The sequence below is a fragment of the Patella vulgata genome, chromosome 9, assembly GCF_932274485.2.
Source record: "Patella vulgata chromosome 9, xgPatVulg1.2, whole genome shotgun sequence".
NCBI classification, from domain to species: Eukaryota; Metazoa; Mollusca; class Gastropoda; family Patellidae; genus Patella; species Patella vulgata.
Window position 1 is genome coordinate 15,607,912 of NC_065887.2, and position 72,089 is coordinate 15,680,000.

Sequence of the window (72,089 nt, forward strand, 5' to 3'; positions counted from 1 at the left end):
GGCAGCCATTTTCCAACGTTGGAATTTGAAGTTAAAAATGATATTTTTGCCAATTTCTCAGCTGGCAATAGTGAATTATAGGATTAACAGGATTATTCTTTAACAAGGTAAGACTGTTTATGGATACCATCTATTTTAAGCCTTTATTTATATACATTTAAAAATGTAACTTGAAAATTTGCAATTGCAACTTTAAATTGCGATTCTCTATCTTGGCGTTCTTCTTTAAAAAATAGATAAAAACAAAATTACTTATACGGTATTTCATTTTTCTTTCATATCCTTTCCTTCCCTTTCTTAGATCTATGCTTTGTTTGCACATGACATTTTTTATGTTCAAGTCTGTGTGACAAATAAAAAGCCTTCGCTTTGAATGAAGGAACAGCCCACTGTCAAAAGGAAGAAGATCGGTGGTGAACGTGAATTTTCGGAAAACATCGGCTACTTCCGGTATTTGCGTATTGGAGCGGAAAAAAAGATCATGGATAATTCGTCGATAGCCTTGCAATAATGACAGATAACGGTTCATAAGACCAGTCCATCGATTTAAGGAAGGGTGGGTATAATTGATAAATATTACGATATTGCATGATTAAAATTCTAGGAACATTGGTGTTGAATTTACTCTATTATATGAACGAGGAGTTTTGACGTTCTGCTTTGTCTACACGAAATGTTGTGGTGAAAATATCAACAAAGCAGTTTGCGAATGTCTGGTTCAAGATATGACGTCTGCAATAATAATAGTGTCTATGTCTATCGTTTAAGCTTATGTCTAGCCAGTTATGATACGGCCATTTATATATTCATTGGTAAATATTGAACTGATGTAAATAGCCTATTTATTTGTTATCATTTGGTTAGAATTAGGCCTCAGTAGACTGTATATTATTGACTATTGACTTTGTATATTGTAGGCCCTATTGTGTGATACTGATAGGCTATAATTAGGCTATCACTATTCATTTATTGCTGGGAAATATACTGTCTGATGTCAACTGCCATTTCTTTGTTTGCCTTTTTCTGAAATTATTTTAACATGAATCAAATACATGTTTTTTTGTTTTTGTTTATTAATTTTTATTTTAATGCTTTCTTGTTTCTTTTTGTGTACCGTAATCTTTAAAAATGGACACAACCTCTTTGGGATATATGGAATTGTTTTAAGAAATGGGTATATTTCTACATTTAATTTTAAGAATTAACATAGACAGATACATGTTGACCCAGTCTTTGGATAGATTTTGTGTTCAATTAAATGGAATTGAACATTGTTTTGGGTCATTTTGATACCTGTACCGTACTATTCTGCAAGATAGGCTATAGTTATTTTTTTTTATTAAAGCGGCATTATTCAAGAGCTCAATTTGCCTATTGCACGTCTTTCTTTTGGCCTTAAATGGTATATAAATTATTTAACATGACAAGACCATAATCAACTCTTGTTGTCATTGTATTACCCAGATTTTAAGTAGATTAGAACGGTTTGGCCATTTAATGACTTAATTTAAACATGGAGAAGCGAGGCTAAGACTCAAATAACCAGCACCATGGTTATGATAATAAACAATCCGTGCATACATCTTGACAAAACAACAAACAGTGATTAATTTGAATGAAATTTTCAATATATTCATTTTGCATTATCTATTTTTGAACTATTATAGCAAGAACAGCCGGCTCTTTATCTAAATCTTACATAATATATCTTTAAAATACTACACTGAGTCTTTGACATGAATTTTTGAGGTAAAAGGTTTATTCATGCATATCCAGGCTTACACGCAGACTACATACGCTACTTATATATATTCCTTTTATTGTTGTTAGACTTTGTCGTAAACGTTCATGTAAGGTCTAACTTCCAACGAGTTGCAAAAGTATACATGTAGCATCTAAAACCTCTTAACGTTATTGTTTGTATACAAATTGTACTCATTTGGTCATAGTTGGCATATTTGATTATTGCGAAAATATATTATTATTTGATATGAAACAGATGATGCTTCAACCTGTATCCGTCGTAGCCTTTATGATTGTCAATCAAGGATGTTTAGGATACCCAACCTTTTCAGCCATGAGGGCCCAATGGCCACAACCTTAAAGGACAGAAAAAATCAGTTAAAATCACAAATGTAGCACAATCTCATTAAAACACATCCTATTTCGTTTCATTTTTTATAGTTTAAAATTTCATTTTACTTGTCTTTACTACACAAGGATCTAGAAGAGTTGTTATATAATGTAGGTGTTCTAGATAATGTGAGGATTTAGTCTATGAAACGGTCTGTTGCTGCGACTTCTTGGCGTGCCATGCATGGAACTGTGGGTAAACCACTAGAAATGCCAAAGCTGATTGATTAATCAATGTCTGACGTCATAGGGTCAAAAGCCTCTCATACGACCCCTGACACGAACTTCGAGTACAACTTTTTATATCTTCATGTAGTGTAGGCCATCGAAAGTATAAAAAAACGATACGAAATATACAATGTAGATCTGTATTTTAATCAGATTGAAAGTACCAGTAACAATCATAAATGATTACTGGTAGTGATAATGAATTTTATTATTAAAAATTGAACTGAAGTTTTGATCAGAAATAGCCGTTATTTGCCTAGTTCCTTTAGGAACGGTGTCTAATCGGACTATGTCTACTCACTCTTCCTATTCATCCTTATTAAGCTGCAATATGAAAATACCGCTTTATCCCCCCCCCCACCTGTGTTCTAAGGCTATTTTAGAATCCTTACAGCTATTTTTCACTGTGATTCTTCTTGGTTTGAAAAAAGGAATCATTTCTAGCCACATCTGAGTCTTACACAAATTTATAATAATTTGACACTATTTTCAAGTAGAATTTTGCGATTCAGCCACAAACCTGTGACCACTAGGGTTTCATAATGGCAGACCAATTTAAACATATTTTGTTTATACTAAATCTGCCTATTATACGGGTTTTTATTTTGGCTTCAAAAAAGGTTACCGGGTACCATATAGAAATTATTATTTAGACATTTGTTTATATGTATTCATATGACAAGCCTGTAATCAACTCTATATCTAGACTGTCGGATGGTGCAGGTGTAAATGGATTAAAATAGGATAGCCATTTAATGATTCAGTTAAAAAATGGGGAAGCGAGGCTGAGCCTTTATTAACAAATAAGGTTGCTACGATAATAAACAATCTATGTCAAAACTTCAAACAATGATAACATCGTTCTGAATGAAGTAATTTGAATCCAATGGTTAAAGGGTTAAGCGAGACACTGGGCGATTGAGTGGTCTAAGATATATGTGCACATCAGATCAGTAAGGTCTTGCACGGTTTTGATCCCACAACTATGCGCAAAAAGGAGAGTACAGTGGTCTTCCCAGCCTCATGGTTTTTCTCTGGGTCCTCCTGTTTCCTCCCACAGGTAAGACCCTTAGGCTCAAGTGAATTGTTAAAATCAAATTATGTCATCCGTTAGTCCCGAAATGGCCTCGTTTGTGTCGAGTGGAGGTAAATACATGTACTCTCTCTCGCCTCTTCACGTATCAGGTTTTCCAGTTTTTCTGATCAATCTATAACTTTAAGTTGAGTTAGAGCCGTGAGGATACATGTATACTATAAGCTTACTGGTTATTTGATTACAATATTTGCTTTGTATTTATTGAAACAAAGAATTCTGTCTGGATTTAAAAATGGATAGCGGATGATACACTGTATGTACATGTATAGGTCACTGTGCAAGCAACCTAGAATAATGCTTGACATACATGTAGAAGAATATGCCAATATTCCTGTAAACGTCAGAAATTGTAATTAAAGTTCTCCAAATCAAAGGGATTGAAAACTCGGCATCTAAGCAACATATAGCCCGGTTGAGATTTAAAAAATACAATGTAATCGGAAGAAATCAAAATTACCAGTCCTTTATACATGTTTTTAGTTCATTTTCTGTATTTTGGTGGGAAGAGTTTGGAAACTCAGCATGTAGCCAGGTCCAGATTTCCAAAAATACCACATAAATTGTGTTGAGCATTAATTGCTTGTATTGGAATAAAAGAGTGATCTGTTCTATTTCTAGGCTAAATCATAGTTAATGATTTATACAAGTATGGCTCTAATATAAATTCTCTTTAAAGTGGCGAGCAGTATAATTGTTGTGGAATTTGGTCAATGTCAATAATTTGTTTTTTTTTTAAATGTGGGGTAGCGTGGCTGAATAATCATGTGCACTTTAGATCATATGGCCTGTCATTGAGTCAAGTGGTGTGGTTTCGATCCTGTCCTCGAACCTGCTTGACCTTGTGGGTGTTTTCCAGGTCCTTTAGTCTCCTACACCACTGTTAATAAATGTTAAAAAAGCCCTATATGCAAGCAAATTATTGAAATGATATTATACCGTATGTTTTAATCACAAAATGACAATCAGAATCCAGCCTCGAGAAATGAAATGGGATTTACTGTCCAGTCTGTCCTACTGACTACTGTTCTTCTCCGACTGGGCTATTGAAGATGGGCATATGCCATACAGTGTGCTATGGGGGAGATTTTGCCCAGATAGTGGCAATATGGCTTACTCTTATATAAAATTCCAACTGCCAAGGGATCTTTTTTGTGCACGCCAATGAAGACACGTCGTGTAGATGTAGTGAGCCAGTACCATACTTGGCTCTGGAAATAATTTATACAATTTTTGAACCAGGATCTGGGCTGGCTGCATACAATCATGTTCTTGGGGCAATGCTCTTCAAAGAAAATAGCCTAAGGCTCTGCCTATTCGAATACGATCAGCAGTAAACTCAATCTGATTAAAACACAGATCCTTCGTTTCGTTTTTTATAGTTCAAAATTTCATTTGACTTATCTTTACTACACTAAGATATAGAAGAGTTGTTACATATACATGTATTTATAACCTGCATTCTGGATGATGCTAGTTTTTGGTGTGAAGAACTGTGGGTAACCCACTAGAAACACTGTATATTAGATCTGTATTTTAATCAGATTACAGGAAACTTGCCTTGCTTGTTCTTTGGACAATTGTGCATAAGGTCATCAACAAACTGACTGAATCGTGCAATCCACAACATGTCTTAACTTAAATTTTAAATTTATTTGAAAATTCTAAATTCATATACATTCATGATTTACAATTAGTGACATTCATAATCAAAAGTTAAAGTTATTAATGTGGAGAAATTTGTCTGGTTTGCATGGACTCGTTGGCTCTTTAATTTATCATTACAGATAATATGTACATGTATTTGATAATAGCCTAAGGCTTTACTGGTCCAGACTACATGCGATATAGTTTATAAATACATAATAGGATTATATTCGTCGACTAATAATCTTTACCAAAGAACAAAATTGATCAGAGTTTGTTATACAGCCAGTCAGTGATGATGTAAAAACCATTGTTATTTTTTATAGAATAATAAAGAGAGAAAATTAAGTTTTGGTAGACTTTGTTTGATTAGGTAAGTAGCTTACATGTAACTAATTTTAATCTCATTTCGATTTTTATGGATAAATTGATTGGAAGTACCGGTATGTGTTGGCTTTTGTTTGATAAAAAACAAATTGCTACTGTTTTAAAGGGGCTGCTGCAAGCTCCTAGTGCTGGCACGATATAATGTTGAATCGATATATCGTGATTCGCATTCTCACAATTCGCGTATTGAATCGTGAGACACTGAATGGATGTATCGTGATTCTTTTATATGGGTACACTACAAACAGTCTTGTTCCTTATTTTGATCCACATCAATATTGTGATATAAACTTATTTCTTCAACATCAGCAGGACTAGAAATATCAATTATTCATTTACCGGTATCCTGTTGTTGTCTTGGTAAATATTGACCTAGGCCCGTATTCAAAGGATATCTTTAGATTAAGATAGTCACTTAACTACCGGTACTAGATTTCACTTAAATATACTATTCAAAAAAAGTAGGGGATATTTGATTTTGGGTGCATAATACTAAAATATGCAAATGACTACGAAAAAAGTCACTATAGAACCTAACAGAAGAAACATTTCCAGTTACATGTGACGCCCAAACGCACCAATAGCTACCGCATGGAATGCAGGTGATGCTTGGGATCATCATGGGGGTCCAACCCAAGATTTGCACGACTCTGACTTTGAATGTTACAGTCATTGTGGCATTGAATTCCAGGGTGGAAACATCAGTTTAATTGTTTTAGTGACCAGAAAACAAATTTTGATATGCGTCGGCTTACCCAAAATGAAAGGTTACGTGCCCTTGGCATGCTACAGATCGGCACAACACAGGCGGTTGTGGCGCGGACGATGAATGTTTCTCAGTCTGTCATAAGCAGGCTATGGTCCAGATACCGTGATACACAATCTGTACAGGACAGACCACGCTCAGGTCGACCAAGGGCGACAACTCAAGCCCAGGATCGATTTATCCGTACCTTGGCCTTGAGAAATCGTGTCATCACAGCAAATCAGATCAGCGCTCGTCTTCAAACAGACACTGGTGTGAGAGTGAGTGGCCAGACGATTCGGAATCGACTGCATAGGGGTCACCTTCGCGCCCGACGTCCTCGCGTGATCCCTTGTTTGAGAGATCATCACATTCAGGCAAGACGTCGTTGGTGTAGGGATCGTCAACACTGGGATAATCGACGCTGGAGCAATGTGATGTTTTCAGATGAGTCAAGGTTCACTGTTGATTTTTTGGACAGACGTAGGAGGGTGTGGCGTCGTCGAAACGAGCGCTTCCAAGACGTTAATGTCATCAGACATGATCGATTTGGGGGTGGTTCTGTTATGGTGTGGGGAGGCATCACTGTTGCTGGAAGAACGGCTTTACATGTTGTTGCAGGGCGTGTTACAGGCCAGTACTACCGGGACAACATCTTGGCAGTCCATGTTGTGCTGTTCGCACGACGTCATGGCCGCCGTTTCATCTTCCATTTGTTTCTTCGTCAGTTTCATTAGGTGACTTTAATAACACTTAAAAATCAAATATCCCCTACTTTTTTTGAATAGTATATATGTAACTTCCTGTAAGTTAAGGGTAAGTGGTATTCAAAGGCAATGTTAAGTATAAAATTTTCCCTTAAGTTAAGCTGCCTTAACTTTTAAGTGTTTAGTCTTTTAGCGGTATTCAAAGGCCAGTTTAAGTGAGAAAAATCCACTTAACTTTAAGTGACCTATGGGAGGTACCTTAAAGTTAAGCGAACTTATAATGACTTCTTTAACCGGAGTACACAGTGTAGTAGCAGGCCCGTAATGGCGATTTTAAAGGTTAGGGGATTGAGATTGAACAAAGACAATGTCGCCGAGCGTAGCTGGCCTCAAACTTTTTTTTTCATCGACAGCTTTGATGTTGTAGTGACATACATGTAATAGTGTATAAGGTTACTATCACCGAGATGGTCATGGATATATTTCTTTCCGATCATTTTATCCTTTTCGTATTGCTCATTCATGTTTTCCGGTACGGTCTTATAAAGTTTAATGCGCTAAAATTTGACACTGTGTTGACTGTTGATATTCCATTGTAGATTCCGACAAATATTTATACTACCATGAGAAATAAGGCCTGATTTATTTTTTACAAATTTTCCCATATCCATATATGAAGTTAGCTGTGAATTGAATTATTGTCACCAATGTATTACAATTAATTTCTTGTACATATTACTTATTGCGTTTTAATCGGTATTCTGCAGGTAGAAACTAACGTCAATTGCATCTTTCGTATACACAATGTACCATCAACGCCGCAAGGCGATTGGGATTCTAAAGAGTAGCTCTGACCGAATTTCTATAAATTTCTCAAATGATAAATTGATAAAAAGCATTGAATGATGTTTTCAGCCTAACTTTAAAGCCAAAAGTCCCTGTGTATAATTGCTAAGATGTTGTTTTATATTCGTTGTATACATTTTTAAAATAATAAAATTTACAATATCCGCCATTATACTACCACTATTCGATAACTTCAATAGAAATCTATTGAAATTGAATTTTCTATAAAAATCTACCAGTCTAGTATGACTATAGTGGTGCTTTTAACTGGACATAAACTAGCGTGAGAAGTGAGAATTTCATGATTTTTGACAATTGTAGGTATTCCATCGGTTAGAAATTCATGCTTTTTGACGATTGCGGGTATTCCATAATTTAAGTGTAGAGTTAAGTTTTTCACATAGCCAAGGAAATGTAACATACAGCCTTTGAATACTGATTTAAGGTAACACAGTTAAGTGGAAAAATTAAGTATATTTACTCAACTTTAAGAAAACCTTTGAATACAGGCCCTGGTTATGAAATGTGATACGAATTGTATCGTAGCACCTGAATCGCAATGCTTCTCGTATCGTGACTGCAGTGGCAATACGCAGCACTAAGAGCTACATATACATGCATTACAATCAGCCATAGTGGAGCCACAGTGGCTCAATGAGTACTGAGCTAGCGCTAGCTCACTAATCGGTTCGATCTCGGTATTACATATTACAATTACAATTAGCCATAGTGGAGCCGCAGTGGCTCAATGACTACTGAGCTAGCTCACTAATCAGTTCGATCCCGGTGTGGGCCATTATAGTTTACTGTGATTCTCCATTTTGATTTTCTCATGTCAGTGGTGCAGGACAAAGGGCCTGGCAAGGACAGTGTCTAGTCATTCGGATAGGATAAAAATCCAAGGTTCTGTGTGCAGGCTGCCGTGCATGTAACAGAACACTTGACAGTTGTCTGGGCAAAAATTTCCTTTATAGCATAGCACACTGTCCGGCATGCATGGCCATCTATGTCGGTTTTCATTAACCGAGTTGCCAGTTGGTGCAGTAGGACCTTTAACCCAATTTCATTTCACCAGACATAGTCCTGCAGCAGGTTTTACAAGTCTCAGTTATTCCGTCTTTAATCTCATTAGACAAGAGTCGTCCACTGAAATCATACAATGTATGATGACTGGTTACTGACATGGTTTCAAGGGCCTGTTTCACATACATATGTACATATGGTTCAATTCATTTAGTCTCAGACCAGACCTTTTACAAAATTACCTAATTTACTTTTACTTATTTATACAGTATGTATCTAATGTCTATTAGCTTTTAATCACAAGATAATTTAGTTGACATCACCGATAAAATTATAGACATTATTCTAAACAGTCTCTATCATTCAGACGAATATTATGAATCGTCAACATTTGAGCATATACATGTATATTAAGTCATTGGGAGAACTCAAAGAGCGTGATGAGGGAGGTAAATAGCCCCAATACAAAATGGCGACACTCACGGAATCATTTTCAAGCATTGACGTTTCAGACAAATGTATTTGCATTGCCTGTTCAGCATCCATGATTTTTGTCTTTTTAAGGGTGTGACATCTATGGATTTTATTTATTTTAATTCATTGTCACTTAAAGGAGCTAAATCGATTATATTAGGGACCTAGAAATTGACACAAATGGTCCGCCACGCATATAATAATGTAATATGTAAACTGATTAACATTCAATCGTTTCCGTTTTTACTCAATCGAATGGCAATCTCTAGCATCTGGTTATTCTAGTCTACACATATAGTATTTATTGCACATGCTCTACAGTACATGATTCGTGTAGGTACATGTACCAATGATTATATGTTTATTTTGTCTTAAATATCGGATATCAGAAGCCCATCTTTTCCCCCGTAAGATCACAACATCAATGTTGACTTAAATTGACAAATAATTTGTGTTTTCATTGTGGAAGACTTTGGATGATATTGAGTTAGAGACTTAGCTTCTTTATAGGAATGTAATTGTAAACTAAAAAGTTCCATTGCCCATGCATAACTGGGAGTTTATGTGGTTGATTATCCAGTCACGTTTCTTCAAATGTGGACAGTTAACCCAGACCCTGAAGGTACATGTAATGAAGTGTTGGAAATATTTAATTACTGGGTAAGCGAGAAGAGTTTGGTTGTTAATTACATGTAGGCTGTGTGCATCCCTCACTCACTGCAATACTTATGATGAAACTGGAGTTGAGTTATTTACGTTGGCTTATTAGAGTATGTCACTATACTTACTAGTGTAGTTCATTATTATGTAAACTCACACACACACACCAGTACTTTATATTAAATAACTTCTAAAAATAGCTTTACGACTTAAGTGTTTTGAAATAGAAAAATTTGAACTTTATCAGTATATTGATGAACTCTCTATAAATAAGTGGCTGCAAGTTTAACATCGAACTTATGTGCAAATTCCAAAGGGCTAAAATGTATTCAGAATTATCGTTTAATACATTGTACAGGTATTCAATAAATTTATTGGAGTCTAGCCAGCCTTCTTACGTCAGTGTTTGGTTTTAAAAAGGGCGATGGTCGGTTTACACAATGTAACTTTATAAAGTCACTGATGTGGATGGTCGGTTTATTATACAATGTAACTTTAAAGTCATTGATTGTTGTTTGCATTTTCTGGACAATATCTACTATTTCACAGCTTAATCTATGCTAAAATGGGTACACCCAGATTGATTATACATGTATAACATTTAAAGATACATTATGTAAGATTTAAATAAAGAGCTAATTCTTGCTATAATAGTTCGAAAATAGATAATGTAAAATGAATAATTTGAAAATTTCATTAAAATTACTCTATTGCAAGACGTGTGCAATAATTTCAACCACCTTACTGGTTCTTCGAAGCTAAGTCTCGCTCCTCCATTTTTAGATTAAATCAAAATATGGCTGAACTGTTCTAATCTATTTATTATCGGAGAAATCTGATGCCATCGAGAGTTGATTATGGCCTGGATCAGTTAATTAATCTCTAATTAATAATTTAGAAAGCATTTCAGGCCTAAAGAAAGACCTGCAATAGAAAGATACATTCACACGAAAATATTTATGGGCATGTCATTTCCTATAAAAGTACAGCATATTTAGTAAAAACCTGTACATGTATTGGAAAGTACATATAGATGCACTCAATCTTCCTAGAAAAATACTGGATTCCTTGTAGAACATCCATAGCGCCTGCAGGACAAAAATACAAGAGTGACAGTCTGATTATATAACAATTAAAAATACATTTACCCGATAATATTTATAAAAGTACAGCATATTTAGTAAAAACCTGTAAATGGAAAGAACATATACATGTAGATATCCTCAATCTTCTTAGAAAAATACCGGATTCCCCCCAAAAAACGAAAAATTGTTTTGTGAAACCAGGGCCAGAACTACATGTATGTTTATATGCATGTGTAATGCATGGTAGAATATAAAAAAGAAACTTAAATTACAATTATTTTATATTATGATTAAAGTGCAGCAATTGTATGAATAAAGATTATTTCCAAATTAAAAGAAAAATGCAGCTAATTTTCTCTGCCGTATTCGTAAATACATCTCCTGCAAAAAAAGCAACCTGTATTTTATGAAGCAACGCAAGATCTGTGTGTGTCATGTCTTCCAGTCTGAGATGAGTTGTGGATAAAAACATGTTACCGTAAATAGACCTTAATTGATTGAATTGTACAAAAGATTGAATTGCTATTACTCTATCCCTTGTTAAAATTTGGATCAATTTAATGGGAAATAAAGAACAGCAGAGCCGAAACTGAGAAACCTGGAGTCTTTCTGGATTTGAAATGAATTGGATCGATTAGGTCTCTCGTGGAACATTATTTGAGGAAAAATGGAAAATTAATTCTCTTGCATTGTGGATGTGAATTTTATTCATGAGTGCAGTGATGATACAAAATGTATTTATATAATTAATGACTTTCAGTATTGATAAATTTATCATGCATAAAATTTTTTCAGAAATTAATCGGTGGTCTGCATCAGGTTTGCGCAATAAATGTGTCATTCAATGACTAGGCTGCCATAGAACTCCAACGATCTGCACCATTCGTGTGATTAAGGCATGAGAAGTTATTGATTGAATTGAATTTTTATTGGCTTGTGTATAATTTTGGTATCTAGTTCCTGTGAATGGGCGTAATGTGTAGCCCGTACCATTGAGTTTTCTAATTAATTATCTTTTATTGAATTTAAACTTGAAGTGACAATTACAGGAGCTAAATTTAATATTACCGGTATCCATAATATTTTAAATTAAAAACACAAATTATAAATCCATTTTGGGCCATTTCAATGAATCAATATTGATGTTAACTTAACCATATCCAATTTTTAAGAGTAAGACACAGTGAACATTTGAAAATCAGTACTCTATGGACATAATGACTTTGGAAGCCATTTGTAATGAACAAAGAAAAACATATCCCAGAAAACAATGTGGAAGTAATTAGAAATGACTGATTCACAAACAACTAAATGATAATAAAAATCTTTCTACAAGGTACTAAACAGACGTAAACGACCGACGTTCAGTTTGAACTGTTCGCATATTTCACCTAATATAATCGATTAGAAATTACAATAAAATTTCAGTAAGTTTTAGTCCGTTTTTTCTGAACATTAATGTTATATACACTACATGTACTTACTTACTTACTTACACAGTGCTTAAACTTATTAACTTCAAATCTTAAAATTGCAATTATTAAAGATAAATGCATGGCATATGGTCTTTGAATAGAGAATTTTGATTGACCATACATGTACATGTACCTGATGCACATACTACATTATACAAGTAATTGTGTTTTTATGTTTTGTCCTATATTATTCAAAAGACTGTCATATGTTGATTTATATCCGGTACAGGGATATCAATTTATAGTTCAGAAAATCTAAATATTTAACTTTGAATAATTAAAAACTTGCTGACAATAGGAAAGTACAATGCAATCCAATCTACAGTCAATTTACATTACATGTAACTTGCTACAGGATTTAATTGGAGAAATAAATGAAATTGAAAGCAAATACCTACCTGTAAATGTAATTTGAGACGAATCGTCTAATGGTAGCAATGCATGCACTTTAAATCGTTTGTCGTCATTGAGTCAACCAGTCTGGTCTGAAGCGTGTGTTTAACAAAGAGTAGGGTTGCCTGTGTAGGCTAATCTCATGGGTTTTCCCCAGGGTGATCTTGTTTCCTTTCACTGCAAAAGAAATGTACGTGCAAGCAAATTATTGAAGTAAAATTGAACCATATGTTAGTCCCAAAATGACCTAGTTTGTTTTGAGTGGACATTAAAACCCATTGCCCCCTTGCTATGTGTAAACAGTTTTTTTTTATTGACAAATTATGCATCTTTAAAAGGATATTGCCAAACATTTCAGCTGTGTATAATGCATGTAATTTGTTGAGAAGCTACATGTAGCACTGTGTATAATGCATGTAATTTGTTGAGGAGCTAGCACTGTGTATAATGCATGTAATTTGTTGAGGAGCTAGCACTGTGTATAATGCATGTAATTTGTTGAGGAGCTAGCTCTGTGTACAATATATATGTAATTTGTTGAGAAGCTAGCACTGTGTACAGTGTATGTAATTTGTTGAGAAGCTACCTGTAGCACTGTGTATAATGCTTGTAATTTGTTGAGAAGCTACACATTTGACCAAAAAACAATCTGATTAATAATATAGAATCTATATTTCTTTCAATTGATTTTTTATACTTTAAACAGACTTCACTACATTAAGATCTGACTGATTGTAGAGGTTCATGTAGGTCGGGTAAGGGGTCGTGTGAATGACCTTTGATCTTGTTACTATGAAGTCAGTTCTTTGATTAACAAATCAGTGTCAGTGTTCCAAGTGGTTATTTGGAATTCCAACTTTTGCTTTGTTTTGTTTTTTTATCGCTGTCCATGTCTACCTACAGTTCCGAAGACACCACATGATAAGAACTCTACTCAATATACCATTTTATTGGCTAAATCAACTGGATCGCTGGTTATGGCAACGCTTCCAGATTCTAGCCAAGTAAAACGAAATATTGAGCTGCAAGCAATGAAACGACATTGGATCTGTGTTTTGATTATATTACAGAGAAAAATTTTGGAGACGCATTCACTTAGTCATACATGCTCTAAAATAAATTTAGGAAAAGTAACTTTTTCTGGTTTTATGAACATGTTTTTTTCCCCAGAAAGCCAGTAACTACATATAGATTCTTTTTTAACCAACTCTCTCGTGTTCTGAAACAACGTGCCGTTAAATTTGAGTTTTTGTGTGTTTGTTTTTGTTTTTTTTAAAAAATCTCTCCTGTTTTTCTCTTGTAGATATTTAGCCATTCAGTAAAGAGATAAGATACAAATCAGAAGAATGATGGCCAGCTGTCCATAATGAATACCTTCATATAACTTGGAACAAAAACTCTAAAATCACAAGTTGACTGTAGCTGCTACAGTTTAAGCTAAATATGGGAAGTGCTTCGTCAAAGTTCCGCAAGTATCTACAGAGTGATAATGAAGTGGCGGCACTGCAGCTGTATCAGAATAACAGCGATCTCCGTAAGGCATTAGATCCAAATTGTTCCTACGGTGATTCACATCAACATGAGACTCCTCTACATATATGTGCGCGGCACGGGATGCGGTCATTGCTCAGGTATAGTTTTACTTATTTATACGTTCTTTATCTGAAATAAAATGAAATGGGGTTTAATTAATGTCCTACTGTTCTGCACCAAATTGGCTAATGTGTCTTCTTTGATCATTGCCATTTAGTAATTGAACATATTATTAACACAAGGTACGTTTTAATGGATACACAATTACTGAGTATAATACTCTCGTCTTTATCAAACAAATGCTACAGGTATGTGAATAATAGGCAAATATATATGAAAAATATGCAACAAAATTACAATCAAATACAATTAAAACTTAACACCTTTGATTAGGGGGCCATTTAAACCTACACTGTGGAGGTTCATTCTCACCCAGCTCAAAACTTAAATAATCATATTAGCGTGACTAAGGTGTTAATTGGAATTTCTAAAGAAGGATTAGCTGTAGTCTGTTTCACATTGGGCACTGTTTATTTCATTAGGTTAAGCCTAATAGTAAAACACAATCACTTGATAATGTTTTATTCAACACTTATTATAGTAAAACATGTTTATTTTAACACTTTTAATGTAAATGGAAAAACTTAATATAAAAAATAAATAACTAAATAGTACTATGAAATGAGCATCAACATTAAAAATATATATTTCATATGGGCAAGTAAACATTTCATACTTTTTACTCTAAATGGACAAGATGAGATACCGCATCTACATAAAGCATGATGTCTCTTTGACACTTATTAAACACAGTTCACATGACACTTATTAAACGGTTAATCCATATCTAATTAGGTGAACACATTTCAGCTACAGACCATAATCCCCCAGCCCTAAACCCTTAATCCCCTTAATCAATATTTTGAGCTGGATGAGAACACCCCACTGTGGAAACTCTTGTAGCGATTAAAAAAGGGAGGGGGGAGGGGGAGAGTGTTATTATTATAACAATCAATGTATTTACACCATTAATGGGAATGCAATTAACCTGAGCTATAAATAAACAATACTTAAAAGAGAAGTGTGCATGTATGAGTGAACAAGAGTGATAGCTAATACAAGGGAAAATAAAAATTATTAATTCAATAAACAGAAAATCATGAAAGATTAACGTATTATTAGATTATGAAACTGGAGGGGGGAAACCGTAAATATATTAATTCATTAAACTATAAAACATGAAGGATAAAACCTATTATTAGGGTTCGTTACGTACACAGGACCTTGTTTCCTTATACAATCTAAACATCATTATTAGTTATTCCTACTGTAAAACTCTAACAAACGAAACAATCATTTTACTTAGCAATACATTATATATGGAATTCTCCACCCTTAAACATGCAACATAAGATCAAAGGATTCAAAGGATCTAATGATAACGATGACTGTGGATTTGACTTCTTTGTTTTAGCACTGCAGGAACATACATTAATAATTATTATATCTATAATTCTAACAACCAATACATCACACAGGACCATAACATATCATAACAGATTGTAGTCATTATGACCATCGTCTTAATTCACGTCTGCTTCGATTTTCTCGATAAGCTGGTCTCTTGGTAAGCCTATCTCTCTTTGTCTTACCGTCTGAGTTCGGTTTCTACCTGAGATCATTTATAACGGACAGGTGTTATCAACAACCTTATTAGTATATGTATTTGACAGCCATTCACAAGTTATAATACATATTAGGAGCCTTCATTTAACGGGCCATCATATAATATTATGTAATAATATGAGATGTCTTACTAACTTATTTATTAGATGTGTGATACACCTGCCTATACCATTGTCTTACAGACATCAAAGAATCTGAAAGTTTAGACATCTTCAAGTTTGAAGATACATCTATTTGATGAGAATAAACAATAAAAAAAATCCAAATAAATTTTAAAATGCATACAGAGCTTATCCTTTTGTTCACACTATACAAATTCTGTGTTGATTAATATATTGACCAAGAGGGTTTTAGATATTGATTGCTTCATGCTGTGAGTCTGTGACAGATAAGTCAGCTGTGGTCCCTTTCATCTTTCATTGAATATTTAAATTAATTTGTTAGTGTCAAATAATAGTATTGAGACATCTTATTAAATGCCATTTATTCGATTTCATTTCAGGATATTTCTATATGAAAAGGGAGGTAATCCAAACAAAACTAATGTTCATAAAGAAACTGCTCTACATTGTGTCTGCATGGAGAAAAATTCACAGTTCTACAATGTACAGCGGCGACGTTTAGACTGTTTGGCGATGGTATTAAAATGGAAGGGAGCTACGCTACAAGATGAGGAAGTAGAAAAGATCGATATAAATGCTGTTGATGAGGTAATGTTCACATGTTATGTTTTATGATCGTGGGGGTCTTTTAGTGTTGGGAGGTTCCAGAGAAAACACTTGAGGTTGTGCAGGCAACCCTACATGCATGTTTGGGATCAAAACCACACCACTTGACTCAGTGACAGATCTTATGATCTAAAGCACATGCATTAGACCACTTAACAACCAATCCCTCTCCCCCAAATGTAGATAAAGACAACACCAATTTTAACTTTCGTTTTGTGGGTACATCTATTCAAAGTTAGCTTTTTATTCTTGGGGTAAATATAATTTCAAAGTAAAAAGTACCTGTTTGTTCTTTTCAGAAGGATTGAGTAGTTTGACCACCTCACACTAAATTTTGAAACAAGCTGTCAAGGATGTCTGTATTAGAAATAACTATTTTGTAATATTCTGGTTTAATAAATCTTAACTGAATCGCAAACTGAATAGATTCTTATTTTCAGAATTCATTTTATTTTATAGAAACAGAACACAGCACTACATTATGCCGCAGCATCAGGACTTAAAGCATGTGTTGAGGTAAGCATTTAAAGTGGATATTTATCAGGCAATATGTCTTAAGGATTAAAGTTCTGGAAGAAAACTGTCCAAACATACATGTAGCCGTAGCTAGAAAAAAATGACCCATATTAAGTTTTACCATGCATTGATTTTATGTGTGAGAGAAATGAGGTTTAACGTCCACTCGACACAAACTAGGTCATTTCGGGACTAACATATGGTTTAAATTTTATTTCAATAATTCGCTTGCGCATAGGGGTCTTTAACAGTGGGAGGAAACCGGAGGACCCGGAGAAAACCCATGAGGTTGGACAGGTGACCCTACTCCTTTTCACGTACAACCGTGGATTCGAAACCACGCCAGTTGATTCAATGACAGGCCTTATGATACAGCGCGCACATGCTAACCATTAGGCCATCCAACCCCCCTTGATTTTATATACCTGTAGTAGGCAGTTATGACACTTCATTTGAAAACTATCTGAATACTCTGGGTCAGAGTGGGTAGCATTAACTTTGTGTTATTGATACAGGTATCTTGTCTTTAACAAAGAACATTATGTAGGACAGTTTCCTTAAAACACCAGCTTGATTATTGATTTACAATTTTTTTTATTTATTTATTTTTTTCCTCCTTTTAAGATGCTAGTTCAGTATGGTGGACCATTATTTTTAGAAAATGCTGAGAATCAAACACCATGTGATTGTGCTGAACAAAATGGTCATTCTGAAATTGCTCTATATCTCGAATCAAAGATGGTATTTTCTGTAAGTACATTTGGCTCAACATGTTGTGTGTTTAAGTATTTATGTTAAGTATTCTTTAGAGGACATTAATAATGCAACTGTTTACCAGTGCATTTTAAGTATTGTTTAATGGTCGAGAGCGAGACATTAAGTAATATATTGTAACAATATATTACGCAATGTCTTAAGCTCGAGACCATTAAACAACTTAAAATACAGACACTTGCACGTGCTTTGCAATGAAATACGTCACTCGAGTTCATTATTTTACCAAGTTACGCTTGGCACATTGCCCGTACGATTATTTGAAATAAGGGTACTCCAACATCAAAGTAAGGATGACGTCACATCTGTATTTTAAATCCATTTAAATATCAAAATGTCATTCACTGGTTTCTTTAGCAAAACAAGAGTTATTTCCCTTCTGCTGGAGACCTACCCTTCAGCACTTGGTAAGTATTGACTCCCCTTGTCCAGTGAAAATAATAGGTGATAATGATATGATTCACATCAGTATATCACTGCATAGTCTGAAACAACTGCTCACTGGACATACTAAACTTAGACTGTCTGTCTACAGTTAGCTCTACTTGAGAACAGACACTAAGCTAGTTGACTGACATTTTAAGTCCTAATTCGACGATATTAGTCGAAGTATAGATTGAGAATTTTGTTCTACTTCCATTTAATAAATCTGAAAAAGTTTATTTAGTCTTTGCATGTATGACGGATGTGAAACAGAGTAGAAATGCATTACAAAACAGTATCCTATTTTTTGGATATGGATGCCGTTTAGGGCAAAGATCTATTCTCAAGGAATGAAGTAGATGGATCTCTGTGTGCAGAAAGCTCCCTATACTGCCTCAAAAAGCTCTCCATATTGCATGACCGGATACTAGCTCATGGGGATGCGTCATCTATTCCCATGACTCTGGCGGTTTGTGACAGTGCTAAAATCATGTGTATTACATGTATATTGTATTTGAAATAGATATATTTTTTTTAGAATGATGGAGAAGCAGCCGAGGAAGATGAAGAATTATTTAATATTCCTGTTGAGGTAATGTTGATGCTTCTGCTATTGAAATTTTATGAGTATGAAAATTTGTCAGGGAAGAAGACTTTTCGTTTTATGCACCCGTCTATCCACAATTGCTTGCCTACATTTTCTAAACACTGGCTTGTGGAGGCACTAGAGGATAAAGTTAATATCGGATTGACTTTAAATTTATGTAGCCTTCGGTGTTTATGCTCATGAGACAAAGAAGCTTTTCATTTCTGATAAAAGTATTGTCTTAAATGTTTTAAGTTATACTAGTGCATAACCTGGCGCTGTGAGTGTTGTGCCCGTAACTCCAAAAGCGGAAGTGGTAGGCCAACACCACCTAGTCTATGTTACTTCTCAATTCGAGCTACCCCTATACACCAAATTTCAGCCTCGAGACAGCTCTAGTCTAGACAAACGACAGTCACAAATATTAGTATAGATGTGTATAATTGATGTGTATATGTATGAGTATTTATATGTTGTGTATAATTGACAAGTATATGTACGATATAGATGTTGTGTATAATTGACAAGTATATGTACGAGTATTTATATGTTGTGTATAATTGACAATTATATGTACGAGTATTTATATGTTGTTTTGTAGGAATATAGTGGTTTACGTGCTCAAGATCTACAAGAGGCTAAAGATCAACTTCTAGTAGAAACTGCAGACATGCTCAGTGTACCATTATTTACAGCCGAAGCTTTGTTACGCAATCATGGTATGTATGGTTAACACCCCAGGATCCAAGGATCCGAATATTATAACAAAAGTATACCAGTTCGTACACCCAAAATTATTCACAACATATGTGATCATGATCAATTCAGATATTCAGCCCTAGACTACATGTACCTACATGTGTGACAAGAAGTTCTGATCTTTTTATTTGCTTGAATGACGAGATCAATATTGTAGCCAAGAAGTAGCACCTAGTTGTTTAGATGAGAAGAAAAACAAAACAAGGTCCTGTGTACATGTTCGCATGGAAAATTTCTGTCATATATTACTGCGTGGTGTATGCCTGTCTTCATTAGCCCAGATGGAGCAGAAAAATAGGACGTTAAACCCCATTTCATTCTGTCGCAATTTTATTTTGAATAGTAACAGTGCATTCAGTTGTAATCTTTTTCTCGACTTACAGAGTGGTCCAGAGAGGCATTGCTGGAAGCATGGATGACTAACCCTGTTGATGTATGCGAAAAGTCTGGGGTCATGACCCCCACCAATTTGTATAGTGATATGCCTGAAGTACAAGATCAATTGAATAGTCCACTACCAAGTCCTAGTAAATCTAGCCCTACTAATCCTGATCCTATTGTAAGTTTCATTTTAACATAATTATCATCCCATGCAAAGCACATAGTTATTAGGAGGAATACTAAACGGTTCTCAGAACATTTATGTCTTTTATCTGGTCATCGACCAAACTGTTCTTGGACCTCTTTGCTCTGGCTAAGGTCACGCTGATACATTTTGCATACATTCATAAGTACTGCATTAACTCGTGGGTCATATTCTTTTAAAGCCATACAGGGGTTGGATGGCCGAATGGTTAGCATGAGCGTGCTGTATCATAAGGCCTGTCATTGAGTCAACTGGCGGGGTTTCGATTCCCCGGTTCTACGTGACAAGGAGTAGGGTCGTCTGTCCAATCTCGTGGGTTTTCTCCGGGTCCTCCGTTTTCCTCTCACTGCTTAAGATCACTATGCGCAAGCGAATTATTGAAATAAAATTGAACCATTTGTTAGTCCCGAAATGACCTCGTTTGTGTCGAGTGGTTGTTAAACCCCATTTCTTGCTTTCTCTCTCTTTAAAGCCATACTTTAGAACCATATTTGATCCCATATGGAAACCATCCCTTTTCGTGGGCAGGTCTGAATGATTTAACCCATTTACACTATTGAGAACCAGCAGTGAGGGTCCAGGTCCGAACTGAGCGATATCCTATTTTTGTAGTGTAAATAAGGTTAAATTTAAAGGGGTGTTTTTGTGCAATAAAACATGTCTTGATATCAAGGACACAATGAATTGCACGAATTTAGTGCGGGATTACATGTATTGTCTAATAGTTAACGGAATTCAGAATCAATGGAATCCCTGATTTGTGATAATGGTAGAACTAGCACTGCTGACTTTGCTTAACACTTCTTTCATAACAAAATGACTAATTGTTTCATTTTCGAATTATTTCAATTATCTTTTTTTAAATCAAATTTTTGTCAGTCAGTGTTTAGGAATACAGCTTTATTGGTATTTTTTCAGTGTGATATTTGTACGTGCTCATATACATCAACAGATGAAACTGTACATACATGTGTTGTTTGTGATCATCATTTCTGTAAGGAATGTTGGGAAAGGTAAACATGTATTTCTACATGTAGATAGTTTTATAAACAGATAGTCAAATTTCTCTCTTGTATGGGGGGTTGGATGGCCGAATGGTTAGCATGTGCATGCTGCGCTGTATCATACAGTCTGTCATTGAGTCAACAGGCGGGGTTTCGAATCCCCGGTTGTACGAGACAAGGAGTAGGGTTGCCTGTCCAACCTTGTGGGTTTTCTCCGGGTCGTCCAGCTTCCTCCCAAAGCTAAAGACCCCTGCGCGCAAGCGAATTATTGAAATAAAATTGAACCATGTGTTAGTCCCGAAATGACCTAGTTTGTGTTGAGTGGACGTTAAACCCCATTTCTCTCTCTCTCTCACTCTTGTATATGGTTGCAGCATTTTGCACTCAAAGAACTATTTACTTCGAGAATAGATCTCTGCCCTGAATGGCCGCCATATCCAAAAATTAGTATAATATTTTGTAATGCATTTCTACTCCGTTTCACATGTCACATGCAAAGACTAAATAAACCTCTTCTGTTTTTGTAAATACAAGAGGGATAAATATTTTTCAATATTCTCGAAGTATGCTTAGTGTTTTCGAATGTTGGTCAACTAGCTTAGTGTCTGTTCTCAAGTAATTATAGGCAGGCAGCATAAGTTTAGTATGTGGTTGCCAGTGTGTTGCTATTAATGTGCCGATCATTGGTTACAACATAAGTATCAACTAGAAGTTATCCCTTGCCAGGCCATGCAATTCTGCACCACTGACAAGCAGAAGCCAGACTGGATAACCCCTGGAAATGTTCTCGGCCAACCCCAGGATCAAACCCAAGACATCATCTTCAGTGAACAAGGTCATTACTCTCTGTGCCACCGTGGCTCCCCTCACTACAAATATTTGCATGGCTAAGAAAGCTGCTGGTTTCCTGGGATTTTATATTTACATTAATTAGATCTTATTTATTTAATTTATTGAAATACAAATATTTGCATGGAAAAAAAAAAGAAAGGTGCTGGTTTCCTTGGATTTTATATTTACATTAATTAGATCTTATTTTATTAATTTATTGAAATAATATTTTGTAGATATCTAAATCTGAAAATACAAGAAGGAGATGCTCATCATATAACATGTCCAGCTTATGATTGTAGTAAATTAGTACCATTAGAAACTATAGAGAAAGTTGTCTCCCGTCCTATGGCTATCAAATATTTACAGTTTGATATACAGGTAATATATACAGTAATTCTTACTGGTTGTAATTACAGTAAACCATGGCAGGAAATCCATCGCAGTTAAATTTATAAGCTTACAGTTTTTATCAATCAGTTACGGAGCACAACATGAAATTATTGTCATGTTGGATAAGACATTTTATTCCGTATATTAGTATCACCTGGCTTTAATTGACATAACTCAACCATTCTTCTGGCAAGAATTGTACTTATATAAGTGTAATTTAAGAAGACAGCCAAGCTGATATGTAGTTGTGATAATTCTCAGTGTAATGAATGAGTATAGCACAGAACGAATGAATGATAAAAAAAAGATAAACAAAGCTTAAAAAAATTCCCCAGATTAAAAATTTATCCACTTAATCATATTTAAACCAAAATTTGTGGAAATGGCAGTCATCATCATGAGAACTGGGCAATATCGATTGAAACGTGTTTCGGTGGTTTGTTACTTCACTCCACAGAGATTTGGTCTATCATGTGCAGAACATTGGACATGTAGCGAGGTTGTGGTCATACTGTAGTAACTGTTAAAAATTCTTGTCTGAAGATTGTCTTAAAATAGTTCAAAGAATGTTTTATATTTTTTAAAATTTAGGCATTTGTTGAAAGTAATCCTGATATGAAATGGTGTCCATATCCTGGTTGTGGTCGAGCTGTTAAACTACCAGATCTTGATGGTTCTGCGGCTACAAACGCAGGACATCCTAGAATACCCAGTGATACTTCTAGAGGTGTTGATTGTGGCAATGAACATTATTTCTGCTGGTAAATACATAACATTTAGATAATTTGGGATCATATTTTATTTGGCTGCAATCTTTCAGTAAAGAAGGTACATGATGACTAAGGTCTGATATCCTTTAGGAAGAAAATATTTGCACCTTATTTATTGATAGACACATTTCAGGACTGTTAAATCTAGGTTCCCACTTTCGTGCGCTACGATAGGATGGTCCCTATTGAATCCACGACCTGGTACTTGCAGATACGTTCGGATATGTTTTGATATGATCAAGACGATTACTCCACGATTTCAATCGCAGCACGAATTGTGATAGTGGGACCCTAGCCTAACCGATAAAACCAATGGTCTATATTTTCTTATTACCTACACCTATTTCATATTTTGTACCTTTTCTCCTTATTGCCTATATCTATTTATTTTTTGTACATTTTTTCCTTATTAGGGAATGTTTAAAAGAAGCCCATGAACCATGTAGTTGTGATAATTGGGATAAATGGTATAATAAGGTAGCAGAAGTCAAGCCTGAACAAAGTAAGTGCAGGGATGATTGATAGCATAGAATGCGCAACAAAATATCAAGAATTTATTTCACTAAAGATCAAACATATTGTGTATATATTTATACTGCACACCGAATCATGATTATTGAAAATATGACCATAATGTAAACCCACTGATCATCTTTTCATTTTTCTAACACAATCTAATATTTCATGACTTAATTTACTCTAAAACATTTAATTAAGAAAACAAGATCAGTATATCAGTGGTAGTTCATCGGCCGGCCTGAATTCAATCAGATTAAGAAAAGACCTTTTAAAATATTTTAGCAAAAGCTTTTAGGTGGTGCTGGCTTGTTTATATCATATCTTTGTAAATATTTAACCAATTTGATAAATCTTTTGTTTTCAATTTTTTTTTTTTTCATTTTAGTGTCTGGTACAGAAATAGAAACAGAGAGTGCTGCTAATTGTTTATGGTTAGTGACTAATTCCAAACCCTGTCCCAACTGTAAATCACCTATACAGAAAAATGAAGGTTGTAATCATATGAAATGCTCAAAGGTAAATAGTTTTTTGTATACTCATTACTGTAATGGTCTTTATTAAAGGTAACAACTTTGTGCACTCATTACTGTAGATGTGAATAGTTTGTACACTCATTACTGTAGTTGGTCTTTACTAAAGGTAAAAAGTTTGTACCACATTACTGTAGATTGTCTTTATTAAAGGTATATAGTTTGTACACACATTAATGTAGATTGTTTTTATTAAAGGTGAATAGTTTGTTTAAGATAATCATTACTTTAGATGGTCTTTATTACAGACACAGTGACTATACACAAACCAGAATAATTTGTCATCACTGTAGACATATTTTATTATTTTGTAGTGTAAACATGATGTTTTGTTATCTATTTTGCAGTGTAAACATGATGTTTTGTTATCTATTTTGTTGTGTAAACATGATGTTTTGTTATCTATTTTGTAGTGGAAACATGATGTTTTGTTATTTATTTTGCAGTGTAAACATGATTTTTGTTGGGTATGTCTAGAACAATGGAAGAGACACAACTCGAGTACAGGTGGATATTTCAAATGTAATCGATATGAAGTGGTGAAAAAAGTTGAAGAAAAAACCTCACAAGTATTAACAGAGGTAATTATATTGTTTTTTTATTCTATAATTTGTCTATAAATGTATTAATGGGGCAGTTTAGCCTTTGTCATTAATAGTTTTTTTTTTATCTTCGATATGAATGTTAAAAGAGTTTTAAAAATGTGCTTTTTGAAGAAAAAAAAATCCTAAATAGTGACTGATTGATCCCTTAGTAACATCGCAACTGCAAGCGTCAAATAAAGCCAAACTGTTTGGTACTTCGAGTTGTGCATTTTTTTTTAAAACTGTTATGATAAGCTGGATAATGAATAACATATACTATATACACAAATAGCAATGGTTAGACTATCACTAACCCACCTGTGTGCTAAGTAATTTTAATAATAAATAAATAATGATAAATAAATAACCTGTTTAATAAGTGTGAGCAGGCTATTAAGGTAAAGTCTACTTTTATTTTTCTGAAAACCAGACCTGTGATGGTTCAGTCAGTAATTAATTCGCTGGCTCACTAACCAGGAGACCTTGGGTTCCCTTCCGTGGGTCTCTTTGGCAGCACTGCAGGATGGAGGTCCTGGCAAGGAATAACTGTGATGAGTCATTTTGAATGGGAAGAAGATAACCCTTGACAGTTTGAACTCAAAATACAGAGTAGACTGTAGTGTCGCTGTCTGGGCAAAATTTATCTAATAGCACACTGCATGGAGTAAGCCTGTTTTCATTAGTTCAAATGCATAAAGATGACTGCAATATACTGATGTTTGTTTTATCCTTTTACAGGCGGAAGAAAAAAATCTACGTATGCAGGAATTGAATAGATTTGTACATTATTATACACGATTTAAAAACCATGAAAACAGTTTCAAAGTAAGTTTTATTTTTTTAGAAATACAGTTTTGCAAAATATATATTTGTATTTCTTAGGGCTACATTGATAGAGATAAAATTTGTTTTTATATGTCAACAATTCACTGTGGGCGTGTTATGTCATCATCCGGTCTGTCGGCTTGTGAATGCGATAGAGGCTACGTACAGTTTTCGATGGATTCATGAGAAGACAAACCCTATTGATATTCAGCATTCCATGACTTTCTAGGCTTGTGTTTTCCTCCCTTTGCCAAAATATCAAATTTGGCAAACATCAAAGTTTTCCTTTATGATAAACTGTATCCGAGACATTACTGCTGTGTGGACATGCTCATCTTTTACAAAGAGGAAAGACCAAATGTCATTTTAGAACAACTAGAAAATATTGCAAAACACACTTTGCAAAAAGACACATGCACTGGTATTCAATTTGAAATGTTACATAATATTACATTTATAGCTGGAAGAACCTCTACTTAAAACAGCCCGTAATAAAATGATGAAATTAGCCGAGGCCGTTACTGATCCTGGTAAGTTCAGACCCCGCCTTTGGAAGACATGGGAGCACGATAACTTTTATTCTAATTACAGATTAAGTTACCAATTTGAGTTCATTTTAGTATAGTTTAAGCCATGAAAAATTAGAAATAGTCCCAAAAATAACAATAAGCTTCTTTAATATGCCCTGTGTAAATATGTTACTTTGTCTTACAAGGTATGTTTCCACTTCTTTTACACATGGAATTTATTTTATAACTACAGCTACAGCTAATGCAGAGACTAAATTTGTAGAACATGCCGTGCATCAGTTGTTGAAGGCAAGACGTGTATTAAAATCATCGTATGTATATGGTTATTATCTAGATGGACCAGGATATAAAAAGATTGTTTTTGAATTTATGCAGGTTAGAATGTGTAACTTGTTTAAAGATACATTATGTAAGAGATATTTCCTGTTGTTTTTCTGGCTTTAAGTGTTATATAAATAATTATATAATCAACTCTCTAGACCTTTGGATGACTTAGACCATACTCGCCATTAGTGCATTAAACGCTAATATGGCTGGAGACTGGCGATATAGGAACTGACAGTCAAGACTATATTATCGTGGCAATAGTACTTGACAATCAAGAATATATGAATGAATTGTGGGTAAAATTTCTATCTGCCAGTGGTTGGCTATTTCTTGTCAAAACTTCAAACATTCAAAACTTCACTCTGAACGAAGTAATTTGACTGAAATTTTCAATATATTCATTTTTCAATATCTATTTTTCAATATCTGTTTTTGAACTGTTATAGTAAGAATGGCCAGCTCTTTATGTAGATATTACATAATATATCTTTAAGAGGTAAAATGTTTCTCATCCATCATGTTTGGATTACTTGTAATGGTCCATTAAATATATTGTGGCAGGTAAAAGTAGCAGAATTTCAATTTCTATTCAGCAATAAACCTAGAACCAAAGTTTCTTGTTTCAGTATGGTAGAATAAGTATTTTGATTTTCGGTGTAGTTACCTTTATGATATCAAATGAAATGGGGTTTTATCATCTTACTTTTCGGCAGCAATGAAGATGTACAGAAACCATACACTGTACTATAAAGTCTATACAGCTACGATTCCGTCATCTCTTTGAACTAAAATATGCAATGGTTCTTTTACATGTATGCCAATGTGTACACATTTCCTTGGTTTTTTTTTTACCTATCCAAATGAATAGACACTGTTCTTGTTGCAAGGGTCTTCATCCTGTACCACTCACAATGGGAAACCACACTGGAAAATCTGTTAATGCCTTCTGTTGAATAAAAAAATTTTGTATAAAATGATTAAAGACTGAATTTATTTAATTTACAGACTGAATTAGAAGAATGCACGGAAATCTTATCACAGATGGTCAACCGACTGTATCTTAGAACACCACGGAAGAAGATTATTGAGCAAGCTCTGATAGTACAGAGAAAGAGATTAGAATTTTTAATCGCTATATCTAAAGGTCTAGTACCTCCAGAAACACCTCCATCACTACGTAAAAAGCGTAGACGAAAATACAGCATGGAGTTAGAAGATGTAAGCTGTTAAATATGTTTTCATATCTTTTGAGATTGGAGTTTTTCAGCTTGATTTTGTTTTTATATGGTAAACATTAAAAAAATGGCCATGATTGGTCTGGAGTTTTAATGATGTTTTTAAAGAATAACTATAATTGGATTAGAGTTTTAAAGTTTTTTTTTTTAAAAAAATAACTGTAATTATTTTAGCGTTTTTAATGATTTTTTTTTAAAAAGTTTCTACGATTGGTTTAAAGTTTTAAAGAATAACTATGATTGGATTAGAGTTTTAAAGTTAGTTTTTTTTTAAAAAATAACTGCGATTATTTTAGCATTTTTAATGATTTTTTTTTTAAAAAGTTGCTACGATTGGTTTAAAGTTTTAATGATTTTTTCAAAAATAGCTGCGATTGGTTTAGAGTTTCTATGATTTATTTTAAAAATAACTGCGATTGATTTAGAGTTTCAATGATTTATTTTAAAAATAGCTGCAATTGGTTTAGAGTTTCAATGATTTATTTTAAAAATAGCTGCGATTGGTTTAGAGTTTCAATGATTTATTTTAAAAATAGCTGCGATTGGTTTAGAGTTTCAATGATTTAATTTAAAAATAGCTGCGATTGGTTTAGAGTTTCAATGATTTATTTTAAAAATAGCTGCAATTGGTTTAGAGTTTTAATGGGGGTTTTAGAAATACCTATGATTGATTTAGAGTTTTAATGGGTTTTTTTAAAAAATAGCTACAATTATTTTTGAGTTTTAACAAATCTTTTAAAAATAGATGCGATTGGTTTAAAGTAGTAATAATTTTTTCAAAATAGCTGTTTTGAGTTTTAAAGTTTTTTGTTAAAAATAGCTGCTATTGATCGACTGCTTAAAAAAATGATCATGTCTAGTAACTCATAGGTTCATTTTAGGCTTTAATTTGTCCTATTATTTATTTCTCTTTATTATAGGAAGATTTAAAGAAGGCCATAATGGCATCTATAAAAGAGGTTGATCCGTCTAATCCATGGATTAAAGATGCATCCGGTCGTCATACCAACGTGATGGCATATCTTGATTGGCCAGCTGAAGATTCGGATGATTCAGAAGCTGATGTAGCTATTACATCATTACGTAATTATGGTACACAATATATTAGAATTAGGGACGTAATTAAAAATCCATTTACTGCCGATTCCACATTTTTCTCTTTGAACATGGTATGATAGTTTATTTATTTTTTTATAGATGATCTATTATTCATAGATGTAAATCATTGGCTAGCTGGTATTAACACAAAATCAGATTACGTTTATGGTCTAACGCGATCATAAGAATGTCATTGAGTCAGAGGACATGGTTTCGATCCCAAGCTTTTGTTTTTATATAAACAATATTTTATTTCAAAAGGATGAAAATGGTTCAGGGAACAAGCATAGCCTATAGCACCCCTGTCCTTCCAAGCTTGTACTGTTTGTGACAAGGAGTGAGTCGCCTGCCCAACTTTGTGGGTTTTCTCTGGGTCCTTTGAGTGAACGTTGAATACCTATTTTAGACTCACATCAGGAATGATTTTTACAGTGTTTTTTCCCTCGAGTGTAAAAAAAGATGCTCAACTGTCAATCCGGAACATTCTGAATTGAAGTGTGTTGGATGGGGTGTGGGAGTACAAGTGTGGTTTAATGTCTGTGCTTTTGATTGTAAAGTTTGTCATTGAGTCAAATGTAAACAAAGAGGATGGGAACACTTCGTGGCTAAATCTTATCGTTGAGGCATCCATTGCGAGAGTGTGAATCCATTTTGATTCAAATGCTTTCCAAGTGACTTATTTTTGTCAAATGGTATGGTTTTGATCGAAGTTTGTATGTGCTTTGAAAAAAAACTACGCATCATGGAATTATTGATAAAAATTCTACTATATGCTAGTCCCACAATGACATAGATTATGACATCTTTTGTTTTTCAGTTGCAATTGTTGCCCAAAATCCTCATGTTCTCTTGATTGTTACTGTTTGTCAATCTGATTAAAATACAGATCTATATTTCGTTTCGTTTTTTTATACTTTCAATGGCCTACACTACATGAAGATCTGACAAGTTATAGTGATAGGTCACGTCAGGAGTCAAAAGACCGACTTATGACCCTATGACGTCAGACATTTGATTAACCAATCAGCATTGATGTTACTAGTGGATTACCCACAGTTCCGCGAAAAACACGCCTAAAGCTCGCAGTAACAGACCATTTCATTGGCTTATCCCTGACACCATTCAGAACACAAGTTAAATAACAACTCTCCCAGATCCAAGTGTAGTAAAGACAAGTAAAACGAAATTTTGAACTATAAAAACGAAACGAAATAGGATCTGTGTTTTAACCAGATTGACTGTTTGTGGAATTGAGTGAAATGAGTTGTAGCAGTCAAGTATACCCAATGTTTATTACACATGTCAAGATGTTTTATTGTTGTTACAGGTAAATGTTATAAATCAGGATGTACCAGACCGAGAGCACCAAACCCTCGTACAGGAGAGATACATGATTATTGTAGTCCTAGTTGTCAACGTGCAGATCAAGAACAACAGATAGCTAATGAACAAAAAGGTTAGATATAATATCACATACATGGTGTGTCTATGATAGCACAGGAGCAGGACAGTTGCCTTCCAAACAATTGAGGACGCTAGTGCAATAAGGTGGACAATTGCCATTGTTTTTAGATAAAATCATTTGTTTATTTCAAATAAATCAATTTTTAGCAGATTTTATCTTATCACAGTATGTCAATTTCAGTGTTTTGGTCTAAAAATATGAAAAATGACTATTTTGGGCAGATTGTATGAAATGGTACTCATCCACCTTATTGTACTAGCATCCTGACATGCCGCCACGCTAATGTATACTCAGATTGTTTATTTAACATTTATCTACTTAACGAAACAAAAAATACCAATGCTAGATAATCTTCCCACTTGGATTTCAAACAGGCCTATCAATTTGGTTCATAGAGAGGGGGAAATGGGGTTTAACGTCCACACGACACAAACAAGGTCATTTGGGGACTAACATATGGTTTAATTTTATTTCAATAATTCGCTTGCGCGTAGGGTTCTTTAGCAGTGGGAGAAAACCCACGAGGTTGGACAGGCGACCCTACTCCTTGTCACGTACAACCGGGGATTCAAAACCAAGCCAGTCGACTCAATGACAGACTTTTTGATACAGCGCGTGCACGCTAACCATTCAGCCATCCAACCCCCCAGAGAAGTGAAACATCGCTTAGTAATAAACAGTAATTGTATTTCATAGTATTGTGTATTTCATAGTATTGTGTATTTCATAGTATTGTGTATTTCATATTGCGGGGGGTTGGGTGGCCGAATGGTTAGCACGTGCGTGCTGTATCATACGGCCTGTCATTGAGTCAACTGGCGTGGTTTCGAATCCCCGGTTGTACGTGACAAGGAGTAGGGTCGCCTGTCCAACCTCGTGGGTTTTCTCCGGGTCCTCCGGTTTCCTCCCACTGCTAAAGACCCCTACGCGCAAGCGAATTATTGAAATAAAATCAAACCATATGTTAGTCCCGAAATGACCTAGTTTGTGTCGAGTGGACGTTAAACCCCATTTCTCTCTCTCTCTCTCGTATTTCATATTATTTTGTTCACTAACCTGGATAACATTATATATACTGTTTATTATTATAGAAGAAATACCTGAGGTTATATTAGATGAACATATGGATTTATTGAGAGCATTAGAGATGTCAAGATTACAGTATCTACGTGATACAGGTTTATTATACGTACCTACAGAGGGTGATGACAGGTAGGTTATACAATATAGTTATATGTACTTTCAGAGGGTGATGACAGGTTATACAATATAGTTATATACAATATAGTTATACATGTACCTTCTGGGGGTGATGACAGGTTATACAATATAGCTATATACAATATAGTTATATAATATGTACTTTTAGAGGGTGATGACAGGTTATACAATATAGTTATATACAATATAGTTATACATGTGCCTACAGAGGGTGATGACAGGTTATAGGATATAGTTATATGTACCTTCAGAGGGTGATGACAGGTTATACAATATAGTTATATACAATATAGTTATACATGTGCCTATATAGGGTGATGACAGGTTATAGGGTATAGTTATATGTACCTTCAGAGGGTGATGACAGGTTATACAATATAGTTATTTACAATTTAGCTTTATGTACCTTCAGACGGTGATGACAGGTTATACAATATAGTTATATATGTGCCTACCGAGGGTGATGACAGACAGCTACGTTGTAGAATCTAAACCTGTACCATCACTAATCAAAATGAATCATTAAGTGATGCTGTGGTATCTAAAGAACCAGAATATTTTATTATATGGCCTAAAACTTTAATTTTCTTCATGTGCTCGTTGGAAATCTTGTGTACACACACTTAGCTTAGAGAGGACACAGTATGTTTGAAAATACCTAGTTCATGTTAACCAGGACTTAATTGAAGATAATCCTTTAGTGATTGAGCATTGGTACTAACTCTAAACATGTGTTCTGCAATCATTCTGTCTAGTGATCTTTTTATTTCACCAATGTATCATTTATCATTGCAACAATCAACTTCTAGTACTACCAACCAATGTTTCATTTGTCTGCAATATCTTCCTTGGTGGAACCAGAGAGAGAGAAATGGGTTTAAACGTCCACTCGACTCAAACTAGGTCATTTCAGGACTAACATATGGTTCAATTTTATTTTGATAATGCACTTGCACATAGGGTCTTTAGCAATGGGGGGGGGGGGGACCGGGAGACCCGAAGAAAACACATGAGGTTGAACAGGCAACCCTACTCCTTGTCACGTACAACCAGGGAATCGAAACCATGTCCCACAAACAAATGAATAGTACAAACTGTCATTTGTGTTTGAAAAGGTTAAGAAAACACTTGTATGTATGTATAACAACCAGTTCTTCCATATAATTGTTTGTTGTGTTTTTAAATGCAGATGGTTTTAGATTATTGTGATACTTTTTCAGTGAACCATCAACAAGTGGTATAGCTACAGGATCAAGTCCACAGAAAATCAACTCGAGTCAACCAACTGCTGCTACAAGACCTAGATCCAATAGTCTAGGTTCGGCTTCTAAACCAAATGATTTGACTCCCATGGAGAAACTTGATATAGAATTACAAAGAGTCATTGAAATATCTTCTACGATACCCAAAGGTACAGTTAGCAGTCTGTCATGTTAAACACTTCTTTGAAATTTAAGGCCAGTGGTTTCATGGTTTTGTTAGCACTCAACATATTTTTTTAAAAAACACCCATTGGCAGTGGCTTAGTTTCTTTTGGGAGTTATGGGTTTTAGCATCACCTGTTAGGTAAGAGGTGAACACATGGCCTTCGAGACTAAGCAGAAATGTAATTTCAGTGCTCCCAACATTACAAAACATCACATTTGTATGTTTCTACATCTTTATTCGGACGGTACGAAAAACCATGGTCCAGTGTACACATTGGGAAGCACATAAAAAAAAACAATAAAGAGTAGCAGTATTCTGATCGAAACCTATCTCTACAAATGATTTTCAATTTAATAATGTCAGTCTGTCCCAATCAGCTAGATATACAAGGTAACTATTGTACTCGACAGGAAGTAAAGAACGTAGCCTTTTGAATATAGGTAGGCTAATATTTTTAGCTAATATTGTGGATCTGTGTTTGAATAAGCGAGACCAGAGTAGGGAGAGAGAAATGGGGTTTAACATCCACTCAACACAAACTAGATAATTTCGGGACTAATATATGGTTCAATTTATATTTCAATAATTTGCTTGTGCATAGGGGTCTTTAGCAGTGGGAGGAAACTTGAGGACCTGGAGAAAACCGATGAGGTTGGACAGGCGACATTACTCCTTGTCACATACAACCGGGGAATCGAAACCACGCCAGTTGACTCAATGACAGACCTTATGATGCAACGTGCACGTGCTAACCATTCAGCCATCCAACCCCCCTGACCAGAGTAGGCCCTATACAATCAAGGAGTTCACCTCGGGCATGTGACTGCTCATCATTATCATTAAACTTGTTGTTTCAGGTGTAGAATCTGAGTCTATAAATAAACCTGAAGGTCATATAGCCAGCCATCATAGAAGGTGTAGCAGTAGTCGTTTTGATGAAAATATGTCAACAATAGTTCAACGAGTGCCAAATAAAAGTGTGGAGGATTTATATTCTAACGATACTACAACAAACAGTGTTCATCTGCCATCATGTACGTGTGAAAAATGTCTCGAACAGTTGGGAGCTTGTGCAAGGGTCGAGGGTGAGGAGACGCGAAATTCGTGGGCCGGATCATCAAATACTTTTGGTATTATTAAAGATTTATCGGTGTCCAATATCCATTCAGATGAAGGCGACAAAATGGTGCATTTCACATCAAAAGATTTTGCTGCCATCTTTAATAAAGATACCCATCTCTTTCCCCAAACATGTAAAAGTAATCCCTCTTTGAGTGAAATGTCTCCACCAGAAAGTAGTGCCTTTTTACTTCCCTCAACTTTAAGCGGGAAACCACGCGAAGCCTGGGTCCAGGAATCCCCATCTGAAACAACCAATAATGCTGAGATTAGTTCTGAAGAAAGCAGCCAGACAGAAGAATCCCATGTGGACAAGGCTTGTAAGGCAGCCATTTTGAGCTTGTCCAAACATCCTGAATTTGGCCTTGTTCTTGAACCAATGGCTTTTTCGTCACCGATTGATAAAACTAACGGAAACACTTCAGACAAACAAGAAGACTACAGTGAAACGAGTGTGGCGTCAGATATAGGAAATGACAACCAATCTTTTACTAACTCAACAGCTCATAGTGATTCGGGACATGTATCCTTGTTAGAAATGGCCGAAAATCTTGTTCAGATGACAGAAGAAATGAACATACAAATTCAGGAAATGAACGAACAGTTCAGCTCCACAAGCGATGAGCAGCAAGTAACTGCTGATGATAACAATAGTGCTAATGACACTGGAATAGAAATTGTTGAAAACAAAACTTCTCGTGAAACTACAGAATCAGAGGATGAAGAAGAACCACAATCATTTTTTATTTGATGATTAAATCTATTTATAGTTCAATGTTTTCATTTTGTGTCCATCATCATTGATCATCGTAATGCTAATTAGCTTCACAATTTTACTCATCACTTAATTCTCATATGACAATTCTGCCTCATTGTCTCCTGCCTTTCGAAGAAAGCAAGGATCTGTTAAAATGGGTTTCGGCTGTCTGTCACATGAATAGAATGTTGATGTTGGTGTTAATTAAGTAAATGCCTTGATGCAGTTCGATGATGAGCATTTACTGATTAGGCTAAACAGAGATAAAAAATATGTCTGGTTGATGCTTTGGGTTACGATAGCTTTATTTCTAATTAAGTAATAGTGGTGAAACTTGGTGTATAGTTTTGTTACATCAAAGCTTGACTAAGTTCAGTCGTGAACATTTTCTGCTAACGCTATATTTAAGTTGGATTGCTTGAAGCTTTACAGAAAGATAAACATACAATTAATGAGTGTCATCTATTTATTTTGTGATTGAGGCGGGGAACATCAGCCTCACCATTGGCTTGTTTGATCTTCTTTCTTAAAAACATTATTGTCCATCTACTAATTTTGCCAGTCAGTGTCTCGTTGGCTTTCGCTGAGAAATCTACCACTTTTAAAGTAGCTAAGTCTCTAACTCAATATCATCCAAAATCTTCGACATTGAAAACACGATTTATTTGTCACTTTAAATCAAAATTGATGTTTTGATCTTACCGGGAAAAGATAACCTTCTGATATCCAATATTTAAGACAAAATAAACATTTTAGAATTAGTACACGAATCGTGTACCATAATGCGTTTCAGCGCTATTTGTAATAAGGGACTCAAAAACGAGGCTAGGCATATTCCACAAGTCATTTCAAACGGTGATGCTATATTCTTATCTGGAGAGCATGCCCAATAAATACTATCGGCGTAGACTGGAAAAACCAGATGCTAGAGATTAAAATTCGATTGAGAATACTGGCGTATTTCGCCAAACCTAACTGATTAGAAATTACAGTAAAAACAGAAACGATTGAATGTAAATCAATTTATATACATTCATATTACATTATTGTATGTGTTGCGACCCATTTGTGTCAATTTCTAGGTCCCAAATATTAGCGACTTAGCTCCTTTAAATTGCATGTCAGAGAACATAATTAACATAATTAAAATTCAATTACTTGAACCCAGTCAGATAGTTGACTAAAAAATGATAAATTGTGTTGATTTACCAGATGTTATTACATCACAATATATTTTTAATAGTAGATCATAAAATGATCCATCATTGTGTTCAACTGTGTAATATGAATATTCATTTATTACTCAGATTGTAATCTTTTGATGAAAAGATGAAATCCAAATGAACTTTATATCAGATTTGTATACGCCCACATTTCATAGAGGTATACATGTATTGTTGTCATTGTCTGTAATTTGTTATGAACAATCTACTGGTCCGAGTTCTTGACAGATTTTTTTAGAGTTATCTTCCCATTTATGATCAGACTTATAGGAAAGCTTGTGAACTCAATACAGGACAAAGTCAATATAGGACAAAGTTCTTGATGAACCTGTGGCTCTGTGTATTAGAGAATTAGCAGACCAAATTATTTTTAAAATTTTCATATAGTAAGTTTTAAACAAGTTAAAAAGATTTCTCTTTTCATTTATTTGTGGGTTTTTTTTTTTGAACTTGTGAATGTGATGTAGGGCAAAGTTCTTGGTAGAATTTTCTCAGTCTTGGACGGTAAAGGGTTGGGTGGGTGTGTTTTGGAGGGGGAGGGGGACGGGGAATTGTCCACTGCTAACTAGCTATTTCTACTAGTGGGCGTATTAGTGGACCTATTTGTGTTATTATTGAAACAGGTTTGTTAAAGAGACATTATGTGAGATTTAAAACTGGATGTTCTCACTATAATAGTTCAAAAATAGATAATGAAAAATGATTATATTGAAAATTTCAGTCAAATTATTTAATTCTGAAAGAAGTTATAAACGGCTACCTTTATTGGATCTCTGGCAGTGGATGCAATTAGAATGTATTACAATTGTATTACTTTTTAATACGAGTGAGATTTTTCATATATAACAATATAAAGCTGTGTATAACTCTATTGACAAGCCTTTTATCGCCAGTCTATGATGGGCTTATCATGTGAATAAATGGCTATAATAATTTATTGCCATAAAAACAGCATGCAATGGACAAATTTAGCTCTACCATAATGCCTCTTTAAATAAATGATTTAGTTTAATTTGTAAACCATTCATTTCAGTACACCAAGAAACCATCTTGATTTAACCAACTTATCATTACTCTGTATGTTTCTTGAGTGCCTTGGTGATCTGGCATTAACAACATAAAACATGATTGGTTAAAAACAATTGTTGGGAACCAATTAAAGGAGATACTTAGTTCTAATTTTTCAGTGCTAATTGTTCAGTGCTACATCACTTAAAACTCTCATTATGCAGCATTCAATTTTGCCTTGTGAAATGAACATTATCTATGGCTAAGGGAGGTCACAAATGTTTTGGGAATAGAAGATGTATGCCATGACTAAAATATGAATGTTTTAACAATATCATTCTTTACATATTTTCAAAAGACGTACATACTTGCAAAATGCAGAGCTATTTATATCACTTATCTTAAAACTACCAAATCAATGATTTTTGACATTGTGGCCTCGAATGTAAATTTAAACACAATTTTTCCTAAAGGTGAAGGTTGTTAGCTTTGGAACAGATTATTTATTTTTTTTTTTTAAAAAGATGCTTTTCACAAGTCGTAATAACTGGTAAATTCAAACTCAGAAATGCAACAGAATTCAGCAGCATAATGAGTAAAAGAAAAAAGAACTTTAAACATCTGAATACCATGTCAGGTCATATATAATAATTGAGATCATAAACAATGCAATCAGGGGCCTTATTCACAATATTTTAAACTGAAATATTTTAAGAATGATGGCTTTTCATTTATTTAAATGCTAAAATTTGTATTAGAACTTTAATTCTTTGCCAATCAAAATGCTGAATGATAAAATAGTTTATTTTAAGATTTTGAGAATGAGGCACCAGTCATATTTCATCTGAATGTTTATGTTTCAGTAAATATTCAGTTTTTTCTACAATTTTATAGCACACACATATACATATATATATTATAATCTTATATCTTTTAATTTATTTTTGTATTATAATCAAGAAATGATGATAGTTCATCAATCTGATTAAAATATAGATCCTATTTCATTTTATTTTTTATAGTTCAAAATTTCATTTTACTTATTTTCACTGCAGCAGAGTCTGGATTCTGTGTGATGTGAGTGATTAGCCAATCAGATGATCTGTTTAGTCGAATTCTTATCATATGGCGAAAGGAACTGTGGGTACACATTTAAATCAATAAAAAACAAAACGAAGCAAAACAGGTATTTCCAAATAGCCACATAGAACACCAACCCTGATATGTTAATTGGATGACTGATGTCAAACTTCGCTGTAATAACCCCTGGCATAACCTCCCACTACAACCGGCCAGATCTTAATATAGTGGAGGTCATCGAAAGTATCCAAAAATGAAGTGAAATATAGATCTGAATTTTAATTAGATTGATAATTTATGTTAGTTTATAGATAAATAATTTATTTCTAAAAAAATGTTTATTTTCATTGTATACAAAACTCAAGTAGATGTTTATGTATTGTAATTATTTTATTTAAAATTCGCCTTATTTTAAAAGAAAACATTAAGAAATTCTTTTTACGGTTTAGTAGATTCAGCAGTCGCTCAAACGAATTGTCATGACTGATGACCTCTTAATAGGAGTGACCTCTTAATAATATTTCAAAGTGCTGATATCAAGTAACATTTTACACATCGATGCATCAGTAAAATTGGCTGTTCCCGAAACTAGGTAATAGAACAAATGTTCTTTAACTCAGATCTCTAATATAAATTCTGTAGTCATATTGTTAGGCTTCCACCTTTTAGGCTCTTCCTCAAGCGGTATGAAGGTAGACCAAGACTTCATACAAGAATAATATCCAGTACAGCATGTAAGCAATGACGTTTCTACTCCGGAAATTTACTCTCTCTCTCTCTCTCTCTCTCTCTCTCTCTCTCTCTCTTAAATATTATTGTCTCCTTTAATTTATATTGGTGACCAATAGTATTGGGCTTTAGCAATGGAAGAATGCTCATTTGTATACATGTACTGGAGGTTTTTTTTTTTTAGTTTGATTAAATGTTTTAAAGATGTATTATGTAAAACTTAATAAAGAGAATACTGTTCTTCCTATGAATATGTTAAAAAGATAAAAGTGCTGTCCGTTCTTACTATAATAGTTTAAAAATAGTTAATAAGAAATGAATATATTGAAAATTTCAGTTAAGCTACTTTATTCTAAACGAAGTTATGAATGTTTGAAGTTTTGACAAGATAGTCTTGATTGTCAGTTACCATTGCACTGCAGCAGTAATAAACAACGCTGTGATTATCCATTTTATCATTAATTGTTTGTTAATTGGCGAAGGTGTTCTAAACCATGCAATATCTAAACCATCCGATGCCCTAGTGAGTGATTATAGGCTCCCATGTGAATAAATGTCTAAATAATAATTTATATGACATTTAAAGCCATAAAAAGGACCTACAATAGACAGATTTAGTTCTTACATAATGCATCTTTAAATTAAATTTAGAATTAAATACAAGATGAATCTTTATCATAAAATAAAAATAAGTTTATTTATATAACTGATTGTTGAGGGACCAGCAACTTGTTTAATAGTTTAGCTAAAAATGCAATTCATTGAAAATTGTAGGCAATAAGATATATATATATCAAACTACAATATTAAATACATGTATGTGTTCAATAAATATAAGTATGTCTCAATAAGGTCACGCCAATTTGATTTTCTGTTCTTCAGGATCACACCTAAAGATTTTCCTTCTTATTTTTTTTTTTTTTTTTTTTTTTGAAAAAGACTAATTTAAAAACCAAAAGTACTTGGTTGTGCTGTTCAAATACTTTTAGTTCCAAATTTTGATATTTTAAACAAAACATGTTTCACATGATTTAAGTGGATATTTGTTTATCAAGACCCTGTAGAAGAGAAAATTAATTTGTTGTGACCTAAGTGATCAGGGTATATTGGTATATATGTCATAATATGATGTACATTACACTACATGACACACTGGGAATTTCAATCATTAGCAAATTAAACTACAATATTGTGAGAATTGAATCTTGTCAGGAAATATCAGTTGAAAAGTGGTTGAATTACCTGCGATATTTATAAAGATAAGATAAATTGAAAATTTTACAGCATTCAGCTTGCCATAATATGAAAGTTGTCAAAGAAAATTTTGGATTCTGTCATGCCGTTTGCAGGACCAATTGTTCTTCTGCCATCTATGGAGCAGATGCAAGAGGGGCTTACTACTGACCTTTGTGGGGGGCATTACATAGTACCTTGTAACTCAAGATATGCTGAAAGTTTTACAAAACCAGCTTTTGTTTGTTGGGGGAGGGGGCAGAGTAGTTTGCCTTGCCTAGGACACAAATTTGTCTAGCACCGGCCCTACTTACACATAGGCCCTACTCCCCTACATGTTCTGACAGTTCACATGAATATTTTTTTTTTCACTGTATTATATGGAGCAATTAGTTTTAACAAATATACAGAAATCAAAAATGGTGAAAATGACAAATAATAACTTGTAAAAGAAATCAAAACATAAAATAAGAATTGGATGTAATTTATGTTTCATTTTATTTTCGATTGTGTAAAAATACGAAAAATAAACATAAGTGTGAGCTATGCTTTAATTAATAATAAATATTGTTTGAAATCAGCCCTTAACAGATGTCTAAACATGATTGGTGGAATGTTTTCTCTGCTACCAATAGAATTAACTGTAATTGCTTAGACTGACAATTTTTAATTAGCCTGTTAAATATACACTGTAGCTTTTGATTGGAAGAAATAATGTCTGTTTTATAAATCTTTATTTTGTAAATATTTATTCAAATATTCAAAAACTGCAATATTCATGAAGGTTACTTGTAAATTTGTTACAAAAAAAGGAAAAAAAGGAAAAACAAATGACAGAAATTAAAAAAACAAAAGAATTGTGCTTCAAAAGATAATAAAATTAATGGTGTCTCAAATATTTAATATTTGTTTATTTTCTTTAACAACCAGGGAGAATGGGTAGTAGCCGAATGGTTGATCATAAGGTCTGTCATTGAGTCAGGTGGCGTGGTTTTAATTCCCGGCCTGTACGTGACAAGGAGTAGGGTCGGCTGTCCATCCTTGTGGGTTTTCTCTGGGGCCTCTGGTTTCCTCCCACTGCTAAAGAGTCCTTCATGCGTGTGAATTATTGAAATAAAATTGAACCATATATATGTTAGTCCTGAAGTTACCCAGTTTGTGTCGATTGAATATTAAATCATATTTCTCTCTCCATTTAACAACTTGTTTGGATTACATGAATGATGTATGGATAGTGGATAGAGATGGGGAAGTCCATGGTTTATATCAGATAAATTCCCCATAAAATCAGATCTATGAAATCCAGAAATGAAATGAAATGAAATGGGCTGTATCATTGTACTTTTCTGCATATCTGGGCTCATCATGATCGGCATACACCAGGCAGTGTGCCATGAAGGAAGTTTTCCCTGGATAACGTTTTACTGACTGAGCCACGACGGCTCCTATGAGATCCAGGAAACTAGGTTAAAATAAAGAGGATAAGTTGACACAGATTGTCCTGGTATATTTTGTGTTGGTCAACAGCTGGATTCTTGGGACTTAACGAATTTCTCTGTAGGTTTGGCAAACTTTTACTGTACAAAAAAGCCCCACCTATGGCCGTGAAAATGGTGACATTTTGTACCTCTTTCCCTGTTCACACAGACACATCCTCGATATCCCCAGTGGAGTAGAACAGAACGATGCCACCATGGATGTTATTTAAATGACGATTTTTGTTGACTTTTTCTGTAGAATCATCATAACATTTATACATGTCCCTGTTCTATCAAAACAACCAATTTCTAGATAGAGAGAAATGGACCATAGTTCCGATGTGTAGCTTACGAAACTTACGCCGTCTGTCTACAATTAGCTCCACATGAGAACAGACCCGAAGCTTGTTGGTCGACATTTTAATCCCCACTTCGACGATGTTTGTCGAAAACACCACGTACTGGGAATTCTTTCCAAAAACCTGTACGTTTATTATATTATGATAAAAACCTCCTGCCATTGGCAGTTTTAAGAATATGAAAGGTAAATCTTTTCCAGATTTAATTGGCCCTGAAAAGGGCCGTTTGAAACAGTCTTTGTAGAATTTATGCTCTAGCCATATTTCGTATCTTGTTCCTCAGAGATAAAACTCCTTCCACCACCGACATCCTCAATCTAATGCTATAACGAAATGGACGTAGTTCATCTCTTCTGGCTCTGTTGTATCTAACTTGAAGATCTTTTAGTTTGTTATTTAATAAAATAACCTGCTCACAAGCTAGACGGAATCTGTACTCTGTCTCAGACAAGGTGACGTTAAGTCTTGAAATAGATTCCATCTTTGATGTTCAATATTTTCAGCAGTGAAGTAGAGTTGTATACCTGATAAATGAGAATAATATATCAACTTCTGTCATCGTTATTTATACCATCATGAAACCACTTACATTATTTTTTCTTTATAACAATCTGACACCAGTATATCTGTGTATGGCTGTCAGGTACATCATTCATGTAATCCAAACAGGTTGTTAAGTGGGTAAAGAGAAATAGGTTTCAATGTTCACCCGACACAAACTAGTTAATTGCGGGACTAACACGTGGTTCAATTCTATTTCAATAACTCGCTTGAGTGAAAGGGTCTTTAGCAGTGGGAGGAAACCGGAGGACCCAGATAAAACCCACAAGGTTAGAACGACCCTACTCCTTATCACGTACAAGCCGGCAATTAAAACCACGCCGCCTGACTCAATGACAGACCTTATGATCAACCATTCGGCTGCCCATTCTCCCTGGTTGTTAAAGAACATAAACATATATCAAATAAATACTGGTTCTGTAAAACTGTCAGCATATGTAATGTGACCCACAAATGTTTTTTTTACCTAGACTAAATGTGAGATAATCCCATGATGATTTCCGCTTTATTGGCCATTATGGGCAGCTTTACGCAAAGCATTGCTGGAAATGAAATGGGGTTTAAAGTCCTACTGTTCTGCTACTATGCTGGGCTAATGAAGACGGGCATACGCCATACAGTGTGCTATGAGGGAAATTTTGCCCGGGCAGCGGCACTATTGCCTACTCTTATATCGAATTCCAACTGCCAAGGGATCTTTTACGTGCACGCCAATGTGTACACGGGACCTCGGTTTTTCGTCCCATCCGAACGACTAGACAGTTTTCCTTGTCAGCCCCTCCGTCCTGCATCACTGGCAAGGGAGAACCACGCCGGAAAATCTGGATGAACTTTCTCGGCCAATGCAGGTATCGAACACCCGACCTCCAGGCTAGCGAGCTAGAGTCTTACCCACTTAGCCACGTGATCCCCTGAGAATATCTAAAAGTTTTTGTAGCTTAATTTCATCAGGAGTTAATTGAACTATGTCATCAGCTTTACATATTAAACTAAATCATTTATTTAAAGAGGCATTGTAGTAGAGCTAAATTTGTCCATTGCATGCTGTTTTTATGGCCAATAAATTATTATTTAGCCATTTCTACACATGACAAGCCCATAATCATCACTTTAGACCATCGTCATAATCATCACTCTAGACCATTGTAACGAAATATTAATTCGTTGTAACGAAATATTAATTCGTTGTAACGAAATATTAATTCGTTGTAACGAAATATTAATTCGTTGTAACGAAATATTAATTCGTTGTAACGAAATATTAATTCGTTGTAACGAAATATTGATTCGATTCGCTGTAATGAAATATTAATTCGTTGTAATGAAATATTAATTCGTTGTAACGAAATATTAATTCGTTGTAACGAAATATTAATTCGTTGTAACGAAATATTAATTCGTTGTAACGAAATATTAATTCGTTGTAACGAAATATTAATTCGTTGTAATGAAAAAGTAATTCATTATTATGAAATAATTAATTCTAGAGAGTATATTATGGCTCTCAACCCAAGGATCAGTGTAGAGTATAGCATTTTGTGTCTACGCTCTAACTTGAAATAAAATTACACAACTGGCGATTAGAAAGATAATAATTACACAAATTCTGTGTTTGGAGACAAAATTTGGCGGCTCTTTTTGAAAGATTTTCCTACTCACTTCTATGTTAAAATCTGACCTCGTCCAGTTACGTCATTGTATTTAAACGAATAGTTACTTGCATGCAAGAACGGAATATTTGTCACCTGACTCTTGACTCACTGACAGATGGTATGATCTAAAGCGCAAGGGTTAGATTAATAACCATCCTATCCCGGTCAGGCAAGCAGAGTTGGAGTAGTATGGCAATTCCCATCGACGTAGCTATAAAACTCATTCAGAAATTATGTCTGCGATATAACTTCGGTGGAAGCGGACATTAATAAAGTTATTTCACACACATGTGTGTAGATATTCGTTCTAATGCGCCGAATACAGTTTTCTACTGGGGGAATTCTTTTTTCCAAAAACAAAAATCTATTTGTGAAAGTTAATAGCATTGGGGTGATTCTGACCTGTACCTTTATTAGATATGAAAACTTTCTAGCATTGGTAGTTTTAAGAATATGAAAGGATTATCTTTTCCAGATTTCATTGGCCCTGATAAGAGCCGTTTGAACCAGTCTCTGTAGAATTTATGCTCTAGCCATATTTCGTATCTTGTTTCTCAGAGATAAAATTTCTTCAGCTTTCTGGTGAGCGTATTGATAATAAGAATTTCTTACTCCCTCCACTACCGACATCCTCAATCTAATGCTATAACGAAATGGACGTAGTTCATCTCTTCTGGCTCTGTCGTATCTAACTTGAAGATCTTTTAGTTTGTTATTTAATAAAATAACCTGTTCACAAGCTCGACGGAATCTGTACTCTGTCTCAGACATGGTGACGTTAAGTCTTGAAATAGATTCCATCTTTGATGTTCAATATTTTCAGGAGTGAAGTAGAGTTGTATACCTGATAAATGAGAATAATATATCAACTTCTATCATCGTTACTTATACCATCATGAAACCACTGACATTATTTTCTCTTTATAACAATCTGACACTAGTATATCTGTGTATGGCTGTCAGGTAGTATCTGATATGTTGTGATTATACTAATTATCTTATTGTATACCAATTAATCAATTAACGACATTTTAATTGCCGTCATAGATTTATTTCATGGATACTCGTTTGAACAGTTTTCCGTAAAATTAAACCTGTGTACTTTGCAATATTTATTCTTAGTGTCGGCGATTTGTTTGTATTTTTATGTTTATGCTACGATTTGAACAAAGTGAGAATCCATGTTTATAATCGGACCGGGGGGGTTGGGTTAGCACGTGCGCGCTGTATCATAAAGCCTGCAATTGAGTCAACTGGCGTTGTTTAGAATTCCCGGTTGTATAAGGAGTAGGGTCGCCTGTCCAACCCCGTGGGGTTTCTCCGGTTTCCCCCCACTGCTAAAGACCCCTACGCGCAAGCGAATTATTGAAATAAAATTAAACCATATGTTAGTCCCGAAATGACCTAGTTTGTGTCGAGTAGACGTTAAACTCCATTTCTCTCTCTCTCTCTCTCTCTCTTATAATCAGACCGTACTTTATCTGTATAATGATGAATAATTATCTTTAGTTTAATTGTCTTTAGTTTGTGTCGAGTAGACGTTACCCCCCCCCCTCTCTCTCTCTCTCTCTCATAATCGGACCGTACTTTATCTGTATAATGATGAATAATTATCATTAGCTTTAGTATTATTCCGAATATATACGACACAATAAGTGGATAACGCGACAATTTATTCCATGGTATCATCTGCCATATCATTTATACCAGGAGGCAGTTTTGGTAATATGGGGATTTCTATTTTAATGTAATTTTAGTGTATTTTGGCGAACCAGGATACACATTCGTATCTGAAATAGGCCTTGTCATGACAATACAATGCAGGCACAGCCTAATCAATTACATAAAACGAAAGAGATAGCCATAAGTTTAGATTTTACGAAAAAAAAAGGCCACACGAAGAACAACGGATTAATCAAAATGTATCACAGTAATCAAAATGTATCACAGTAATTAAAATGTCGTTAATTGATTAATTGGTATACAATAAGATAATCATTATAATCACAACATATCAGATAATACCTGACAGCCATACACAGATATACTGGTGTTAGATTGTCATAAAGAGAAAATAATGTCAGTGGTTTCATGATGGTATAAATAACGACGACAGAAGTTGATATATTATTCTCATTTATCAGGTATACAACTCTACTTCACTGCTGAAAATATTGAACATCAAAGATGGAATCTATTTCAAGACTTAACGTCACCTTGTCTGAGACAGAGTACAGATTCCGTCGAGCTTGTGAACAGGTTATTTTATTAAATAACAAACTAAAAGATCTTCAAGTTAGATACGACAGAGCCAGAAGAGATGAACTACGTCCATTTCGTTATAGCATTAGATTGAGGATGTCGGTGGTGGAGGGAGTAAGAAATTCTTATTATCAATATGCTCACCAGAAAGCTGAAGAAGTTTTATCTCTGAGGAACAAGATACGAAATATGGCTAGAGTATAAATTCTACAAAGACTGGTTCAAACGGCTCTTTTCAGGGCCAATTAAATCTGGAAAGGATTATCCTTTCATATTCTTAAAATTGCCAATGGCAGAAGGTTTTATCATAATATAATAAACGTACAGGTTTCTTGAAAGACCCCCCCCCCCCCCAGCAGTAGTTTTTAGGACGAAAATCGTCAAAAGTGGGAATTAAAATGTCTATTAACAAGCTTTGGGTCTGTTTTCAAGCGGAGCTAATTGTAGACAGACGGCGTAAGTATCGTAAACTTCACATCGGAACTATGGTCCATTTCTCTCTATCTAGAAATTGGTCGTTTTGATAGAACAGGGACATTATACAGAAAAGTCTCTATGTAAACTGCATCCACGATATCCCCAGAGGCATCATTCTGTTCTACTCCACCGGGGATATCGAGGATGTGTCGGTGTGAACAGGGGAAAATGTAAACAAAAACAAAGATACCACTTTTGTGGGGAATAGTTTACGTGTCCATTGAAAACAATTTGAAGAGTGTTTGTTCATACGGCTGAACCCCAAGCGTGTTAAAGATTTTACTGTAGATACTCTCTATTAAATCTTTAACGATGTTTAATCAAGGGTTTAAAGATTTTGTTTCTGCTTGTTTGGAATTATTTGCCATGCAAAAGTATATCGTGAAAGAAGACAAGAAAAATAATTTCTAGAGCAGTTTCGTGTTGTATTTTTTATTTGAAGGTCTTCACTGACACCTTGCAAGATCACGGCCGTAGGTGGGGCTTTTTTGTACTGTAAAAGCATGTATTATAAGGTTTCCCAAACCTACAGGAAAATTTTCCGAAGAATCCAGCTGTTGACCAACACAATATATACCAGGACAATCTGTGTCAACTTCTCCTCTTTATTTTAATCTAGTCTTCTGGATCTCACAGGAGCCGCCATGGCTCAGTCAGTAAAACATTATCCAGGTAAAACTTACTTTATGGCACACTGCCTGGTGTATGCTGATCAACATTAACCCAGATATGCACACAAGTAGAATGTTACACCCCATTTCATTTCATTTCTGGATTTCATAGATCTGATTTTATGGGCATATTCTGTGATATAAACGATGGACTTCCCCATTCCTGTCCACTATCCATACATCATTCATGTAATCCAAACAGGTTGTTAAGTGGGTAAAGAGAAATAGGTTTCAATGTTCACCCGACACAAACTAGTTAATTGCGGGACTAACACGTGGTTCAATTCTATTTCAATAACTCGCTTGAGTGAAAGGGTCTTTAGCAGTGGGAGGAAACCGGAGGACCCAGATAAAACCCACAAGGTTAGAACGACCCTACTCCTTATCACGTACAAGCTGGCAATTAAAACCACGCCGCCTGACTCAATGACAGACCTTATGATCAACCATTCGGCTGCCCATTCTCCCTGGTTGTTAAAGAACATAAACATATATCAAATAAATACTGGTTCTGTAAAACTGTCAGCATATGTAATGTGACCCACAAAGGTTTTTTTTTACCTAGACTAAATGTGAGATAATCCCATGATGATTTCCGCTTTATTGGCCATTATGGGCAGCTTTACGCAAAGCATTGCTGGAAATGAAATGGGGTTTAAAGTCCTACTGTTCTGCTACTATGCTGGGCTAATGAAGACGGGCATACGCCATACAGTGTGCTATGAGGGAAATTTTGCCCGGGCAGCGGCACTACGGCCTACTCTTATATCGAATTCCAACTGCCAAGGGATCTTTTACGTGCACGACAATGTGTACACGGGACCTCGGTTTTTCGTCCCATCCGAACGACTAGACAGCTTTCCTTGTCAGCCCCTCCGTCCTGCATCACTGGCAAGGGAGAACCACGCCGGAAAATCTGGATGAACTTTCTCGGCCAATGCAGGTATCGAACACCCGACCTCCAGGCTAGCGAGCTAGAGTCTTACCCACTTAGCCACGTGATCCCCTGAGAATATCTAAAAGTTTTTGTAGCTTAATTTCATCAGGAGTTAATTGAACTATGTCATCAGCTTTACATATTAAACTAAATCATTTATTTAAAGAGGCATTGTAGTAGAGCTAAATTTGTCCATTGCATGCTGTTTTTATGGCCAATAAATTATTCTTTAGCCATTTCTACACATGACAAGCCCATAATCATCACTTTAGACCATCGTCATAATCATCACTCTAGATCATTGTAAGGAAATATTAATTCGTTGTAACGAAATATTAATTCGTTGTAACGAAATATTAATTCGTTGTAACGAAATATTAATTCGTTGTAACGAAATATTAATTCGTTGTAACGAAATATTAATTCGTTGTAACGAAATATTGATTCGATTCGCTGTAATGAAATATTAATTCGTTGTAACGAAATATTAATTCGTTGTAACGAAATATTAATTCGTTGTAACGAAATATTAATTCGTTGTAACGAAATATTAATTCGTTGTAACGAAATATTAATTCGTTGTAATGAAATAATTAATTCTAGAGAGTATATTATGGCTCTCAACCCAAGGATCAGTGTAGAGCATCGCATTTTGTGTCTACGCTCTAACTTGAAATAAAATTACACAACTGGCGATTAGAAAGATAATAATTACACAAATTCTGTGTTTGGAGTCAAAATTTGGCGGCTCTTTTTGAAAGATTTTCCTACTCACTTCTATGTTAAAATCTGACCTCGTCCAGTTACGTCATTGTATTTAAACGAATAGTTACTTGCATGCAAGAACGGAATATTTGTCACCTGATTCTTGACTCACTGACAGATGGTATGATCTAAAGCGCAAGGGTTAGATTAATCACCATCCTATCCCGGTCAGGCAAGCAGAGTTGGAGTAGTATGGCAATTCCCATCGACGTAGCTATAAAACTCATTCAGAAATTATGTCTGCGATATAACTTCGGTGGAAGCGGACATTAATAAAGTTATTTCACACACATGTGTGTAGATATTCGTTCTAATGCGCCGAATACAGTTTTCTACAGGGGGGAATTCTTTTTTCCAAAAACAAAAATCTATTTGTGAAAGTTAATAGCATTGGGGTGATTCTGACCTGTACCTTTATTAGATATGAAAACTTTCTAGCATTGGTAGTTTTAAGAATATGAAAGGATTATCTTTTCCAGATTTCATTGGCCCTGATAAGAGCCGTTTGAAACAGTCTCTGTAGAATTTATGCTCTAGCCATATTTCGTATCTTGTTCCTCAGAGATAAAATTTCTTCAGCTTTCTGGTGAGCGTATTGATAATAAGAATTTCTTACTCCCTCCACTACCGACATCCTCAATCTAATGCTATATCGAAATGGACGTAGTTCATCTCTTCTGGCTCTGTCGTATCTAACTTGAAGATCTTTTAGTTTGTTATTTAATAAAATAACCTGTTCACAAGCTCGACGGAATCTGTACTCTGTCTCAGACAAGGTGACGTTAAGTCTTGAAATAGATTCCATCTTTGATGTTTAATATTTTCAGCAGTGAAGTAGAGTTGTATACCTGATAAATGAGAATAATATATCAACTTCTATCATCGTTACTTATACCATCATGAAACCACTGACATTATTTTCTCTTTATAACAATCTGACACTAGTATATCTGTGTATGGCTGTCAGGTATTATCTGATATGTTGTGATTATAATGATTATCTTATTGTATACCAATTAATCAATTAACGACATTTTAATTGCCGTCATAGATTTATTTCATGGATACTCGTTTGAACAGTTTTCCGTAAAATTAAACCTGTGTACTTTGCCATATTTATTCTTAGTGTCGGCGAATTGTTTGTATTTTTATGTTTATGCTACGATTTGAACAAAATGGGAATCCATGTTTATAATCGGATCGGGGAGTTGGATGACCCCTACGCGCAAGCGAATTGTTGAAATAAAGTTAAACCATATGTTAGTCCCGAAATGACCTAGTTTGTGTCGAGTAGACGTTAAACCCCATTTCTCTCTCACACACTTATAATCGGACATTACTTATCTGTATAATGATGAATTATCATTAGCTTTAGTGATTTCTACAAAGTAGTTGATTTGCATATTTTGTGCTTTTCATTTTCTGTAATCTGCTTTCTTTCTATGGTGACAGGTAGGTCCATATCCAATATCGCCATTACGGCAGTATTATTCCGAATATATACGACACAATAAGTCGATAACGCGACAATTTATCCCATGGTATCATCTGCCATATCATTTATACCAGGAGGCAGTTTTGGTAATATGGGGATTTCTATTTTAATGTAATTTTAGTGTATTTTGGCGAACCAGGATACACATTCGTATCTGAAATAGGCCTTGTCATGACAATACAATGCATGCACAGCCTGATCAATTACATAAAACGAAAGAGATAGCCATAAGTTTAGATTTTACGAAAAAAAAGGCCACACGAAGAACAACGGATTAATCAAAATGTATCACAGTAATTAACCTGTATCACAGTAATTAAAATGTCGTTAATTGATTAATTGGTATACAATAAGATAATCATTATAATCACAACATATCAGATAATATCTGACAGCCATATACAGATATACTGGTGTCAGATTGTTATAAAGAGAAAATAATGTCAGTGGTTTCATGATGGTATAAATAACGATGACTGAAGTTGATATATTATTCTCATTTATCAGGTATACAACTCTACTTCACTGCTGAAAATATTAAACATCAAAGATGGAATCTATTTCAAGACTTAACGTCACCTTGTCTGAGACAGAGTACAGATTCCGTCGAGCTTGTGAACAGGTTATTTTATTAAATAACAAACTAAAAGATCTTCAAGTTAGATACGACAGAGCCAGAAGAGATGAACTACGTCCATTTCGATATAGCATTAGATTGAGGATGTCGGTGGTGGAGGGAGTAAGAAATTCTTATTATCAATACGCTCATCAGAAAGCTGAAGAAGTTTTATCTCTGAGGAACAAGATACGAAATATGGCTAGAGTATAAATTCTACAAAGACTGTTTCAAACGGCTCTTTTCAGGGCCAATTAAATCTGGAAAAGATTATCCTTTCATATTCTTAAAATTGCCAATGGCAGAAGGTTTTATCATAATCATAATATAAAAAACGTACAGGTTTCTGGAAAGACCCCCCCAGCAGTAGTTTTTTAGACGAAAATCGTCAAAAGTGGGAATTAAAATGTCTATTAACAATTTTAGGGTCTGTTCTCAAGTGGAGCTAATTGTAAACAGACGGCGTAAGTTTCGTAAGCTTCACATCGGAACTATGGTCCATTTCTCTCTATCTAGAAATTGGTCGTTTTGATAGAACAGGGACATTATACAGAAAAGTCGTTATGTAAACAGCATCCACGATATCCCCAGAGGCATCATTCTGTTCTACTCCACCGGGGATATCGAGGATGTGTCGGTGTGAACAGGGGGAAATGTAAACAAAAACAGAGATACCACTTTTGTGGGGAATAGTTTACGTGTCCATTGAAAACAATTTGAAGAGTGTTTGTCCATACGGCTGAACCCCAAGCGTGTTAAAGATTTTACTGTAGATACTCTCTATTAAATCTTTAATGATGTTTAATCAAGGGTTTAAAGATTTTGTTTCTGCTTGTTTGGAATCATTTGCCATGCAAAAGTATCTCGTTAAAGAAGACAAGAAAAAGAATTTCTAGAGCAGTTTCGTGTTGTATTTTTTATTTGAAGGTCTTCACTGACACCTTGCAAGATCACGGCCGTAGGTGGGGCTTTTTTGTACTGTAAAAGCATGGACCTTATGTATTATAAGGTTTCCCAAACCTACAGGAAAATTGGTTACGTCCGAAGAATCCAGCTGTTGACCAACACAATATATACCAGGACAATCTGTGTCAACTTTTCCTCTTTATTTTAATCTAGTCTTCTGGATCTCACAGGAGCCACCGTGGCTCAGTCAGTAAAACGTTATCCAGGCAAAACTTACTTCATTGCACACTGCCTGGTGTATGCTGATCAACATTAGCCCAGATATGCACACAAGTAGAATGTTACACCCCATTTCATTTCATTTCTGGATTGGATAGATCTGTTTTTATGGGCATATTCTGTGATATAAACGATGGACTTCCCCGTTCCTGTCCACTATCCATATAACAACATTCATATAATCCAAACAGGTTGTTAAGTGGGTAAAGAAAAATAGGTTTCAATGTTCACCCGACACAAACCAGTTAATTGCGGGACTAACACGTGGTACAATTCTATTTCAATAACTCGCTTGCGTGAAAGGGTCTTTAGCAGTGGGAGGAAACCGGAGGACCCAGATAAAACCCACAAGGTTAGAACGACCCTACTCCTTATCACGTACAAGCCAGGAATTAATACCACGCCACCTGACTCAAAGACAGACCTTATGATCAACCATTCGGCTGCCCATTCTCCCTGGTTGTTAAAGAACATAAACATATATCAAATAAATAAACAAAAACTGGTTCTGTAAAACTTTCAGCATATGTAATGTGACCCACAAAGGTTTTTTTTTACCTAGACTAAATGTGAGATAATCCCATGATGATTTCCGCCTTATTGGCCATTATGGGCAGCTTTACGCAAAGCATTGCTGGAAATGAAATGGGGTTTAATGTCCTACTGTTCTGCTCCTATGCTGGGTTAATGAAGACGGGCATACGCCATACAGTGTGCTATGACGGAAATTTTTCCCGGGCAGCGGCACTATCGCCTACTCTTATATCGAATTCCAACTGCCAAGGGATCTTTTACGTGCATTCCAATGTATACACGGGACCTCGGTTTTTCGTCTCATCCGAAGGACTAGACAGCTGTCTTTGACAGGCTCTCCGTCCTGCATCACTGACAAGAGGGAACCACGCCGGAAAATCTGGATGAACTTTCTCGGCCAATGCAGGGATCGAACCCCCGACCTCCAGGCTAGTGAGCCAGCGTCTTACCCACTTAGCCACGCATTGCTGGAATTAGACTTGATTCTATTCGATAATCTAAAAAGTTCTATTTTAATTATGTCGTCCCCTTGGAGCCAGCCTATATCACCCCTTGTGGCTATATTACTACTTATTTTACTGAATCTAATAATAAAAATTACATGCATTAATATGTAAATTATTAATACACTTATGTACATTAATACCCCTAATTCCTGACGCATATGTAAATATAGGCCTTACAAGAGAGTCACATGAATGTGTATAGACGTCATAACTAAAGTCTGCACATTTTATAAACTTTTTTTTAATTACCCCAAGATGTCGATTAGCAGACTTAGCCAGTTCTATTGCACTGAAAGCATAGTCACAATATTCATTTAACCACACACCCAAATATTTGTAATGACTGCAGTAATCCAACATATATTACCGCATGTAAAGATAGCATTACTCCTGCTGATGTCGGTGTTTCTAAAATGAATAACCTTCGTCTTAGCTTGATTGATAAGTATTTTCCAATTACTACACCAGACATTTGTAGCTTAATTTCACCAGGAGTTAATAGAACTATCTCATCAGCATTACAAGTTAAACTAAATCATTTATTTAAAGAGGCATTATGGTGGAGCTAAATTTGTCCATTGCATGCTGTTTTTATGGCCAATAAATTATTATTTAGCCACTTCTACATATGACAAGCCCATAATCATCACTTTAGACCATCGTCATAATCATCACTCTAGACCATTGTAACGAAATATTAATTCGTTGTAACGAAATATTAATTCGTTGTAACGAAATATTAATTCGTTGTAACGAAATATTAATTCGTTGTAACGAAATATTAATTCGTTGTAACGAAATATTAATTCGATTCGCTGTAATGAAATATTAATTCGTTGTAACGAAATATTAATTCGTTGTAACGAAAAAGTAATTCATTATTATGAAATAATTAATTCTAGAGAGTATATTATGGCTCTTAACCCAAGGATCATTTTGTTTCTGCTGAAAGTCTACGCTCTAACTTGAAATATAATTACACAACTGGCGATTAGAAAGATAATAATTACACAAATTCTGTGTTTTTAGTCGAAATTTGGCGGCTCTTTTTGAAAGATTTTCCTACTCACTTCTATGTTAAAATCTGGCCTCGTCCAGTTACGTCATTGTATTTAAACGAATAGTTACTTGCATGCAAGAACGGAATATTTGTCACTTGACTCTTGACTCATTGACAGATCGAATGATCTAAAGCGCAAAGGTTAGATTAATCACCATCCTATCCCGATCGGGCAAGCAGAGTTGGAGTAGTGGCAATTCCCATCGACGTAGCTATAAAACTCATTCAGAAATTATGTCTGCGATATAACTTCGGTGGAAGCGGACATTAATAAAGTTATTTCACACACATGTGTGTAGATATTCGTTCTAATGCGTCGAATACAGTTTTCTACTGGGGGGAATTCTTTTTTCCAAAAACAAAAATCTATTTGTGAAAGTTAATAGCATTGGGGTGATTCTGACCTGTACTTTTATTAGATATGAAAACTTTCTAGCATTGGTAGTTTTAAGAATATGAAAGGATAATCTTTTCCAGATTTAATTGGCTCTGAAAAGAGCCGTTTGAACCAGTCTCTGTAGAATTTATGCTCTAGCCATATTTCGTATCTTGTTCCTTAGAGATAAAACTTCTTCAGCTTTCTGATGAGCATATTGATAATAAGAATCTCTTACTCCCTCCACTACCGACATCCTCAATCTAATGCTATATCGAAATGGACGTAGTTCATCTCTTCTGGCTCTGTCGTATCTAACTTGAAGATCTTTTAGTTTGTTATTTAATAAAATAACCTGCTCACAAGCTCGACGGAATCTGTACTCTGTCTCAGACAAGGTGACGTTAATTCTTGAAATAGATTCCATCTTTGATGTTCAATATTTTCAGCAGTGAAGTAGAGTTGTATACCTGATAAATGAGAATAATATATCAACTTAAGTCATCGTTATTTATACCATCATGAAACCACTGACATTATTTTCTCTTTATAACAATCTGACACCAGTATATCTGTGTATGGCTGTCAGGTATTATCTGATATGTTGTGATTATACTAATTATCTTATTGTATACCAATTAATCAATTAACGACATTTTAATTGCCGTCATAGATTTATTTCATGGATACTCGTTTGAACAGTTTTCCGTAAAATTAAACCTGTGTACTTTGCCATATTTATTCTTAGTGTCGGCGATTTGTTTGTATTTTTATGTTTATGCTACGATTTGAACAAAATGGGAATCCATGTTTATAATGGGATCGGGGGGTTGGATGACCCCTACGCGCAAGCGAATTGTTGAAATAAAATTAAACCATATGTTAGTCCCGAAATGACCTAGTTTGTGTCGAGTAGACGTTAAACACCATTTGTCTCTCACACACTTATAATCGGACATTACTTTATCTGTATAATGATGAATTATCATTATCTTTAGTGATTTCTACAAAGTAGTTGATTTGCATATTTTGTGCTTTTCATTTTCTGTAATCTGCTTTCTTTCTACGGTGCCAGGTAGGTCCATATCCAATATCGCCATTACGGCAGTATTATTCCGAATATATACGACACAATAAGTCGATAACGCGACAATTTATCCCATGGTATCATCTGCCATATCATTTATACCTGGAGGTAGATTTGGTAATATGGGGATTTCTATTTTTAATTAATTTTAGTGGATTTTGGCGAAACGGGATACACATTCGTATCTGGAATAGGCCTTGTCATGACAATACAATGCACAGCCTAATCTATTACATCAAACGAAATAGATAGCCATAAGTTTAGATTTTACAAAAACAAGTCACACGAAGAACAACGGATTAATCAAAATGTATCACAGTAATTAAACTGTATCACAGTAATTAAAATATCGTTAATTGATTAATTGGTATACAATAAGATAATCATTATAATCACAACATATCATAATACCCGAAAGCCATACACAGATATACTGGTGTCAGATTGTTATAGAGAGAAAATAATGTCAGTGGTTTCATGATGGTATAAATAACGATGACTTAAGTTGATATATTATTCTCATTTATCAGGTATACAACTCTACTTCACTGCTGAAAATATTGAACATCAAAGATGGAATCTATTTCAAGACTTAACGTCACCTTGTCTGAGACAGAGTACAGATTCCGTCGAGCTTGTGAGCAGGTTATTTTATTAAATAACAAACTAAAAGATCTTCAAGTTAGATACAACAGAGCCAGAAGAGATGAACTACGTCCATTTCGTTATAGCATTAGATTGAGGATGTCGGTAGTGGAGGGAGTAAGAAATTCTTATTATCAATACGCTCACCAGAAAGCTGAAGAAATTTTATCTCTGAGGAACAAGATACGAAATATGGCTACAGCATAAATTCTACAGAGACTGTTTCAAACGGCCCTTTTCAGAGCTAATCAAATCTGGAAAAGATTATCCTTTCATATTCTTAAAACTACCAATGCCAGAAAGATTTCATATCTAATAAAGGTACAGGCCAGAATAACTCCAATTACATTAACTTTCACAAATAGATTTTTGTTTTTGGAAAGATAATTACTCCCAGTAGAAAACTATATTCGATGCATTAGACCGAATATTTTCACACATCTGGTTGAAGTAACATTATTTAACGTCCGCTTTCGCCGTCAATGAGTCAAGTGTCGTGGTTGCGGTCCCACGCTGTTAAGTGACAAGTACATGCACCCGTTCTTGCATGCAAGTAACTATTCGTTGAAATACATGACATGACTGGACGAGGCCCGATTTTAACATAGAAGCGATTAGGAAAACACAGAATTTGAATATATTTAATTATTATCTTTCTAATCGCGAGGTTGTGTAATTTTATTTTAAGTTAGAGCGTAGGCTTTCAGAAGAAAAAACAGACTATGCTCTTTACTGATCCTTGGGTGTGTAAGAGCCCCCAGTTACAAAAATTAACTGCAACAGTCGATATTTATTTTAAGTCCATCTCACGTCCTCTGTATCTATGACAGATTACGTAATTAGAAAAAAGTCGGATGGGTTAGAGTTTCTCACATTCTATCCTTCCACCCCTCATCCATCAAATAATTCACTGTTATCAGTTATGGCCAGTTAAAGATGCATTATGTAAGAGCTAAATCTGCCTACTTCGGATCTTTCTCTTGGTATCAAATGTTATATAATTTATTAATTAGACATTTATTAGTATGACAAAACCATAATATACTCTCTAGAATTAATTATTTCGTTTAAATGAATTACTATTTCGTTTAAAAGAATTAATTCGTACCAACGATATTAAAATATTTCGTTATAACGAATCGATATTACGTTATAACGAAATAATTATCGGCAGTCTTACGGTGGTCTAAAGTGATGGTTATGGGCTTGTCATGTGAATAAATGGCTAAATAATAATTTATTGGCCATAAAAACAGCATGCAATGGACTAATTTAGCTCTACCATAATGCCTCTTTAAATAAATGATTTAGTCTAATTTGTAAAGCTGATGACATAGTTCTATTAACTCCTGATGAAATTAAGCTACAAAAACTTTTAGATATTCTCAATGTCTGGTGTAGTAAATGGAGAATACTAATCAATCAAGCTAAGACGAAGGTTATTCATTTTAGAAACCCTGGCATCAGCAGGAGTAATGCTATCTTTACATGCGGTAATATTATGTTGGATTACTGCAGTCATTACAAATATTTGGGTGTGTGGTTAAATGAATATTGTGACTATGCTTTCAGTGCAATAGAACTGGCTAAGTCTGCTAATCGACATCTTGAGGTAATTAAAAAAAAAGTTTATAAAATGTGGGGGATTTAGTTATGACGTCTATACACATTTATATGACTCTCTTGTAAGGCCTATATTTACATATACGTCAGGAATTTGTTGTGTTAATGTACATAAGTGTATTAATAACTTACATATTAATGCATGTAATTTTTATTGGATTAAGTAGTAAAATAAGGCGTGATATGGACTGGCTTCAAAGGGACGACATAATTAAAATAGAACTTTGTAGATTGTCGAATAGAATCAAGTCTAATTCCAGCAATGCTTTGCGTAAAGCTGTCAATAAATGGTCAATAAATCGGAAATCATCATGGGATTATCGCACATTTAGTGTAGGTAAAAAAGTTGGCATTACACATATGTTCATTACCCAGATGTAACCAGACTGTTTTAGTCTTTAGAAATCAGCACATTTAGATATCATAACACATTTGACATATTAGCACATATGGCATATCAGCACATCTGACATATCAGCACATCTGACATTTTAATACATTATAGCACATTTGACATATCAGTACATCAGACATTTTAGCACATTCTAGCTCATTCAACATTCTTGCACATCAATACTCTTTGTTAATTCTAATGTTCCATCCAACTCCATGTAAGAATTCTGGGATGGATTTGGCACCGCTGACACGATCTCTGCAAAGATTTCGTAGTCGTGTCTGCATCTTTACAAACTTCTTCTTGACCTACCTGACAGGTGGATTTCCGATGGCATCCTGGGCGACGACAGATGGATGGATGGTGTTAGCCGACAAGATTGTAAAATTTGTTGTTCCATCCCTCGCAAATGTTATTGGTACAGGGGGCACTGTTCATGGTTGTGTCATGTACGCTCCAAACTTCAGGAGGGAACATGGGGCGGATTCTTCTCATGGAGAGGGTTAGGCCTTGACCATAACTTACTTAATACAAAGACAGGGATGTAATCACTCTATTAACCAAACCTAATTAACTCAAAGACAAATAACATAAAAGATCAAAGATATACTCACTCTACAATACAGTACATATAGGCTGTGACTTTTTTTACCTGTGTTTTTTTTAATGTGTTTTTTTTACTGTGACTTTTTTACCTGTGACATTTTTTCCTAGATTCCTACGCGCAAGCGAATTATTGAAATAAAATTGGTCCATGTGTTAATCTCGAAGTGACCTAGTTTGTGTCGAGTGGACGTTAAACCCGATTCTCTCTCTCTCTCTCTCTCTCTCTCTCTCTCTCGTTTTCACCATATATACTTGTGCTCTGCCAAAACGTGTAGGAGAGTAGGGCCTACTCTGCCCCCCCCCCCCACTAAACAAAAACTGGTTCTGTAAAACTTTCAGCATATCAGGAGTTACACAGTACTATGTTATGTGACCCACCAAGGTCAGTAGTATGCCCCTATGGGATCTGCACCATAAACGACATAATAATTGACCTAATTGTAGCACCGGTCCCGCAAATGGCGTGACGGAATGAATCCAAAATTTTCTTTCACAATTTCATATTTCAACTGATATTTCTTTACAATATTATAGTTTAATTTGCTAATGATTAAAATTCCCAGTGTGTCATGTAGTGTAATGTACATCATATTATGACATATATATATATATATATATATATATATATATATATATATATATATATATATATATATATATATATATATATATATATATATATACTCTGAACACTTTCCTGTGTAATCAATTTCTAATTTTACACACATTATGTTTAGTGCTTATTTCGGTTCTATACAATCTATATGACCTTAATTTATTTCCATTTGCTTTATTTTTGTCATTCCACAAGTTCGAGTTCCACGTGTCCTTCGCTCTATGCCAAATTGAACACCATAGATCAGTTATTTTACAAATATCTTCTTTATCTTGTAGAATGCCAACTTTTTTACCTACACTAAATGTGCGATAATCCCATGATGATTTCCGATTCATTGACCATTTATTGACAGCTTTACGCAAAGCATTGCTGGAATTAGACTTGATTCTATTCGACAATCTAAAAAGTTCTATTTTAATTATGTCGTCCCTTTGAAGCCAGTCCATATCACGCCTTGTGGCTATTTTACTACTTCTTCTACTTAATCCAATAAAAATTACATGCATTAATATGTAAATTATTAATACACTTATGTACATTAATACAACAAATTCCTGACGTATATGTAAATATAGGCCTTACAAGAGAGTCATATAAATGTGTATAGACGTCATAAATAAACCCCCCACATTTTATAAACTTTGTTTTAATTACCTCAAGATGTCGATTGGCAGACTTAGCAAGTGCTTTTGCACTAAAAGCATAGTCACAATATTCATTTAACCACACACCCAAATCTTTGTATTGACTACAGTAATTCAACATAATATTACCGCATGTAAAGATAGCATTACACCTGCTGATGCCAGGGTTACTAAAATGAATAACCTTCGTCTTAAACTGATTGATTCGTATTCTCCATTTACTACACCAGACATTGAGAATATCTAAAAGATTTTGTAGCTTAATTTCATCAGGAGCTAAAAGAACTATGTCATCAGCATTACAAATTAGACTAAATCATTTATTTAAAGGGGCATTATGGTAGAGCTAAATTTGTCCATTGCATGCTGTTTTTATGGCCAATAAATTATTATTTAGCCATTTCTACACATGACAAGCCCATAATCATCACTTTAGCCATCGTAGACTGCAGATAATTGTTTCGTTATAACGGAATATTTATTCGTTATAACGGGATATTAATTCGTTATAACGGAATATTAATCCGATATAACGAAATAATAATTCGTTGTAACGAAATAATAATTCGTTGTAACGAAATATTAAAATGTTGTAACGAATTAATTCTTTGTAACGAAATAGTACTTCATTAAAACGAAATAATTAATTCTAGAGAGTATTTTATGTTTTTTTCATACTAATAAATTTCTAATTAATAATTTATATTACATTTGATACCAAGAGAAAGATCCACAATAAGCAGATTTGGCTCTTACATAATGCATCTTTAACTGGCCATAACTGATAGCAGTGAATTATTTGATGGATGAGGGGTGCGAGAATAGAATGTGAGAAACTCTACCCCGTCCGACTTTTTTCTAATTACGTAATCTGTCATAGATACAGAGGACGTGAGATGGACTTGAAATAAAAATTGACTGTTATGTTAACATTTGTATAGAGCATATAGCATTTTGTTTCTTCTGGAAAGATCGACTGTTCAGTTAACCCTTGTATCCGGGGGCTCTTAACCCAGGGATCAGTAAAGAGCATAGCCTGTTTTTTCTTCTGAAAGCCGACGCTCTAACTAAAAATAAAATTACACAACCTGGCGATTAGAAAGATAATAATTACACAAATTCTGTGTTTGGAGTCGAAATTTGGCAGTTCTTTTTGAAAGATTTTCCTACTCACTTCTATTTTAAAATCGGGCCTAATCCGGTCATGTCATTGTATTTAAACGAATAGTTACTTGCATGCAAGAACGTAGTACTTGTCACTTAACAGTGTGGGACCGAAACCACGACACTTGACTCATTGACAGATCGTATGATCTAAAGCGGGAGGGTAAGACTAATCATTACCCAATCCCGGTTAGACGAGGAGAGTTGGAATAGTGGCAATTCCCGACGAAGTAGCTATAAAACTCATTCAGAAATTATGTCTGCGATATAACATCGGTGGAAGCGGACATTAATAAAGTTATTTCACACACATGTGTGTAGATATTCGTTCTACTGGGCGGGGGGGGGGGCATTTTTTTAATAAAAAATCTATTTGTGAAAGTTAATGGGATTGAAGTGAATGTGGCCTGTACCTTTAATAGATATGAAATCATTGTATCATTGGCAATTTTAAGAATATGAAAGAATAATCTTTTCCAGATTTAATTGGCCCTGAAAAGAGCCGTTTGAAATAGTATTTGTGGAATTTATACTCTAGCCATATTTCGTATCTTGTTCCTCAGAGATAAAACTTCTTCAGCTTTCTGATGAGCGTATTGATAATAAGAATTTCTTACTCCCTCAGCTACCGACATCCTCAATCTAATGCTATAACGAAATGGACGTAGTTCATCTCTTCTGGCTCTGTCGTATCTAACTTGAAGATCTTTTAGTTTGTTATTTAATAAAATAACCTGTTCACAAGCTCGACGGAATCTGTACTCTGTCTCAGACAAGGTGACGTTAAGTCTTGAAATAGATTCCATCTTTGATGTTCAATATTTTCAGCAGTGAAGTAGAGTTGTATACCTGATAAATGATAATAATATATCAAGTTCTGTTATCGTTATTTATACCATCATGAAACCACTGACATTATTTTCTCTTTATAACAATCTGACATCAGTATATCTGTGTATGGCTGTCAGGTATTATCTGATATGTTGTGATTATAATGATTATCTTATTGTATACCAATTAATCAATTGACGACATTTTAATTGCCGTGATACATTTTAATTACTGTGATACATTTTAATTACTCTGATACATTTTGATTAATCCGTTGTTCTTCGTGTGGCTTTTTTTTCTTTTTATTTTTGTAAAATGTAAACTTATGGCTATCTATGTAATAGATAAGGCTGGGCATTGTATTGTTATGACAAGGCCTATCAGATACGAATGTGTATCCTGTTTCTCCAAAATGCACTAAAATTACATTAAAATAGAAATCCCAATATTACCAAAACTGCCTCCTGGTATAAATGATATGGCAGATATACTAATTCTCTTATTGTATACCAATTAATCAATTAACGACAGTTTAATTACTGTGATACCGTTTAATTACTGTGATACATTCCATGGATACTCGTTTGAACAGATTTCGTGAAATTAAACCTGCGTTCTTTGCCATATTTATTCTTAGTGTCGGCGATTTGTTTGTATTTTTTATGTTTATGCTACGATTTGAACAAAGTGAGAATCCATGTTGATAAACGGCCGTACTTTATTTGTATAATAATGAATTATCTTTATCTTCACTGATTTCTACAAAGTAGAAATTTATTCCATAGGTATCATCTTCTATATCATTTATATCAGGAGGCAGTTTTTGTAATGGAGATTTCTATTTTAATGTAATTTTAGTGTATTTTGGCGAAACAGGATACATTGCACATTCGTATCTGGAATAGGCCTTACATAAAACGAGAGAGAGAGAGAGAGAGAGAGAGAGAGAGAGATATGGGGTTATTGTCCACTCGACACAAACTAGGTCATTTCGGGACGAACATATGTTTTTTTTTTAAATTTTATTTCAATCATTCGCTTGCGCGTAGGGGTCTTTAGCAGTGGTCTTTGGGTAGGACAGGCAACCCTACTCCTTGTCACGTACAACTGGGGATTCGAAACCACGCCAGTTAACTCAATGACAGGCCTGGAAAAGATTATTCTTTCGTATTCTTAAAACTGGCCTCATGATTCAGCGCGCACGTGCTAACCATTCGGCCATCCAACCCCCTACATAAAACGAAATAGATAGGTAAAACAATATATTCTCATTGAAGAATACCAATCTGATTGGAGAATACGTAAGTTTAGATTTTACCAAAGAAATTAAAAAAGGTCACACGAATAACAACGGATTAATCAAAATGTATAACGGCAATTAAAATGTATCTGGTAATTAAAATGTCGTTAATTGATTAATTGGTATACAAAAAGATAATTAGTATAATCACAACATATCAGATAATATCTGACAGCCATACACAGATATACTGGTGTCAGATTGTTATAAAGAGAAAATCATGTCAGTGGTTTCATGATGGTATAAATAACGATGACAGAAGTTGATATATTATTCTCATTTATCAAGTATACAACTCTACTTCACTGCTGAAAATATTGAACATCAAAGATGGAATCTATTTCAAGACTTAACGTCACCTTGTCTGAGACAGAGTACAGATTCCGTCGAGCTTGTGAACAGGTTATTTTATTAAATAACAAACTAAAAGATCTTCAAGTTAGATACAACAGAGCCAGAAGAGATGAACTACGTCCATTTCGTTATAGCATTAGATTGAGGATGTCGGTAGTGGAGGGAGTAAGAAATTCGTATTATGAATACGCTCATCAGAAAGCTGAAGAAGTTTTATCTCTGAGGAACAAGATACGAAATATGGCTAGAACATAAATTCTACAGAGACTGTTTCAAACGGCTCTTTTCAGGGCCAATTAAATCTGGAAAAGATTATTCTTTCATATTCTTAAAACTGGAAATGCTATAGAAGGATTTCATATGTAATAAAATTCAATCCCATTAAGTTTCACAAATAGATTTTTGTTTTTGGAAAAATAATTTCCCCCAGTAGAAAACTGAACTCGACGCATTAGAACGAATATTTTCACACATCTGGTTGAAATAACATTATTTAACTTCCGCTTCCACCGTCAATGAGTCAAGTGTCGTGGTTTCGGTCCCACACTATTAAGTGACAAATACATGCACCCGTTCTTGCATGCAAGTAACTATTCTTTTAAATACAATAACATGACTGGACGAGGTCCGATTTTAACATAGAAGTGAGTAGGAAAACACAAAATTTGAATATATTTAATTATTATCTTTCCAATCGCGAGGTTGTATAATTTTATTTTAAGTTAGAGCGTAGGCTTTCAACAGAAAAAAAACCAGGCTATGCTCTACTGATCCTTGGGTTAAGAGTCCCAGTTACAAGGGTTATATGAACAGTCGATTTGTAGTTCAAGTCCCTCTAACTTCCGCTTTATCTATGACAGATTAGGTAATTAGAAAAAGTCGGATGGGTTAGAGTTTCTCACATTCTATCCTCGCACCCCTCATACATCAAATAATTCACTGCTATCAGTTATGGCCAGTTAAAGATGCATTATGTAAGAGCTAAATCTGCCTATTGTGGACCTTTCTCTTGGTATCATATGTCATATAAATTATTAATTAGACATTTTTTAGTATAACAAAAACATAATATACTCTCTAGAATTAATTATTTCGTTTTAATGAATTACTATTTCGTTTTAATGAATTACTATTTCGTTTTAATGAATTACTATTTCGTTTTAATGAATTACTATTTCGTTTTAATGAATTACTATTTCGTTTTAATGAATTACTATTTCGTTTAAACGAATTAATTCGTTACAACTATTTAATATTTCGTTATAAGGAATCGATATTACGTTATAACGAAATGATTATCGACAGTCTACGATGGTCTAAAATTAAGTGATGATTATGGGCTTGCCTTGTGAATAAATTGCTAAATAATAATTTATTGGCCATAAAAACAGCATGCAATGGACAAATTTAGCTCTACCATAATGCCTCTTTAAATAAATGATTTAGTCTAATTTGTAATGCTGATGACATAGTTCTTTTAGCTCCTGATGAAATGAAGCTACAAAATCTTTTAGATATTCTCAATGTCTGGTGTAGTAAATGGAGAATACTAATCAATCAGTTTAAGACGAAGGTTATTCATTTTAGTAACCCTGGCATGCGGTAATATTATGTTGAATTACTGCAGTTTTTACAGATATTTGGGGGGGGGGGATATTGTGACTATGCTTTCAGTGCAAAAAAATTGGCTATGTCTGCTAATCGACATCTTGGGGTAATTAAAACAAAGTTTATAAAATGTGGAGAATTTAGTTATGACGTCTATACACATTTATATGACTCTCTTGTAAGGCCTATATTCACATATGCGTCAGGAATTTGGGGTATTAATGTACACAAGTGTATTAATAATTTACATATTAATGCATGTAAATGTTTTTATTGGATTAAGTAAAAGAAGTAGTAATATGGCCGCAAAGGGGCGATATGGGCTGGCTCCAAGGGGGCGACATAATTAAAATAGAACTTTTTAGATTGTCGAATAGAAACAAGTCTAATTCCAGCAATGCTTTGCGTAAAGCTGTCTATAAATGGCCAATAAAGCTGAAATCATCATGGGATTATCGCAGATTTAGACTAGGTAAAAAATCTTGGCATTCTACAAGATAAGGAAGATATTTGTAATATAACTAATCTATGGTGTTCAATCTGGTATAGAGGGAAGGACACGTGGAACTCGAATTTGTGGAATGACAAAAATAAATGGAAATAAATAGAGGTCATATAGATTGTATAGAACCGAAATAAGCACTAAACATAATGTGTGTAAAATTAGAAATTGATTACACAGGAAAGTGTTCAGAGTATATATATATATATATGTCATAATATGATGTACATTACACTACATGACACACTGGGAATTTTAATCATTAGCAAATTAATCTTGTCATCAGTTGAAAAATGGTTGAATTACGTTCGGTATTTACAAAGATAAGATGGATTGAAAATTTTAGAGCATTCGACTTGCCATATTAATAATATGGAAATTGTGAAAGAAAATTTTGGATTCCGTCATGCCATTTTCGGGACCGGTGCTACCATTAGGTCAATTATTATGTCGTTTATGGTGCAGATCCTAGAGGGGCATACTACTGACCTTGGTGGGTCACATAACATAGTACTGTGTAACTCAAGATAGGCTGAAAGTTTTACAGAACCTGTTTTTGTTTAGTGGGGGATGGGCCAGAGTCCTACGCGTTCTGGCATTGCACATGTATATTTTTTCACTGTAACAAATTACAGAAATCAAAAATAGTGAAAATGACAGATAGAGAGAGAGAAAGAAATTGGGCTTAACGTCCACTCGACACAAACTAGGTCACTTCGGGACTAACACATGGATCAATTTTATTTCAATTATTCGCTTGCGCGTAGGGGTCTTTAGCAGTGGGAGGAAACCGGAGGACCAGGAGAAAATCCACGAGGTTGGAAAGGCGACCCTACTTCTTGTCCCTTTACAACCGGCGAAAACCTTCTGCCATTGGCAGTTTTAAGAATATGAAAGGATAATCTTTTCCAGATTTAATTGGCCCTGAAAAGAGCCGTTTGAAATAGTATTTGTCGAATTTATACTCTAGCCATATTTCGTAACTTGTTCCTCAGAGATAAAACTTCTTCAGCTTTCTGATGAGCGTATTGATAATAAGAATTTCTTACTCCCTCCACCACCGACATCCTCAATCTAATGCTATAACGAAATGGACGTAGTTCATCTCTTCTGGCTCTGTCGTATCTAACTTGAAGATCTTTTAGTTTGTTATTTAATAAAATAACCTGTTCACAAGCTCGACGGAATCTGTACTCTGTCTCAGACAAGGTGACGTTAAGTCTTGAAATAGATTCCATCTTTGATGTTTAATATTTTCAGCAGTGAAGTAGAGTTGTATACCTGATAAATGAGAATAATATATCAACTTCTGTCATCGTTATTTATACCATCATGAAACCACTGACATTATTTTCTCTTTATGACATTCTAACACCAGTATATCTGTGTATGGCTGTCAGGTAGTATCTGATATGTTGTGATTATACTAATTATCTTATTGTATACCAATTAATCAATTAACAAAATTTTAATTACCGTGATACATTTTAATTACTGTGATACATTTTGACCGTTGTTCTTCGTGTGGCCTTTTTTTCTTTTTTTTTGTAAAATCTAAACTTATGGCTATCTATTTCGTTTGATGTAATAGATTAGGCTGTGCATTGTATTGTCATGACAAGGCCTCTTCCAGATACGAATGTGTATCCTGTTTCGCCAAAATGCACTAAAATTACATTAAAATAGAAATCTCCATATTACAAAAACTGCCTCCTTGTATAAATGATATAGCATGTGATACCTATGCAATAAATTGTCGCGTTATTTGATTTATTGTGTCGTATATATTCAGAATAATACTGTCGTAACGGCGAAGTTGGATATGGCCACTACCTGGCACCACAGAAAGCAGATTACAGAAAATGAAAAGTAAAAAATATGCAAATCAACTACTTTGTAGAAATCAGTGAAGATAAAGATAATTCATTATTATACAAATAATATACGGTCCGTTTATTAACATGGCATGGATTATCACTTTGTTCAAAACGTAGCATAAACATAAAAAATACAAACAAATCGCCGACACCAAGAATAAATATGGCCAAGTACACAGGTTTAATTTTACGGAAAACTGTTCAAACGAGTATCCATGAAATGTATCACAGTAATTAAAATGTCGTTAATTGATTAATTGGTATACAATAAGATAATCATTATAATCACAACATATCAGATAATACCTGACAGCCATACACAGATATACTGGTGTCAGATTGTTATAAAGAGAAAATAATGTCAGTGGTTTCATGATGGTATAAATAACGATAACAGAAGTTGATATATTATTCTCATTTATCAAGTATACAACTCTACTTCACTGCTGAAAATATTGAACATCAAAGATGGAATCTATTTCAAGACTTAACGTCACCTTGTCTGAGACAGAGTACAGATTCCGTCGAGCTTGTGAGCAAGTTATTTTATTAAATAACAAACTAAAAGATCTTCAAGTTAGATACAACAGAGCCAGAAGAGATGAACTACGTCCATTTCGTTATAGCATTAGATTGAGGATGTCGGTAGTGGAGGGAGTAAGAAATTCTTATTATCAATATGCTCATCAGAAAGCTGAAGAAGTTTTATCTCTGAGGAACAAGATACGAAATATGGCTAGAGCATAAATTCTACAGAGACTGTTTCAAACGGCTCTTTTCAGGGCCAATTAAATCTGGAAAAGATTATTCTTTCATATTCTTAAAACTGGAAATGCTAGAAGGATTTCATATGTAATAAAATTCAATCCCATTAACTTTTACAAATAGATTTTTGTTTTTGAAAAATAATTTCCCCGTGTAGAAAACTGTACTCGACGCATTATTTTCACACGAATATTTTCACACATATGTGTGAAATAACTTTATTTAACGTCCGCTTTCACCGTCAATGAGTCAAGTGTCGTGGTTTCGGTCCCACACTATTAAGCGACAAATACTCCCTTCTTGCATGCAAGTAACTATTCGTTTAAATACAATGACATGACTGGACGAGGCCCGATTTTAACATAGAAGTCATTAGGAAAACACAGAATTTGAATATATTTAATTATGATCTTTCTAATCGCGAGGTTGTGTAATTTTATCTTAAGTTAGAGCGTAGGCTTTCAAAAGGAAAAAAACCAGGCTATCCTCTTTACTGATCCTTGGGTAAGAGCCCCCCACCCCGTTACAAGAGTTAACTGTAACAGTCGATCTTTATTTCAAGTCCATCTCACTTCCGCTGTATCTATGACAGATTAGGTAATCAGAAAAAAGTCGGACGGGGTAGAGTTTCTCACATTCTATCCTCGCACCCCTCATCCATCAAATAATTCACTGCTATCAGTTATGGCCAGTTAAAGATGCATTATGTAAGAGCTAAATCTGCCTATTGTGGATTTTTCTCTTGGAATCAAATGTAATATATTAGTATGACAAAACCATAATATACTCTCTAGAATTAATTATTTCGTTTAATGAATTACTATTTCGTTTAATGAATTACTATTTCGGTTAATGAATTACTATTTGTTTAATGCATTATTATTGCGTTTAATGCATTACTATTTCGTTTAATGAATTACTAATTCGTTAAATGAATTACTATTTCGTTTAATGAATTACTATTTCGTTTAATGAATTACTATTTCGTTTAATAAATTACTATTTCGTTTAGTGAATTACTATTTCGTTTAGTGAATTACTATTTCGTTACAACGATTTAATTCGTTACAATGATTTAATTCGTTACAACGATTTAATTCGTTACAACGATTTAATTCGTTACAACGATTTAATATTTCGTCATAACGAATCGATATAACGTTATAACGAAATAATTATCGCTAATCTACGATGGTCTAGAGTGATGATAATGGGCTTGTCATGTGAATAAATGGCTAAATAATATTTTATTGGCCATAAAAACAGCATGCAATGGGCAAATTTAGTTTATCATAATACCTCTTTAAATAAATGATTTAGTTTAATTTGTAATGCTGATATGATATAGTTCTATTAGCTCCTGATGAGATTAAGCTACAAAAACTTCTAGATATTCTCAATGGCTGGTGTAGTAAATGGAGAATACTAATCAATCAGGATAAGACGAAGGTTATTCATTTTAGAAACCCTGGCATCAGCAGGAGTAATGCTATCTTTACATGCGGTAATATTATGTTGGATTACCGTAGTCAATACAAATATTTGGGTGTGTAGTTAAATGAATATTGTGACTATGCATTCAGCGCAAAAGAATTTTAAGTGTGCCAATCGACATCTTGGGGTACTTAAAAAAAAGTTTATAAAATGTGGATCATTTAGTTATGACGTATATACACATTTATATGACTCTCTTGCAAAGGCCTATATTTACATATGCGTCAGGAATTTGGGGTATTAATCTACATAAGTGTATTAATAAGTTACATATTTATGAATGTATTTTTGTATTGGATTAAGTAAAATAAGTAGTAATATAGCCGCAAGGGGTGATATGGACTGGCTCTAACATAATTAAAATAGAACTTTTTAGATTGTCGGATAGAATCAAGTCTAATTCCAGCAATGCTTTACGTAAAGCTGCCCATAAATGGCCAATAAAGCTGAAATCATCATGGGATTATCGCAGATTTAGACTAGGTAAAAAATCTTGGCATTCTACAAGACAAGGAAGATATTTGTAATATAACTAATCTATGGTGTTCAATCTTTTAAAGAATTCAGCTTGCCATATTAATAATATGGAAATTGTGAAAGAAAATTTTGAATTCCGTCATGTCATTTGCAGGACCGGTGCTACCATTAGGTCAATTAGAATGCTGTCTATGATGCAGATCCCAGAAGGGGCTTACTACTGATCTTTGTAGGTCACATTACATAGTACTGTTTGACTCAAGATATGCTGAAAGTTTTACAAACCAGTTTTTGTTTAGTGGGGGAGGGGGCAGAGTAGTTTGCCTTGCCTAGAACACAAATTAGTCTAGCACCGGTCCTACTCTCACATAGGCCCTACTCCCCTACACGTTCTGACAGAGCACATGCATATTTTTTTACTGTATTATATGGAGCAATTAGTTGTAACAAATATACAGAAATGAAAAAAGGTGAAAATGACAGACATCCTCAACCTAATGCTATAACGAAATGGACGTAGTTCATCTCTTCTGGCTCTGTCGTATCTAACTTGAAGATCTTTTAGTTTGTTATTTAATAAAATAACCTGTTCACAGGCTCGACGGAATTTGTACTCTGTCTCAGACAAGGTAACGTTAAGTCTTGAAATAGATTCCATCTCTGATGTTCAATATTTTCAGCAGTGAAGTAGAGTTGTATACCTGATAAATGAGAATAATATATCAACTTCTGTCATCGTTATTTATACCATCATGAAACCACAGACATT

At 34.5% G+C, this 72,089-nt stretch overlaps 1 protein-coding gene across 1 annotated transcript; it reads left to right on the forward strand.

The window, feature by feature from the left end:
* Nucleotides 1-464: 464 nt before the first annotated feature.
* LOC126831724 (ankyrin repeat and IBR domain-containing protein 1) lies at nt 465-36,937 on the forward strand. Its single transcript, XM_050562374.2, has 24 exons — nt 465-556; nt 5,428-5,474; nt 14,200-14,527; nt 16,618-16,825; nt 17,303-17,359; nt 17,984-18,109; nt 19,095-19,148; nt 19,744-19,861; nt 20,285-20,460; nt 21,406-21,500; nt 22,559-22,703; nt 23,307-23,476; nt 23,899-23,987; nt 24,390-24,520; nt 24,981-25,115; nt 25,857-25,943; nt 26,404-26,473; nt 26,706-26,848; nt 27,806-28,018; nt 28,956-29,118; nt 30,461-30,589; nt 31,690-31,810; nt 33,040-33,230; nt 34,105-36,937. Exons 3-24 carry the CDS (start codon nt 14,340-14,342, stop codon nt 35,115-35,117), a joined length of 3,822 nt encoding a protein of 1,273 aa, XP_050418331.1. The 5' UTR covers nt 465-556; nt 5,428-5,474; nt 14,200-14,339; the 3' UTR covers nt 35,118-36,937.
* Nucleotides 36,938-72,089: the final 35,152 nt, after the last annotated feature.

What these genes read in the sequence shown, in the direction of transcription:
- LOC126831724 (XM_050562374.2), top strand. Translation starts at nt 14,340, where the DNA reads ATGGGAAGTGCTTCGTCAAAGTTCCGCAAGTATCTACAGAGTGATAAT. An exon ending in ATATAAATGCTGTTGATGAG is followed by an intron (nt 16,826 to 17,302) that starts GTAATGTTCACA and finishes TTTATTTTATAG; the next exon opens with AAACAGAACACAGCACTACA. An exon ending in TGTAGCTATTACATCATTAC is followed by an intron (nt 29,119 to 30,460) that starts GTAATTATGGTA and finishes TTGTTGTTACAG; the next exon opens with GTAAATGTTATAAATCAGGA.